Here is a 72,089-nt window from a genome sequence, read left to right as displayed (position 1 = left end):
CCAATCCAACAGCGCCTGCAAGAAGAGGCCGGTTTGAAGATGTGTTGGTGACTTCGGATATGAGGTCATTCTTTCAGCCGACCCATCGACAGGTGTCATCCGGATCCAGCATCAGGGAACGCCTAGACCGTCAGGTGTCCGACTACATTGGGTTAACGGCCGATGTGGACGCTCTGAGGAGTGATGAACCCCTAGACTACTGGGTGGGCAGGCTTGACCTCTGGCCAGAGCTTGCCCAATTTGCAATCGAACTGTTGGCTTGCCCCTCATCCAGTGTCCTGTCCGAAAGGACGTTCAGCGCAGCAGGGGGGATTGTGACCGATAAGCGTACTCGCCTAGCTCACGACAGTGTTAACTACCTCACATTTCTAAAAATGAATGAGGCATGGATCTCGGAGGAATTCAACACATGTGATCAGTAGACCATGTATATGTCTATAAACAATTTTTGGAATCAAGCACACAGACCTTCTTAATTCATTTGGCTCACTTCCCTGACCCAAAAAAGCACACCGTACTATATGCCCCTACCCTCCTCTTTGAAGAGGTTGAGCGGTGTCATATTTCTACTGGGGCTGCTTATTATGAGGGGTTCCCACCATCCCTGTGCTGTGCTGACTTCCTCCTGGGTGTTCTTATTATGAGGGGCTCCCACCATCCCTGTGCTGTGCTGACTTCCTCCTGGGGGTTCTTATTATGAGGGGATCACACCATCCCTGTGCTGTGCTGACTTCCTCCTGGGGCTGCTTACGGTGCTGCTGTCAGCGCTGTATGTCACGGAGCTGCTGTCAGCGCTGTATGTCACGGAGCTGCTGTCAGCGCTGTATGTCACGGAGCTGCTGTCAGCGCTGTATGTCACGGAGCTGCTGTCAGCGCTGTATGTCACGGTGCTGCTGTCAGCGCTGTATGTCACGGAGCTGCTGTCAGCGCTGTATGTCACGGAGCTGCTGTCAGTGCTGTATGTCACGGAGCTGCTGTCAGCGCTGTATGTCACGGAGCTGCTGTCAGCGCTGTATGTCACGGAGCTGCTGTCAGCGCTGTATGTCACGGTGCTGCTGTCAGCGCTGTATGTCACGGAGCTGCTGTCAGCGCTGTATGTCACGGAGCTGCTGTCAGTGCTGTATGTCACGGAGCTGCTGTCAGCGCTGTATGTCACGGAGCTGCTGTCAGCGCTGTATGTCACGGAGCTGCTGTCAGCGCTGTATGTCACGGTGCTGCTGTCAGCGCTGTATGTCACGGAGCTGCTGTCAGCGCTGTATGTCACGGAGCTGCTGTCAGCGCTGTATGTCACGGAGCTGCTGTCAGCGCTGTATGTCACGGAGCTGCTGTCAGCGCTGTATGTCACGGAGCTGCTGTCAGCGCTGTATGTCACGGTGCTGATGTCAGTGCTCTGTATTACGGTGCTGCTGTCAGTGCTCTGTATCTCCTGCACCCTCTTGTTTGCCTACCCTGGTCCCTGACCTTCCCTCTCCTCCATTGCCTTCATTAGCTCCATAGTCCTGAATTGTCAGAACAATTTCCCAAATAAAAAAAAAATGCTTGTAGTTATCGATCCCAAATTCACCTCATACATGTATTATGCTATTGTCCAGGTGGTGGGACTACGTGCTACCCCCTAATAATTACCCCGTGGCCGCAAATTCGACCTAAAGGTTTGCGAAATTCGCCTCCCATTGAAGTCAATGGAGCCCGCGGCGAACGGTCGTTTTCGCGAACGTTTGTGGCCGTTCGCGTTTCGCGTTCGCGAAACGTCCCGTCGGAAGTTCGTCCATCACTACTCCTATTCTCATATTGATTAGTGGTTCCAAATTAATAATAACTACTGCAGTAGGGAACAGACACAAAAGATACGCTCAGCATCTTTCCAAATAACTGTTCTCCTTTATTATGACGCATGTGAAGGTTTTTATACACATGATTACGTAGGTATCACATTAATATTACAATTGTATGTTTATGGTAAAAAGGGGCGTTACATAGGCAGGCTAATTCTAATCAGAACTCGAAAGAATGCAAAACATGTACTGAAAACCATATTAGTGCCGTGTGCACAGTGAGGGCATTGTGCAATACATATAAAATAGAATACAATTGTATACAGAACCTACAAATTTCCATTACAGGTTGGTGGACTTCCGATTATGCATTCACTATGATTGGGTGTCACGGTGGTCACATCCGGCCCATTCTGCTGGTTCTTGATCGTAAACCGGAGCTGTTGGTGATGGACCCCCTTTTGCCTTCAGAACACTGCTTTAATTCTTTGTGGCATAAATTCAACAAGGTGTTGGAAACGTTCCTCAGAGATTTTGGTCCATAGTGACATGATAGCATCACGCAGTTTCTGCAGATTTGTCGGCTGCACATCCATGATGTGAATCTCCTATTCCAACAAATCCCAAAGGTGCTCTATTGGATGAGATGTGGTGAGTGTGGAGGCCATTGGTGGACAGGGACCTCATTGTCCAGTGGTGAGATGATTGGAGCTTTGTGACATGGTGCATTATCCTGCTGGAAGGAGCTATCAGAAGATGGGTACACTGTAGTCATAAAGGGATGGACATGGTCAGCAACAATGCACAGGTAAGCCATGGTGTGTAAACGATGCTCAATTGGTACTAAGGGGTCCAAAGTGTGCCAAGAAAATATCCCCCCCACACCATTACACCCCCACCACCAGCCTGAAGCGGTGATACAAGGCAGGATGGATCCATGCTTTCATGTCGGTTATGCAAAATTCTGACCCCACCATCTAAATGTCGCAGCTGAAATCGAGACTCATCAGACCAGGCAACATTTTTCCAATCTTTTATTGTCCAATTTTGGTGAACTTGTATGAATTGTAGCCTCAATTTCCAGTTCTTAGCTGACAGGAGTGGCACCCAGTGTGGTCTTCTGCTCCTGTAGCCAATCCGTTTCAATGTTCGGTGTGTTGTGCAACGAATGGTTAGTTGAGTTACTGTTGCCTTTCTATCATCTGGAACCCTGCCCATTCTCCTCTGACCTCTGACATCAACAAGGCATTTTCTTCCACACAACCGCCGCTCACTGGATATTTTCTCTTAGTAGGACCATTCTCTGTAGACCCGAGAGATGGTTGTGCGTGAAAATGCCAGTGGATCAGCAGTTTTTGAAATACTCAGACCAGCCCGTCTGGCACCAACAACCATGCCACGTTCAAAGTCACTTTTTTCCCCATTCTGATGCTTGGTTTGAACTTCAGTAAGTTATCTTTACCATGTCTATATGCCTAAATGCATTGAGATGCTGCCATGTGATTGGCTAATAGGGATGAGCTTCGAGTTCGAGTCGAACTCATGTTCTACTCGAACATTGCCTGTTCGCCTGTTCAGCGAACAGTGAACAATTTGGGCTGTTCGCAGCAAATTCGAAAAGCCGGAACACCCTATACAAGTCTATGGGAGAAATCTAAAGTGCTAATTTTAAAGGGTAATATGCAGATTACTGTCCTAAAAAGTGTTTGGGGACCCGGGTCCTGCCCCAGGGGACATGGATCAATGCAAAAAAAAGTTTTAAAAACGGCCGTTTTTTCAGGAGCAGTGATTTTAATAATGATTAAAGTGAAACAATAAAAGTGTAATATTCCTTTAAATTTCGTAGCTGGGGGGTATCTATAGTATGCCTGTGAAGGGGCGCATGTTTCTGGTGCTTAGAACTGTCCCTGCACAAAGTGTCATTTGTGCAGGAAAAAAAGTCCTTTAAAATCACTTGCGGCTAAATTGTCGGGTCTCCGTAATACAGAGAACACTCAATGAGTGTTCTCTGTATTAGCCGACAATTCATTCATTCATTGATAAAAAAAAAAAAAAAAAAAAAAGCGTGGGGGTTGCCCTAAATTCAATTACCAGGCCCTTCAGGTCTGACATGGATATTAAGGGGAACCCCGTGTCAAATTTTAAAAAAAAATTGACGTGGGGGTCCCCCCAAATATCCATACCAGACCCTTCAGGTCTGATATGGATATTAAGGGGAACCCCGCATCAAATTTTTAAAAAAAATTGACGTGGGGGTCCCCCTAAAAATCCATATCAGACCCTTTATCCGAGCACGCAACCTGGCAGGCCGCAGGAAAAGAGGGGGGACGAGAGAGCGGCCCCCCCTCCCTCCTGAACCGTACCAGGCCACATACCCTCAACATTGGGAGGATGCTTTGGGGGTCTGTGACCCCTCAAAGCACCTTGTCCCCATGTTGATAAGGACAAGGGCCTCATCCTCACAACCGTAACGGAAACCTGCGTTACATCAGAGGGGGCGGGGTCACCCACACATCACTGGGGAACCCCTGGCTTCCCTCTGCAGCGTCAGAGGGGCGGGGTCAGGTGACGGGTGGCCCCGCCCTCCCAATATAAGAAACGTCAGTGCTGTGCTCTCTGCAGTGTCTCCGGAGAGGAGACAGAAGAAGGATGCATGGACAGCGCTGGACTGAGAGATTCCCCCGTCGCTGGATATGATCATCCATCGCTGGACCCCAGAGATCCGTCGCTGGATAGCAAGAGTGGATTAGCACCGCTGGAATCTTTTTTTTTTTTTTTTTCATTTTTAATAAAGGAATTTTTCAAAAGTGTGTTTGTCTTATTTAACCATTTTGACACTTTCTTTGTGAAATGGTAGGGGTACTTTTGTACCCCCTTACCATTTCAAACAGGGGGGGGGGCCGGGATCTGGGGGTCCCCTTGTTAAAGGGGGCTTCCAGATTCTGATAAGCCCCCCGCCCGCAGACCCTCACAACCAACGGCCAGGGTTGTGAGGATGAGGCCCTTGTCCTTATCAACATGGGGACAAGGTGCTTTGAGGGGTCACAGACCCCCAAAGCATCCTCCCAATGTTGAGGGTATGTGGCCTGGTACGGTTCAGGAGGGAGGGGGGGCCGCTCTCTCGTCCCCCCCTCTTTTCCTGCGGCCTGCCAGGTTGCGTGCTCGGATAAAGGGTCTGATATGGATTTTTAGGGGGACCCCCACGTCAATTTTTTTTTTAAATTTGACACGGGGTTCCCCTTAATATCCATGTCAGACCTGAAGGGCCTGGTAATTGAATTTAGGGGAACCCCCACGCTTTTTTTTTTTTTAATCAATGAATGAATGAATTGTCGGCTAATACAGAGAACACTCATTGAGTGTTCTCTGTATTACGGAGACCCGACAATTTAGCCGCAAGTGATTTTAAAAGACTTTTTTTCCTGCACAAATGACACTTTGTGCAGCGACAGTTCTAAGCACCAGAAACATGCGCCCCTTCACAGGCATACTATAGATACCCCCCAGCTACGAAATTTAAAGGAATATTACACTTTTATTGTTTCACTTTAATCATTATTAAAATCACTGCTGAAAAAACGGCCGTTTTTAAAACTTTTTTTTGCATTGATCCATGTCCCCTGGGGCAGGACCCGGGTCCCCAAACACTTTTTAGCACAGTAACTTGCATATTACCCTTTAAAATGAGCACTTTAGATTGTGAACGTTCGAGTCCCATAGACTTTAATAGGGTTCTAAAGTTCACACGAAGTTTAGGTCTGTTCGCAGGTTCTGGTGCGAACCGAACAGGGGGGTGTTCGGCTCATCCCTAGTACCTAATAAAGTGTCCGGTGAATGTAGGTTTGGCTGATCTAGGAGGTTACAGAACTGTGGTACATTCTAACATTATGGTTGAGGGATAGCAGACGGTAATCATGTGATTGTAAAAAGAAGAACAAATCAGCACAATATATAAAGAACCCTATGCCCTTGTACATGCGGTCGGAAATTCAGACGGAAAATGTCCGATCGGATCGTGTTGTCAGATAATCCAACTGTGTGTGGGCTCCATCTGACTTTTTCCGTCGGAATATCCGACCAACAAAGTTTGAGAGCTGGATATAAAAGTTTCCGACAAGATGATCCGATCGGGCTTTGTCTGATGGTTTTAGAGAATTCCGATCGGACAAAGTACCACGCATGCTCAGATCAAATTACGAGACCAAAGCTATTGGCTACTAGCATGAACGTAGTCCCGTCGTAACGAACGAATATCATCACGTTCCGAACGATCGGATTTTCCGACAACTTTGTCTGTGTATGAAACACCAGTTTCCGACAAAATCCGTCTGAAAAAATCCGACCGATTTTGTGGTCAGAATTTCTGACCCTGTGTACAACGGCTATAACAAATAGCTGCTGAACACCAGGGTCAATAATCAAAAATCCCTCAAAAGAATATAAAATAGATGGTGCAGCGCTAAGATCCAGTTCACATATCAAACAATCAAGCAATGTCCATGTGATCTTAAGTGATGATATATAGATGCATCATGCAGGTAACTCCGTGGGTATAGGTGAACCCTCCACCAATAATAAAGATGGCCTCTCACCTCAATGAGGGGACCCTTTAATTATAGAGGGTCAAATACACCTTCCCTTACGGGCGCAAATGGATGGTACACAGCAAATCCCAGCAAATCCGGATACAGCAGAAAGCACCGACTAATTGACCAAAGACACATGCATCATGTAATCAAAAAGAACACAACATTGTGCTCTCCGCAATACAGAACATATTTATTGATAAAAATTAAGAAATTAACTTACAAACATGGCACTAATCTATTGTCAGATAATCAGCGTGTAAAAAGCAGGATGTGAGATGGCCGCAGGTGACTTCACGATGCTTCCTTCCGTACGCGTTGCGTCCTTTTGGGCAGGGACTTCATCAGCAGATATGGAAGCTACGCGATCACCGGCTATACATACAAGAAATGTTGCTATAGTAACCCGACGCCATGTCATTTGATGCAACGTGGGACAGGAACAACTCTGCGCAGGCCGTAATCCCGGAAGTGTCCGCACTAGCTATTTATAACATGAAAGAATAGAACGGCAACTAAATACTGCTGCAAAAATGTCACCAATCACACACAAATGACTACTGACTTAGAGCCTGCGCACTGTGTACAAAACGCTGGAAAAGTAAATGTGCATGATCGAAAATGCAATAATATAAAAATGTAATAATAATAAAAAAAACATTTATTCTAAAATATTTCTTTTTTCATTTAGTATTTTATTGGTTTCAAGAGGAAGAAAGGCATACACTTTATCAACATCAAATATAACATATTATGCATGTCTATATGCTAATCTAATATACATATAAATTCATTTTCTTCCAAAACCAAGACCATGCACTCTAAATACAACAAAATTATAATGGGACTAGAGGACAAATTTAATTTCTTAATGACTTTAAATAAAATAAAGCTAATAACTCACATCTGTGGTATGAATGGCCGCGGCCCTTTATTTTATTGGCATGACGATATACATATTAGCCAACTTAACATTGAACATATACACACATTGACGATATAACCTTTATAATCATCTTTAGATTATAAAATACCAAAAAAGGTTCAGCTTTGAAAGCTCGAACCCATAAAGTAATAACAAAACACTATACCACACGCCAGGCTCCTTACACTCAAGGAGCCTGGCACCCCACCCGGGCCACGGCCAATTCAATACAAGCAATAAAATCCAAATTTAAAACATCATTGCCAATATCAGATAAATGCACCTGATCTGAACGATATAAACCAGGCAAACCACCCTCCAAATCGACATGACGGAAGGACAGTCCATTTATCAAAGGCATAAATTTCTCAAGAAATCTATTTACACGTATACAAATTTTTTCTAAAAAGAAATGCGTTGGATCAACCAACCATTTTAACCTAGGGATAATTTCAGAAAAAACTAAAACAGTCGATGGCAGAATATCGTGAAGATGAGTAAGATCTGTTTTCATTTGCGCAACCAGATCTAAAGTTTTAACAAAACCTAAATCATTACCAGCTACATGTAAAATATTAATAGAAGGTTGAGGGTGAGAAGAAAGCCGAGCACGAATCGATGACTGAAGTTCAAACCACGACATTCCTCTGCATCCAAACCGAAGTACTTTATAGGAGGAATCATCAAGACCTAGGTTTAGGCCGTAGTAGCGCAATGAAGCTCTGGTTTCAGCCCAGAAAACGAACGAATGTCTGATTATCCACACCACACAAGGAACCCCTACAAAGCAGAAAAACATAAATTAGGTCTCACATAAGATTTGAAACAGTTAGACTGCCAACCACCCAAACTTTTAATTTCAGTGGAAGAAAAACCCAGCGCAGCTGCTTCAGTTGCCGTTCCGATGCGAAAGGAATGGGTGGTGATTTTCAAATGCTGCAATCCCAAAAATATCAGGCATTTTTTTAAAATAACCCTGAATTGGTATTGTGTAAGTGGGATGCCAGAAGCATGTACCAAAAGAAGGCTACCGTGTAGTGGACGTAACAATAAAAATTTCGACAACAATGAAAAGACGCAAAGAGGGGAATCGCTCATTTTATGAATTACAATCCAGCGACCCTTCCCCAACTGGTCAGTTTTGCTGAAGCGTAATAAAATTTTTACGTGATCCTCCTTCATAAAAACATCGGACAATAACAACCAAGAGACGTTGCAAAATGATCGAAGTAATAGGAACTCTATCATCAACTCGGAAGTGCAACTTGCGATATCCTTTAATAGCCTGAATGACTGAAAAATAATGAGTGCAAGGAGGCCACCCTCTCATCTTATTAAAAAGGAAACGCCTGCTAATATTTTAACGATATGAGAATATGAATAAGAATGAAGCATCATAAATTCAACAAAGGCTAAAACCAAGGCTTCAGAAAATTGATTCACATCAATGAGCTTAGAGTTTAAAAAGGAACACCAAAGTGACCACGCGGCGTTGTATTGCGCCCGCGTGGAAGGTGCCAAAGAATTGGAAATGGACGAAATTACGGAGGGCAAACCACTGACCACAACGCTTCCAGGCAAGGACAACCAATTGGATCCGCTTCGGGTACCAAACTGCGAAATCGATCGAGCTGAAAACGTGACAAAGAATCAGCAATTAAATTAATATTACCTGGAATATACTTGACCTTAATCCATAAATTGAAATTCAAACAATAAAAAACTAACTTCCTCAAAACTGCTAACACTGGTAACGATTTAGATGTCAAACAATTTACTGCATATCCAACGCCTTTGTTATCAGAGTGAAACAGAATGCGACAATTCCTAAGTCGATCGCCCCAAAGATCAAGGGCCACCAAAATAGGAAAAATTTCAAGTAAAACTATATTTTTAGTAAGACCCTGCTCGACCCAAGAAGTAGGCCAAAAAGCCATAGACCAGTGACCCTGCCAAAATGCTCCGTAACCAATCGAACCAGCCGCATCAGTACATAGAGAAATAGCAGAAGAGTCACAAAACGGGGCTTGCCAAATTGAACAACCATTATAGGTAGATAAAAATCGATCCCAAACCAATAGATCCGAGATCAGCTCAGAGGAGAGACGAACAAAATGAAACGGCGACTTATAATCCGCTAAGACTTTGTAGAGCCTTTTAGAAAAAACACGACCCATAGGAATTATGCGAGTGGCGAAGGCAAGCATTCCCAACAGAGATTGCAACGGTTTCACTGTGACCTTTCGTTCAGATACAACCAAGGAAACCAACTGACGCAACTTAACAAGTTTTTCAGAAGGGAGGAGACATTCCATCAAAAAAGTATCAATAGTAATCCCCAAAAAAAAAATTCCAGATAGGTAGTGGGCCACACAGTCTTTTCCATCGCCAGGGGAATACCAAAACGTGCACATAAAACACGGAATTCACTAAACAAATAAAAACAATGTAAAGAATCAGCGGGACCAAAAAAATAAAAAATCGTCCAAGTAATGAATAATATTCGTGGAATTAGCTTGAAACGAAACCTCCCATTCAAGGAAAGAAGCAAAAGCTTCAAAATATTTACAAGACAATGAACAACCCATCGGAAGGCTTTTATCGAAATAAAACGCACCCTCAAAGCAAAAACCCAAGGAGCTGTATGCAGAGCGATGAATAGGCAGTAAACGAAAAGCTGACTTGACGTCCGCCTTTGCTAGCAAAGCGGATTGACCAAACAGACGAATCCTAGAAACCGCATCGTCAAATGAAGAATACGTTATGCCCCGTACACACGAGAGGGATTAAGTCTGACAGACCTCCAAAGGAGTTCCGCCGGAGTTCCGCCGGAGTTCCGACGGAGTTCTGGCGGACTTTTCGACCGAACGGACTTGACCACACACCATCACACCAAACTCCGACGGAGTCGAACGTGATGACGTACGACTGGATTCGACGTAGGAAGTTCCTAGACAGTAGCCAATAGCTGCCCTAGCGTCGGTTTTAGTCCGTCGGAGTAGCACACACACGAGCGGATTTTTCAAAGGGGACCGGGTCCGGCGGAGTTCCGTCGGGAAAATTTAAAGCATGCTTCATTTCTAAAGTCCGTCAGACTTTAGCTTCGCTAAAGTCCGTTGCAGCCCACACACGATCGGATAGTCCGCCGGACTCAGTCCGTCGGAGTTTGGATGTCGAAAAGTCCGCTCGTGTGTACGGGGCATAACAGAACTATCAAGAGGATCGATACTATCATTCAACGAAGCGCCCAGAGGGTACGAAAGATGATGTATCAAACGAAAACTACCCTTATCTTTTTTATGTATTAAACCAAGAGGGGACACTCTAAAATTCATAAAAGGCGGGGAAGAAAACGGCCCTGCCACACGGCCTTCGCGGACTTCTTTACTTATTTTTTCCGCAACTACCCCTTGAAAACGCTTGACAGAAGGAAGATTTTCATGACAGATGCAACCTGAGCCGTCAAAAAATTGGCAATCGAAAACCGTGTGAAAAACCATCAATTATGAGATCCGCTGTCAGACGATCTGGCCAAATTTGCAGAAATGGCAATATTTCGACTAGCTGCACTGGAGTTGCCGCCAGTACGAAAATTATCCCGCACATTAGATAGGACATTAGTAGCCGATTTTTTAAAACAACGAAAAGACGGGCGATTACCAGAACATATGGCACATTCGTGTTTGTAACGGCAAGAATTAGGCCATTTACATTGTCCTTCATTAAATCCGAAACAGAGACCTTTCCTGAAAGGAGCCGGTTGCAAAGATGGAGAAGGAAGCAATCGTTTCTAAGGAATCAAGAGATTGAGCCACAAACCAACATCCTTGGAACCCCATTGCAAATTTTTATGGATTGCCAACTTTCGACGGAACGATTCATCATAATGCAAGACCAGAAAATTTTTTAAAAGCTTCAAGAATAATCTCAACATGTTGAAACATTCCACAACACAATTCAGGGTGTTTTTCACCCATAACGCTCGCAAAAATGCAGAAGGCTTGAAGCCAGTTAATAAAAGAACGAGGAGCCGATTTGCGTCTGTCATCTTCAGATTCTTTCTTTTCTAAACGGTTCTCCTTAAAAGAAAGGAGAAGGGAAAGAATATCAACATAATCACCTTTCCAGATTTTCTCCTTAACAGTTGCTGACAAATGAAAACCAAGAGGTGACAACTCGCAAACCAATGCTTCTTTAAAGCAACTCTCAGGGATTGAAGGAACCGATAACTGAGTAAAAGTCGGCGCGGAAAACGCCGAAGGCAAAACTGCTGAATGCATAACATTTGAAATAGGTGGAGCAACATCCTTCCAAGCTTGCAACAATGGAGAGTCAGAATTAACCAATAAATTGTTAATGCAACGCTTGAAATAATCCGTAAAGGAATTAAACGAAGACAACAACGAACGTAATTGTTCAGACTCACCTCTATCCCCAGGCTGTACACCAGCCTGAGAAGATGCAGTCGTCAAAGACGAAACTTGTGCAGAACTTCCTGGCTGTACATCAGCAAGCGATGCAGAATTTGCTAATAAGTTATGCGATTCTGTAACAGAAGGAGTGGAATGAGAAACAGCAGATAAAGTATCAGGTAAGGGTAAAGAAACAGAAGGCAATATATTGCAAAATGAAGGAGATGGAACATTATGCACAGAATTATTCGGTAAAGGTGTAGTACCAATCAGATTAGCAGACGGCAATAAATCATCTTTATCAGCGAATGAATTATTAGTAAGCTGAACAGCTGACGAAATAACATTTTCCATCCCTTCAACAACTTGCTCATTTACTCTGAAAGAATGCATATAAAAATCATTATTAAAAGAAGAATTACAATGAAATTGGGAGCTATTATTGTTACCTTTAACTTTTGCATTCTTCTTCACAGGCTGGTACCTGGATTCGATCCAGCGAACCGGCCTGTGTCTATTCCTCTGTGGACGACCAGTGGCAACTGCGCATGCTCCAGCATCGCTTTCCGAAGTCTGCCTAGCAACAGATGACACTGCGAGTGGAGGAATCACTCATTGGCAGAGGAACCAAGGAGCCAGCTTCTGAGTTTCCGGAGGGGGGAATAATTTGATGCACAGGAGGAGGAGCCATAGGAGGAAGGGACTGTGAAGGAAGAGAGGACAGCTGAGCAACTGTATCCTCTGAAATTGAAAAAGATGGCGGCGGAACGGCGGAGGGGAGAGCCGAGGAAACAGGAGAAAGGCCCGGAATTATGGCATGGAAGGGAGGAGGCAACGTCGGAGAAAAAGCTGAAGACTGACCTGAGGACAAGCAGAATCGCATAATCGCATCAGAACTGCGGAGGGCAGAGCGGATGAAGAAGGAGGAGGACCTGGAACTACAGCCTGGAAAGGGGTAGACAAAGGAGGAAGAAGCCGTAGATGGGCCGGAAGACAAACAGAACTTCATCCAGGCATCACCATCCGGAGCAGAGGCCCTCTCCATTAGCTGACGCAGCAAAGAATGCAAGGCAGGTAAGAGAACGACGTAGGGACGCCTTTTTCTTCTGCTGCAACCGTCGTTCTGAAGAAATTCGTTGGTTGTTTTCCTTTTATAACCTTCTGTTTGTTTTCATAGGTTCGTTGGATCACCTGATGTAACTGTAGAATATTCTGGAGGCTTGATCAGGTGACCAGGTAAGTAACCAATTAATTACTGTTATAAATTCTAACTGAAATTCCCTTGTCCCTATTCCCATATGTAGGGGGCGCTAGTATGCTCCCCCTACTCTCATTATAATCCCCCCATTACATCAAGGCAGAAGTCATCTCCCACCCTTAATCAAAGTATATCTCAGACTCCATCCCGGGGGAATTCTATCTATATATTCCTAAAGTGTATAGCTCTATCTTACCTCTATATTTACAAACAAACAAAAAAATAAATAAAAGGGAAGGGGGCATAATAAAAAAACTCTCCTCCCCTCTTCCTCTCCCCCCATTACCCCCATCCAGCCTCCTCCTCTCCCCCCATTACCCCTATCCAGCCTCCTCCCTTACTGAGACTCTACTAGCCGCATCTTTTATTTTCAGTCATTGGGATTCACATCTATAAGGGTTTTTCCCTCTTCTGTATTTATGTAAAGATTCCATGGAGACCATGTTTTCAGATATGTCCCTCATTTTTGCCGGGATGTCCAAACCAAATCCTCCATAAGGTTCAATTGTTCTACTCTTTTAAGCCACAATCCTATCGTTGGTGGTTGTGTCTGCTTCCAGGTGAGTGGAATACCGTATATACTCGAGTATAGGCCGACCCGAATATAAGCCGAGGCCCCCAATTTACCCCCAAAAAAACTGGCAAACTTATTGACTCGTGTATAAGCCGAGGGTGAGACATGCCTGTCCATCCCTGTGTGTGTGTCCGTCCATCCCTGTGTGTCCGTCCATCCCTGTGTGTCCGTCCATCCCTGTGTGTCCGTCCATCCCTGTGTGTCCGTCCATCCATCCCTGTGTGTGTGTGTGTCCATCCATCCATCCATCCCTGTGTGTGTGTGTCTCCATCCATCCATCCATCCATCCCTGTGTGTGTGTGTCTCCATCCATCCATCCATCCATCCATCCCTGTGTGTGTGTGTCTCCATCCATCCATCCATCCATCCCTGTGTGTGTCTCCATCCGTGTGTGTGTGTGTGTGTGTGTGTGTGTGTGTGTGTGTGTGTGTGTGTGTGTGTGTGTGTGTGTGTGTGTGTGTGTCCAGCCTACCTTTGTCCCGAGCCTCCGTCCCGTGCCTTGCCTCCTTGCCTCCGTCCCGTGCCGTGCCTTGCCTCCTTGCATCCGTCCCGTGTCGTGTCGTGCCTTGCCTTGCCCCCGTCCCGTCCCGTCCCGTGCCGTGCCGTCCCGTGCCCTCTTCGTCGGCGGCCATTGTAAAGTTCAAAAGCTGCGCCGCCGCCTTCGCCTGTGATAGGCGGAACACTGAATTTCCCAGCAGCCTGTGTTCCGCCTATCACAGACGTCGTATCATCCTCGTCCGTAGTACGAGGATGATACGACGTCCGTGATAGGCGGAACACAGGCTGCTGGGAAATTCAGTGTTCCGCCTATCACAGGCGAAGGCGGAGCCGGAGGCGCGGCTTTTGAATAGAATGGCCGCTGTCTGTCTGCTCGACACGCTGATCGAGCGGGCAGACAGCGATGACTCGAGTATAAGCCGAGGGGGGCACTTTCAGCCTCAAAAAAGAGGCTGAAAATCTCGGCTTATACTCGAGTATATACGGTAAATGCTTTGGCTGCATTCAGCAGGTGACATAGAATAGATTGCTTATATGATTTACCTGGGATTTTAGTATCTTGTAACAGGAAGAGAGATGGACGGAAAAAAAAAAGGAAGAGAGATGGATCCTCCGGAATCTCCTGATCTCAAAATTTTTTGAGGAATTCTCTGGACTTCCTTTCAAAAGTTCTCTATTTTGGGGCAGGACCAGAAAATGTGTATTAATGTCCCCTCCTCCCCCGCGCAGCGCCAGCAATTATCTGATACCTCTGGTTTCCGGTAGCATCTACCGTATTTATTGGAGTATAACACGCACTTTTTTCCCCTTGAAATCAGGGGAAAACCATGGGTGCGTGTATAGTGTATAGCCGATCCCCCGCCGATTGTGAGCCTCTCGGCGGCTTTTGGACGATTTTGGACACTCTCTGCAGCTTTTGGCCGATTTTGGCCATTCTCTGCAGCTTTCGGCCATTCTCTGCGGCTTTTGGCCACTCTCACAGTCCCGTGTGAGCCACCGAAAGCCGATGAGAGCGGCCAAAAGCCGCCGACAACGCCAGAGTGCCGCTTAGAATGGCCGAGATCGGCCGAAAGCCGATGAGAGCTACCGAGTGCCGCCTAGATACAAAAGGACATCCGGCTCTGTATCTCAGCAGCGCCATTTTTAAATGGCAAGGCTGCAAATGACACTGACAAGGCTGCAAATGACACTGACAAGGCTGCATGACAAGGCTGCAAATGACAATGACAAGGTTGCAGATGGACACTGACAAGGGTGCAATGATGGACTTGGCTGCAGATGGACACTGACAAGGCTGCAATGATGGACAAGGCTACAGATGGACACTGATAAGGCTGCATTGATGGGCATTTAAATCTAAGGCCGCGTACACACGCGGGGACTGTTCGCTCAACTTTGTCCGCTGAACAGTGTTTCGGCGGACAGTCCGCTCGTGTGTGGGCTTTCAGCGGACAGTTTCAGCGGACAGTCTGCTGAACAAAGTTTTTCGTAAATTCCGAAAAACTGTCCGCTGAAACTTTGTTTCAGCGAACAGTTCCCTCGTGTGTAGGCTTGTTCGTCAAACTAAGTTCCGCGCATGCTCAGAAAGGATTTACACGCCGAAGTTTGCATTGCAGTGTATAGGACGTCGTTTTCTAGTCCCGTCGTACGTGCCGTTCACGTCATCGCGCACGGTTTCAGCGGACTGTTCGTTCGTCGTGTGTGGGCAAGTCTGTCCATGCTAATTTTGAGCGGACTGTCCTCTGAAACTGTTTGACGGACAAAGTTGAGCGAACAGTCCCCGCGTGTGTACGCGGCCTAAGTCTTTTTCCTTAAACTTCCCTCCTAAAAGTTTTTTTCCTTAAAATTCTCTCCTAAACTTGGGGTGCGTGTTATACGCCTGTGCATGTTATATGCTGATAAATATGTTATTTAGAAATGCCAGGGTGCGGTACCACCAAGATAGAATCTTAAAATGTGTCTCCTGCATTCTTATGCAGATTGATGACTCAAATGTATTGTGTATTATATTAGTACACTGCTCTTCCGTAAAGGTTCGATCCAAATCTCTCTCCCACCCCTTAAAAAAGGGCAACCTAAAGCCCTCCGAGGGTGCAACCAGCAGCGCATACGCTTTAGAGAGAGTTTGATGAAGTACACCGCTTCCGTTACAATATCCCTCAAAGATTGTTAAAGTGCGTTCATACCTACTAGGTGGGATTAAAATATTTAAAAAGTGTCTCAGCTGTACCGCACGCCAAAAATCCAAATGATATGGTAAAGGTCCTGTTGTCAATGAAAATACAGTGGGCCATGTTCCCCCTGTTAAAAAATAAGAGGCCTGGAAGATCCCTTGGTCTATCAGTACCATGAAATTTGCCTTCCTCAGACCTGATTTAAACTGAGGATTCCCCAGTATTGGAAACAATGGTGAGGTTATTGCCGATAGTCTACCCTTAGAGAAGAGCTCAAAGCCCATCTTTAGGGTGGGTCCTATCAAGGGATGCGCCGTCGTAATAGTCGGAAGGTCTTTATAGCACCATGTGGCTCGTTGCTGTAAAGCACTGCTTTGAGCCAGGCCATATCTTCCAATCCCCATATCTGCTCCAATCAATCAGGCGGCTTAATAAAGTCTGGTACAGCTAGTCCACCCTTTTGTTTGGGTATAGTCAACAGGCTTCTGCTAATCCTTGGGTGATCATTTGCCCAAATAAATCTGGCAATAAGGGAGTGTATCTGTTTGAAATAATATTTAGGTATAGCAATGGGTAGTGTTTGAAATAAATACAAAAAATTTGGCAGAATCTTTTAATAATATTGCACCTCCCAAATCAGGTGTGGAACCCTCTCTGCCATCTCTCCCAAAGAACTCGCACTTGGTGGAAAATTGAGATTTTATGTATGGGAAAGTTTTGCTGGGATAAAAGTTCCCAGGTATTTCAAGGCTTGAGCTGACCATTTAAATTTATAAATTTCCTTCAGTGTTGCTAATATGTCGTTAGATATCCCAACTCCCATTGCTTCCGATTTTGATAAGTAGATCTTAAGTCTGATAATGAGCCATATGTCTCTATTTCTTGAAGAAGGTTAGGTAAGGACTCTATCGGATTAGTCAATGAAAACATTATATCATCTGCATACGCCGAAGTTTAATACTGCATACCTCCTATTGATAAACCCCCTTTATCTGGGTTTGACCGGATCCTACACATTAAGGGCTCTAATGACAAAACAAATAATATTGGGGACAGTGGACATCCCTGTCTAGTTCCATTCGTAACTCTAAAAAGCTGAGACAGTACCCAATTCACCTTAACCTTAGCCAATGATTGTGTATAGATACTTGAAATCCATCTAATCATATTGCTACCCATTCCTACTTGTCTTAGCACTGCAAACATAAACTGCCAGTTGATACAATCAAAAGCTTTCTCCGCATCTGTTCCCAGAAATAAAGATGGAATTTTGGAAGTTTTAGCTATATGTATTAGATTCAGAGTCCTGATTGTGTTATCTTGTGCTTCAAGTGTCTGGACAAACCCTATTCGGTCCAAATGGACCAGGAAGGTTAAGTACTGTTGGAGCCACATGGCCAAGATCTTAGGAAAAAGCTTCAGATCTGTGTTTAAAAGGGATATTGGTCTATAACTCCCGCATTGTGATGGGTCCTTACTTTCCTTAGGTAAGATCGTAATTAACGCTTTCAGGGATTCCATATGAAACAAACCTAAATCTCCAAATCCGTTATACATTTTAACCAATTAAGGCCCTTAAATAGGAAACAAGCAGCTTATAATATTGAGCGGTAAAACCGTCTGGGCCAGGGGCCTTCCCTAACTTTGCCAAATTCACCGCTTCTTGAACTTCCTTCAATGTGATTGGTTCCTCCAACTCCTGCTGTGCAGTAGCCGCCAGGCTAGGCATTCCAGAAGTTGCCACATATTCCTCCACCGCAGTCTGATTTTGAAGGTTCAGGTGTAGATTGTACTAAACTGAGTAAAGGTCCCGGAACCTCTGCGCTATTTCTAAAACATTTCTATCGGAAAGAGATATGAAAGAATTCTTTAAATAAATAAATACCCATATAAAATTTATTAAAAACGCAATATCATCCGCGACCATCTACTGCACCTACTAAACATATATAAAAGAATATACTTAACGATCAGTGATAAAACAATTAATATCAAAATCAACATTTAATCCATCGGGACAGAGCACATGAGTTTCATGTATCCAGTAAGATTGTCTCTTACTTAACTGGCGTATGAAATTGCCCCCCCCCCCCCTCCAATGTTTGGTGACTCTCTCAATGCCCCAAAATTTTAGGATTTTGTTGATGAATTAATTTAAAATGTTTAGACACATTGTGGATCTTCAGACCCTTTTTAATATTGTTAACATTTTCTGCTAATCAAACATGTAATGCCGCATACACACGACCGGACTTTCCGTCAGAATAAACTCTGATGATCTTCCCGACGGAGTTCCAAGGGAGTTCTGACCGAATGGACTTGCCCACACACGATCGGACCAAAGTCCATTCATTTTGAACGTGATGACGTACGATGGGACTAGAAAAGGAAGTTCAGTAGCCAATAGCTGCCCTTACGTCGTATTTGGTCCGTCGGACCAGCATACAGACGAACGGTTTTCCCGATAGAAATTGATTCCGTCGGAAAGATTTAAAGCATGTTCTATTTCTAGGTCCATCGTAATTTTTGAAGAAAAAAGTCCAATGAAGTCCACACATGATCGGAATATCTGACAGAATGATTCCGTCGGATCTTTTCTGCTGTAAAGTCCGATCTTGTGTACGCGGCATTAAGGTCTTGAAGTTCTACCAATACATTTGGAGCCCACATTCGCACTCCAACATGTACACTACCCCCACTGTATCGCAAGTAATCAATTGTTTTATGTCATATTCTCTATTGGTGGCCGATTCTAAGAACTTTTTACGTTTTTTAATTTTCACCTTTGAATGTCTACATGGGACACAGTGGCCACAAGTATAAAACCCTCCCAGAAAAGAAAATAATCTATTTTCAGACGGAACAGGGGTATTTAAAACACTGGGGGCAAGACAGTCCCTCAAAGAAGGTGCCTTCTTATATATGAACTGAGGACGTATAGGTAAAACAGGACCCAACACCCTGTCCTGCTTTAAGATAGGCCAATTTTTTTGTATAATTTTCTCAAATTTTCTGTATTGCACATTGTAATTGAGTATCATCTTAAAATTATAATTATCTAGATTAGACTCTCTGATACAATCAGAGACCAATGTTTTAACTTTCACAATTTCCTCTTCAAGATTTTGTCTCTCATAACCCTTTTGCTTAAATCTCGACACTAAAACTTGTGACTGGGTAATGAAATCATCCTCATTAGTGCAATTTCGACATAACCTAATACACTGTCCCCTGGGGATATTGCACAACCACGATCGATGGTGGCATCTCAAAAACTTGAAGGGGAAATTGTGAAAGTTAAAACAATGGATAGACTGTATTGTATCAGAGAGTCTAATCTAGATAATTATAAGTTTAAGATGATACTAGATTACAATGTGCAATACAGAAATTTTGAAAAAATTATACCAAAAAATTGGTCTATCCTAAAGCAGGACAAGGTTTTGGGTCCTGTTTTACCTATACATCCTCAGTTCTTATATAAGAAAGCACCTTCTTTGAGGGACCGTCTTGCCCCTAGTGTTTTAAATCCCCCTGTTCCATCTGAAAATAGATTATTTTCTTTTCTGGGAGGTTTTTATGCTTGTGGTCGCCGTGTCCCATGTAGACATTCAAAGGTGAACATTAAAAAATTTCAAAAGTTCTTAGCATCGGCCACCAATAGAGAATATGACATAAAACAATTGATTACTTGCGATACAGTGGGGGTAGTCTACATGTTGGAGTGCGAATGTGGGCTCCAATATATTGGCAGAACTTTAAGACCCTTACATTTTAGATTAGCAGCACATGTTAACAATATTAAAAAGGGTCTGAAGACCCACAATGTGTCTAAACATTTTAAATGATTTCATCAACAAAATCCCAAAGGCTTCAAATTTTGGGGCATTGAAAGTGTCACCAAACATTGGAGGGGGGGAGGGGGGCAATTTCATAGGCCAGTTAAGTAAGAGAGAATCTTACTGGATACATGAAACTCATGTTCTCTGTTCCGATGGATTAAATGTTGATTTTGATATTAATTGTTTTATCACTGGTCGTTAAGTATATTCTTTTATATATGTTTAGTAGGTGCAGTAGATGGTCGCGTATGATATTGCGTTTTTAATACATTTTATATTGGTATTTATTTATATAAAGAATTCTTTTATATCTCTTTCCGATAGAAATGTTTTAGAATAAATGTTTTTTTATTAATATTACATTTTTATATTATTGCATTTGCCGTCATGCACATTTACTTTTTCAGCGCTTTGTACAGTGCGCAGGCTTTAAGTCAGTAGTCATTTGTGCGTGATTGGTGATATTTTTGCAGCAGTATTTAGTTGCCGTTCTATTCTTTCATGTTGTAAATAGCTAGTGGGGACACTTCCGGGATTATGTCCTCGTAGAGCTATTCCTGCCCCACGTTGTGTCAAATGACGCGGCGTCGGGTTACTATAGCAACGTTTCTTGTATGTATAGCGGGTGATCACGTAGCTTCCGTATCCGCTGATGAAGTCCCTGCCCATAGGGACGCAACGCATACGGAAGGAAGCGTTGTAACGTCACCCACGGCCATCTCGCATCCTGCTTTTTACACGCTGATTATCTGGCACTAGATTAGTGCCATGTTTGTAAGTTAATTTCTTCATTTTTATCATTAAATATTTTCTATATTGCGGAGAGCACTATGTTGTGTCCTTTTTGATTACATGATCCATGTGTCTTTGGAGATTCCAATGCCTAATTACCGTATTTATCGGCATATAACACGCGCCGGCGTATAACATGCACCCCAAGTTTAGGAGGGAATTTTAAGGAAAAAACGTTTAGGAGGGAAGTTTAAGGGGAAAAAAACAACTTACGTTTACAGTATATGCCCATCAGTGTCATCTGCAGCCTTGTCCACTATTGCAGCCTTGTCCACCATTGCAGTCTTTTGCAGCCTTGTCCACCATTGCAGCCTTATGCAGCCTTGTCCACCATTGCAGCCTTATGTAGCCTTATGCAGCCTTGTCCACCATTGCAGTCTTGTCCCCCATTGCAGCCTTATGCAGTCTTGTCCCCCATTGCAGTCTTGTCCCCCATTGCAGCCTTATGCAGTCTTGTCCCCCATTGCAGTCTTGTCTATTTTATTTGCTATTTGTATTTTATTTTTTTTAAATGCTGCCGCCGAGATACAGAGTCGGATGTGTATCTCGACGGCGTGCGGTAGTTCTCGGCGGGCCTCCGGCCACCTTCCGCTCTTCTCGCCAGCTTTCGGCCGCCTTCGGCCATTCTCGGCAGCTTTCGGCCGCCGAGAAGAGCTGAAGGCGGCCGAAAGCTGCCGAGAACGGCCGAAGGCGGCCGAAAGCTGGCGAGAAGAGCCGAAGGCAGCCGACAGCTGCTCAGAACGGCCGAAGATGGCCAAAAGCCCCCGATAATGGCCGAAGGTGGCCGAAAGTCACCTTGAAGAGCCGAAGGAGGCTGAAAGCCGCCCAGAGGCTCAGAATTTCGGGGGATCGGCCTACGATTTTCCCCTGCTTTTAAGGGGAAAAAAGTGCGTGTTATACGCCGATAAATACGGTAGTCAGTGCTTTCTGCTGTATCCAGATTTGCCGGGATTTGCTGTGTACCATCCATTTGTGCCCACAAGGGAAGGTGTATTTGACCCTCTATAATTAAAGGGTCGCCTCATTGAGGTGAGAGGCCATCTTTATTATTGGTGGAGGGTTCACATATACCCACGGAGTTACCTGCATGATGCATCTATATATCATCACTTAAGATCACATGGACATTGTTTGATATGTGGACTGGATCTTAGTGCTGCACCATCTATTTTATTAGTTAGGTCAATTATAATTCACTTGTATTATCAAGCCTCAGAAAATGTTTGCATTGTGAAATAAGCGTTGTCAGCTTGTGTTCTGTGGCTAGGGTTGGTCTATACAGCTGTGTTATAATGAAAGTGGAACTGAGAAGCTTAGCATAAATAGCACAGCAAGGGGACCAGAAGTCACAAAAGAAGATACAGATCACAGTGCTTCCCGCATCTAAGCTGTGCGAATCGTGTCCGTGAACGGAGAGTCCACCAGAGAAGATACGGATCCCATTGCCTCCTTGTAAGTGTAAGTGGAGGGAGATTTCTGCAGCATATTTGGCAAGTACAGGATCACAGTATATATAAAATAATATGCAAAGTGGTTTAAGGGAAGCTTCAGAATGGCAACGATGTTTTTATTACAAATTAATGTGAGCAGGCTGCAGTTCCTCTTTAAGCATACATATCACAGCAAAGTGACCAGAGGCAACCAGAGAAGATGTAGCTCTCCGGGCTTCCTCCAGGTTAGTGATGAGAAGCTTAGCATTTTGTAGAACGGGGATCAGAGGCCACCAGAGAAGATTCAGATCATCGGGCTTCCTCCAGGTAAGTGATGAGATTCTTGTACATAAATGGGACAAGCTTAGCATTTGGTAGAAAAGGGAACAGAGGCCACTATTGAAGATACAGATCACCGTTTCTCCTCCTGGGAAGTGATGGGAATTGAATCCATGAAAGAAACAAGTCTAGCATAAATAGCCCAGCAAAGTGACCAGAGCCCACCAGAGAAGATTCAGATCACCGGCTCTCCTCCAGCTAAGTGATGAGAATCCCGTCTATGAAAGGGACAAGTTTAGCCTAAATATTGCAGCCAAGTGACCAGAGCCCACTAGAAAAGATGTAGCTCTCCATGCTTCCTCCAGGTAAGTGATGAGTATCGTGTCCATGAATGGGATGAGTGGGACAAGCTTAGCACTTTGTAGAACGGGGATCAGGGGACACAAGAGAAGCTGTAGATGATTGTGTCTCCTCCAGGTCGGTGATGAGAATCTTGTTTATGAAAGGGATAAGTTTAAGCATAAATATCACAGAAAAGTGACCAGAGGCCACCAGAGAAGATACAGACCACCACGCTTCCTCCAGGTCAGTGATAAGAATTGTGTCCATAAACGGGACAAGCTTAGCATTTTGTAGAAAAGGGATCAGAGGCCACCATAAAAGATACAGATCACTGTGTATCCTCCTAGTAAGTGATGAGAACTAAAATCATGAAAGGGACAAGCCTAGAATAAATATCTCAACAAAGTGACTAGAGGCCCCCAGAGAAGATACGGATCCCATTGTCTCCTTTAGGTAAGTGATGAGAAATGTGTCCATATTTAAAGGGACAAGCTTAGTATAAATATTGCAGAAAAGAGACCAGAGGCCACCAGAGAAGATACAGATCACCATGTCTCCTTCAGGTACGTGATGAGAATCACGTCTATGAAAGAGATTTGTTTAGCATAAATATTGCAGCAGAGTGACCAGAGGCCACCAGAGAAGATTTAGCTCACCGGTCTTCCCCCGGGTAAGTGATGAGAATTGTGTCCATGAATAGGACAAGCTCAGCACTTTGTAGAACGGGGGATCAGGGTACACGAGGGAAGATACAGATTATTGTGTCTCCTCCGGGTCAGTGATGAGAATCTTGTCTATGAATGGGATAAGTTTAGCATAAATATTGTTGGAAAGTTATATTATTTTCTATTCAATGTTATTCTGTTTAACTGTATTATTTTCTATATTCTTTTCTATTCTTTTATTTTCTATTCTATCCCTATTTTTTATTCTATTTTTTTCTATTCTTTTATTTTCTATTCTGTTCTGTTTTGCTCTATTATATTATGTATTTATTTTTTTATTCTTATTATTTTATTCTTTTATTCTATTTTTTTTATTCTTTTATTTCCTGTTCTATTATTTTCTATTCAATTTTGTTCTGTTTTACTATATTATTTTCTATATTCTTTTCTAGTCTTTTATTTTCTATTCTATCCCTTTATTTTCTATTCAAATTTTTTTTTCTATTCTTTTGCTATGTATTCTGTTTTGTTTTACTCTATTATATTATAGTCTTTTATTTTCTGTAATATTATTTTCTATTCTATTCCTTTATTTTCTATTTTATTATCTTCGGAAATTCGAATTAGAATTTAAAACAATTTGAATTCGAAAGTGGTTCAAATTCGAAAAACTATTTGAATTAGATTTGAAAACTATTCAAATTCGAATCAAAAACTTTCAAATTTTAATTTGGTCCGAAATTTTGTTTTGTTATTTCGGATTTGTTTAATATCTTTACTATTGTAATAACTAAAAATGTGCCTGAATTTTAATTCAGAACGAAATGAACCGCACGTGTCTAATGTCTGACACAGGGGCGTAACTATAGGGGGTGCAGCAGTCGCGACCGCAACTGGGCCTTGTGCTGCAGGGGGCCCATGCAGCCCCCTCTACATATGGCCGGCAGCAGCATAGGCAACTAGGGGTACCAGTGCACCATGCACACGGGTGGGTGGAGGGTGACTAGCAGAGCTCCATGCTCGACTATCGCAGTGGCTGCTCTTTAGTTGTGCATTCCCCGCATGACCTGTGTCCTCGACCCCCCCTCCCCGAGTCCGGCCCACACTGCACTGCATACTTCTCCTGGGTAAACAAACTTTAAGCACCCAGATGCAGTGCAGCCCTATGAGAGCTCCCCGGAGGACACTAAAGGCTTGTCTGCCAGCCCTCCTTCCCCATCATACACAGATGATGAAAGGTCTTTCTGGGAGATATGCTGATCACCCGTCCAGCACACTGGATGGAGCCCAGGCCAACATGGATGAGTGCGCGGCCTGCAGCTTGGTCATGGTGAGTATGAGGACCCCATCCCCCACACACCATTACATACCCCCTCCGTCTCCCCCTGGGGACAGGGGCCCCTTCTCACGTGGGGACAGGGACCCCCATCTCCCCTGGGGACAGGGACCCCTTCTCACCTGGGGCAGTAACTTCATCTGCCCTGGAGAAAAGGACCTCATCTCTTCTGGGGACGGGGACCCCATCCTGCCTAGGGACAGTCCCCCAATAAAGCACCTAAAACTATTTAAAAAAACGGCTGATGCCAGTGGTGGAGCTACAGGGCTCACAAAGGTCATACCTGTGACCATGCCCTGGAGTTCCACCGCCGGACTCGGAGGGAAGGGCCCTGGCTTGGGTTCGGGGGGCCCTTCATGGTTTCTTGCATCGGGGCCCTGAAGGTTCTAGTTACGCCACTGGTCTGACAGGTAGTGCAGAGACAATGCAGGAGTGAACGGGGAACACCAGTATGTAATAGGCTGTCATTGGATTAGAACAGAACAAAAAGGAGAAAACACAGCGCTATTTCAAAAGTGAACAAAAAGTGAGGAGAAGTAGTGAAACTACAAAATTTCTGTGTTAACATATATAAATTAGTGCAGCACTTAAAGGCACCTATTTCAATAGGTGAAAAGAATGTACATATCTGACAAACAGACAAGTGCATGGAAAAGTCCATAAAATATTTAAGAACAGTCCCAAAATTAATCACTCTGGTGCATCTAGAGCTTTGTTAAAGTCCTCAGATGGCATTCAAGGCTAAATATCTTGTCACGTTCTCAGACTTCAAAGCCTCTTGAAAATGGATTATAGGCAAGTAGAGAAGGTAGATACTCTTACCAGATAGGTTGGACACATCCACCGTATAGTAGTGTGTCTTACGAGCTTATGGGGGGGGGGGGGGGCTCCAGTCACTCACCCCAGTGCACCGACCAGATGTTAATTTCCTCTTAGGGTTCCTTACGGTATCCAGATGGGGAAGAGGAATAGGGTTTCGGTGCCATAAATTACTGTAGAACTTGGTGCCAGAAGTCTCATGAGGGTTCACCATAAAAAGGAACAAAACATAAAAAACGCCTCGCATGGTGAAATACAACCAATGATGGTTTATTGAAAAAGTTCTGATAGACAAAACTTAAAAAAACATAAAATCACGTGATACATAAAAATAAAAATAATTGCAATGTGGGGAGCAAACTAGTGCTGGCCTTACGCGTTTCAACCTCTAAGTCATCAACAGGGGCATGAGGCTTTGAAGTCTGAGAACGTGACAAGATATTTAGCCTTGAATGCCATCTAGATGCACCAGAGTGATTCATTTTGGGACTGTTCTTAAATATTTTATGGCCTTTTCCTTTCACTTGTCTGTTTGTCAGATATGTACATTCTTTTCACCTATTGAAATAGGTGCCTTTAAGCGCTGCACTAATTTATATATGTCATTGGATTAGGATGATTAAACAGAACCTGTGGCCCCCTTATATTCAGTGTCCCTACCAGAGTCCTTACATCAGGAGTCCAAGTCACAAAAAGCAGCCTAGTGTGACAAAGCTGCTCTTCCATGCAGGGCAGTGAGTGAGCGTTGTCACCCTAGGATAGCCAAAGCCAAAAAAAGGAGCTTTATGAAATGAATAAACAACTCCAAGATATAATTTCAGAAGCCCCCCTGCCCAATAGGTTCAGAAGTCTCCTCTTCTCATCTGAAGCTCCCCCCTTCACCTCAGAAGCCCCACATCTCATCAGAATTCCCCCCTTCACATCAGAAGCCCTCCGTAACACCATAAGTCCTCTCTTCAAATCAGAAGCTTCCCATCTCATTAGAAGCTCCTCATCTCATCAGAAGTCCCCCCTTCATCTTAGAAACTGCACATCTCATCAGAATTCCCCCCCTTCATATCAGAAGCCCTCCGTCACACCATAAGTCCTCTCTTCAAATCAGAAGCTCCCCATCTTATTAGAAGCTCCCCATCTCATCAGATGCCCCCCCCCCTTTCATCTCAGAAGCTCCCCATCTCATCAGAAGCCTCCATCTCATTAGAAGATCCCCATCTCATCAGATGTCCCCCCTTCATCTCAGAAGCTCCCCATCTCATCAGAAGTCCCCTTCTCATTAGAAGCTCCCCATCTTATTAGAAGCTCCCCATCTCATCAGATGCCCCCCCTTTCATCTCAGAAGCTCCCCATCTCATTAGAAGATCCCCATCTCATCAGATGTCCCCCCTTCATCTCAGAAGCTCCCCATCTCATCAGAAGTCCCCTTCTCATTAGAAGCTCCCCATCTTATTAGAAGCTCCCCATCTCATCAGAAGTCCCCTTCTCATTAGAAGCTCCCCATCTTATTAGAAGCCCCCCATCTCATCAGATACCCCCCCTTTCATCTCAGAAGCTCCCCATCTCATTAGAAGATCCCCATCTCATCAGATGTCCCCCTTCATCTCAGAAGCTCCCCATCTCATCAGAAGTCCCCTTCTCATTAGAAGCTCCCCATCTTATTAGAAGCTCCCCATCTCATCAGATGCCCCCCCCCCCTTTCATCTCAGAAGCTCCCCATCTCATTAGAAGTCCCCTTCTCATTAGAAGCTCCCCATCTCATTAGAAGCTCCTCATCTCATCTGAAGCTCCCCCCTTCACCTCAGAAGCCCCACATCTCATCAGAATTCCCTCTTCACATCAGAAGCCCTCCGTCACACCATAAGTCCTCTCTTCAAATCAGAAGCTCCCCATCTCATTAGAAGCTCCTCATCTCATCAGAAGCCCCCGCTTTACCTCAGAAACTGCACATCTCATCAGAATTCCCCCCCTTCACATCAGAAGCCCTCCGTCACACCATAAGTCCTCTCTTCAAATCAGAAGCTTCCCATCTCATCAGAAGCCTCCATCTCATTAGAAGCTCCCCATCGCATCAGATGCCCTCCCTTCATCTCAGAAGCTCCGAATCTCATCAGAAGTCCCCTTCTCATTAGAAGCTCCCCATCTCATTAGAAGCCCCCCATCTCATCAGATGTCCCCCCCTTTCATCTCAGAAGCTCCCCATCTCGTCAGAAGTCCCCTTATCATTAGAAGCTCCCCATCTCATCAGATGCCCCCCTCCCCTTCATCTCAGAAGCTCCAAATCTCATCAGAAGTCCCCTTCTCATTAGAAGCTCCCCATCTCATTAGATGCTCCCCATCTCATCAGATGCCCTCCCCTTCATCTCAGAAGCTCCCCATCTCATCAGAAGTCCCCCTCTTCACATCAGAAGCCCTCCAACACACCATAAGTCCTCTTCTCAAATCAGAAGTCCCCCCTTCGCATCAGAAGCCCCTCATCTCATCAGAAGTTCCCCCTTTTCATCAGTAGCCCCTACTGCATCATAAGTCCCCCCTTCACATAATAAGTCCCCCCCTCACACCATAAGTCCTCTCTTCAAATCAAATGTTATCCCTTCTCATCAGAAGCCCAAATCTCATCAGAAGCCCAAATCTCATCAGGAGTCCCCCCTTCTCATCAGAAGCCCTCGTCTCATCGGAAGTCCCCCTTCACATCAAAATCCCTTCATCACACCATTAGCCCTCTCTTGAAATCAGAGGTTCCCCCTTCACTTTAGAAGTCCTCATCATAAGTCCTCCTTTCACACCAGAAGCACCCCATCACATTTAGAAGCCCTCCTTCACATCATCAGTCTTCCCTTCACATCTGATGCCCCTCATCTCATCAGGAGTCATCCCTTAACATCAGAAGTCCTCTCTTCACAAAAGAACCCCCCATATCTCACCTAAAGTTCTCCCTTCACATCAGAAGCCATCAATATTATAAGAAGTCCTCTCTTCATCTTAGAAACCCCCTTCCATCACATCATAAGTCTTCCTTTCACACCAGAAGCTCCCGATCACATTTAGAAGCCCTCCTTCACATCATCAGTCTTCCCTTCACATCTGATGCCCCTCATCTCATCAGGAGTCATCCCTTAACATCAGAAGTCCTCTCTTCACAAAAGAACCCCCCATATCTCACCTAAAGTTCTCCCTTCACATCAGAAGCCATCAATATTATAAGAAGTCCTCTCTTCATCTTAGAAGCCCCCTTCCATCACATCATAAGTCTTCCTTTCAAATCTCATCAGAAGTCCTGCCTTTCATTAGAATCCTCTCCATCACATCAGAGCCTGTCTCACATCAGAGCCCCTCTTACATATCAGAGTGCCTCCATACATAAGGGCCCCATCAGAGCCCCCTACCAACTTGCATCAGATCCTCATCAGAGCCCCCTTACATCAGGTTTCCCATCCGAAGCAGAGACCAACTGATTTGAATCCTCAGTCTGTGCAGTGATATAAGGAAATACCACTGATCGGGGCATTGAAAATATAGTAAAAAAAACAACAGAAAAACAGGGGCTGAAGGCCAGCACAGGGGGTGGGGGCGGAATAGTGGCACTGTTTTTTTTTGGCTGGGCGGTGGGATTGTGTGGCGGGGGGGTTGCTGCCTGACCTCCCTGACATACACATACTGGCCTACCTACCTGACACATACACTGACCTACCTACCTCACATACACTGACCTACCTGATATGCACGCACTGACATACCTACCTACCTGACATGCTCACACTGACTCACCTACCTGACATGCATGCACGGACCTACCTACCTGACATGCACTGACCTACCTGACATGCACTGACCTAACTTCCTGACATACAGGGACCTAACTGACATACACTGACCTACCTGGCATGCACTGACCTACCTACCTGACATACACTGATTTGTCAGATTTGTCCGCCTCGGCTCCCGGGGATGGTGCCTCTAAGGGGCTGGCGGTGACCGACATCCGGCTACTGCCATGCTTCACCATTTTACGTAAGAAGGTAATCCAGGTGGATTCTTTTCTCATTGCCCCACCTTTATTGTTAGTCTGCTGATAACAGACTATTTCTACTCTATTTTTCATGTTTTTATCTTTAGAGAAGACACGCGCTTGCTCCTGACGAGTGGTACCTCAGCCACGAAACGCGTAGAGCTATCAACTGTCGTGTTTATCTTCAATTATGACCAACTTTTTTATATATATTCTACCAACATTCTTTTCATTTGGATATCTGAGTCATTTGTCGGGCAAGCACTAGTGATGGCCGAACGGTTCGCCCGGCGGTCGTTTCGCGGCGAATTTCCGACATTCGCGGTCCGCACGTTCGAACGCCTTTTTCCGTCGTTCGCCGCGGCGGACTTACGTGTTTAATGTATACAAGAACTTTAACCTTTGGTGACACGTTTATCATGTGATACAGGACAGCCAATTGAGACATGACAGCACATGGACACTTGTACATTCCCCCTAACCTATAAATACACCCGATCCGGTGGCCATTTTACATTCTTTCTTCTGTCACGATAGGGACAGGTTCCTGTGTGGAGTAGGGAGAGATAAACCACTAGCTATTTGGTACACAAAAGTTCTTTTCAGGACTGGTATAGGTGTTAGGTGTTGATAGGTTTGCTGTGCTGCTGATTCTTGCAGCAGCCTGAGTGTCTTTTGTTAGTTTAGAGAAAGGGAAAGGACGGTGTATGCTACAGGGACAGCCAGATTAGTCTTTCATCATCATCATCATCATCATCATCATTAGCTGTTACTATCAAGGTCCACAAAAGAGCTGTTCCAGTAACCACTAATCGTTCTCTTTTTTTGCCAATTTGTATAGGGACAGGAAGGAAGCAGTGTTGTCAGGCAGTGAGGGTAATTTTAAAGACTTGCTGTTATTATTAGTTCCACAAAGGTTCTTTTCAGGACTGGTATCAGTGGTACAGTAATAGGCTTGTACACGTATAATATTCTTTCTTCCAAATATAGAAAGGATATTATACTTGACTGCTGCCCTTCTGCTGCAGTCTGCTAAACATTCACAACTCACTTGTTCCACAAAAGTTCTTATAAGGACTGGTAACTTGGTATAGGGTGCTACGGTACATAGGCTTGAGTGCGGTACAGTCTGCTGTTCTGTAAGGACCGCTATCGGTCCACAATAGATAGGGTTGACGTGCACCACTGCTGACCGCTGCCCTATACTGCAGCAGTCCTTCAGCGGTATAGGGACTGACGTACAGTCTGCTAAACACTAATACACAACCTGCTTGGTCCACAAAAGTTCTTATAAGGACTGGTAACTTGGTATAGGGTGCTACGGTACATAGGCTTGAGTGCGGTACAGTCTGCTGTTCTGTAAGGACCGCTATCGGTCCACAATAGATAGGGTTGACGTGCACCACTGCTGACCGCTCACCTATACTGCAGCAGTCCTTCAGCGGTATAGGGACTGACGTACAGTCTGCTAATCACTAACACACAACCTGCTTGTTCCACAAAAGTTCTTATAAGGACTGGTAACTTGGTATAGGGTGCTACGGTACATAGGCTTGAGTGCGGTACAGTCTGCTGTTCTGTAAGGACCGCTATCGGTCCACAATAGATAGGGTTGACGTGCACCACTGCTGACCGCTGCCCTATACTGCAGCAGTCCTTCAGCGGTATAGGGACTGACGTACAGTCTGCTAAACACTAATACACAACCTGCTTGGTCCACAAAAGTTCTTATAAGGACTGGTAACTTGGTATAGGGTGCTACGGTACATAGGCTTGAGTGCGGTACAGTCTGCTGTTCTGTAAGGACCGCTATCGGTCCACAATAGATAGGGTTGACGTGCACCACTGCTGACCGCTGCCCTATACTGCAGCAGTCCTTCAGCGGTATAGGGACTGACGTACAGTCTGCTAAACACTAATACACAACCTGCTTGGTCCACAAAAGTTCTTATAAGGACTGGTAACTTGGTATAGGGTGCTACGGTACATAGGCTTGAGTGCGGTACAGTCTGCTGTTCTGTAAGGACCGCTATAGGTCCACAATAGATAGGGTTGACGTGCACCACTGCTGACCGCTCACCTATACTGCAGCAGTCCTTCAGCGGTATAGGGACTGACGTACAGTCTGCTAATCACTAACACACAACCTGCTTGTTCCACAAAAGTTCTTATAAGGACTGGTAACTTGGTATAGGGTGCTACGGTACATAGGCTTGAGTGCGGTACAGTCTGCTGTTCTGTAAGGACCGCTATCGGTCCACAATAGATAGGGTTGACGTGCACCACTGCTGACCGCTGCCCTATACTGCAGCAGTCCTTCAGCGGTATAGGGACTGACGTACAGTCTGCTAAACACTAATACACAACCTGCTTGGTCCACAAAAGTTCTTATAAGGACTGGTAACTTGGTATAGGGTGCTACGGTACATAGGCTTGAGTGCGGTACAGTCTGCTGTTCTGTAAGGACCGCTATCGGTCCACAATAGATAGGGTTGACGTGCACCACTGCTGACCGCTCACCTATACTGCAGCAGTCCTTCAGCGGTATAGGGACTGACGTACAGTCTGCTAATCACTAACACACAACCTGCTTGTTCCACAAAAGTTCTTATAAGGACTGGTAACTTGGTATAGGGTGCTACGGTACATAGGCTTGAGTGCGGTACAGTCTGCTGTTCTGTAAGGACCGCTATCGGTCCACAATAGATAGGGTTGACGTGCACCACTGCTGACCGCTGCCCTATACTGCAGCAGTCCTTCAGCGGTATAGGGACTGACGTACAGTCTGCTAAACACTAATACACAACCTGCTTGGTCCACAAAAGTTCTTATAAGGACTGGTAACTTGGTATAGGGTGCTACGGTACATAGGCTTGAGTGCGGTACAGTCTGCTGTTCTGTAAGGACCGCTATCGGTCCACAATAGATAGGGTTGACGTGCACCACTGCTGACCGCTGCCCTATACTGCAGCAGTCCTTCAGCGGTATAGGGACTGACGTACAGTCTGCTAAACACTAATACACAACCTGCTTGGTCCACAAAAGTTCTTATAAGGACTGGTAACTTGGTATAGGGTGCTACGGTACATAGGCTTGAGTGCGGTACAGTCTGCTGTTCTGTAAGGACCGCTATCGGTCCACAATAGATAGGGTTGACGTGCACCACTGCTGACCGCTCACCTATACTGCAGCAGTCCTTCAGCGGTATAGGGACTGACGTACAGTCTGCTAAACACTAATACACAACCTGCTTGGTCCACAAAAGTTCTTATAAGGACTGGTAACTTGGTATAGGGTGCTACGGTACATAGGCTTGAGTGCGGTACAGTCTGCTGTTCTGTAAGGACCGCTATAGGTCCACAATAGATAGGGTTGACGTGCACCACTGCTGACCGCTCACCTATACTGCAGCAGTCCTTCAGCGGTATAGGGACTGACGTACAGTCTGCTAATCACTAACACACAACCTGCTTGTTCCACAAAAGTTCTTATAAGGACTGGTAACTTGGTATGGGGTGCTACGGTACATAGGCTTGAGTGCGGTACAGTCTGCTGTTCTGTAAGGACCGCTATCGGTCCACAATAGATAGGGTTGACGTGCACCACTGCTGACCGCTGCCCTATACTGCAGCAGTCCTTCAGCGGTATAGGGACTGACGTACAGTCTGCTAAACACTAATACACAACCTGCTTGGTCCACAAAAGTTCTTATAAGGACTGGTAACTTGGTATAGGGTGCTACGGTACATAGGCTTGAGTGCGGTACAGTCTGCTGTTCTGTAAGGACCGCTATCGGTCCACAATAGATAGGGTTGACGTGCACCACTGCTGACCGCTGCCCTATACTGCAGCAGTCCTTCAGCGGTATAGGGACTGACGTACAGTCTGCTAAACACTAATACACAACCTGCTTGGTCCACAAAAGTTCTTATAAGGACTGGTAACTTGGTATAGGGTGCTACGGTACATAGGCTTGAGTGCGGTACAGTCTGCTGTTCTGTAAGGACCGCTATCGGTCCACAATAGATAGGGTTGACGTGCACCACTGCTGACCGCTGCCCTATACTGCAGCAGTCCTTCATCGGTATAGGGACTAAGAGTTTTGTCACAGGGTCATTTAAAAAATGACAGGCAGAGGAAGAGGCAGGCCCTTCCGCAGGGGTGGTAGGGGTAGGGCAGGAGCAACAGGCTTGAGCCAAAGTGGGAAGTTGCAGAAGGTGCGTTCAATTACTTTAAAGGATGCACCAGACTTGGTTGAGTGGCTCGCTCAGCCTTACTCTTCTGCACCCTCCTCATCCTCTCGATCTGCACCCTCTTCTTCACTCTCTGCTATGTGCACCCCCAAAGACACTACCACCAACAACACGACCACCACCACCACCACCACATACCTTCCGCTTGAGTCACTGGAATTATTTTCCGATCCATATCAAGAGGACATTTCTGATGCGCAGCCACTCTTGGTATTGGATCAGGAAGAGGAGGTAGCAACAAGCGCTACTCAGCAGTCTGACGCCAGTACCCAGATCAGCCCAAGGAGGAGGTTGGTCCCCGGTGTTGCTGCCTACTCCGAGATCTCTACTTATAGCGGTGGGGAAGGTGACGTTGATGATGACGTGTCTAGTGATGTCACGTGGGTGCCCACAAGAGAGGAAGAGGAGGGGAGTTCAGAGGGAGATATGGACCAGCAGATAGGGAGGAGAAGCAGCAATGACTTACATTGCACAGCAGGGACAAAGCAGACTGCAAATGTATCAGGAGCGAGTCATCGACCATGTACGGTCACATCTGGCGCTCCCAGGACACCGGCACATGGCTCCGCAGTGTGGGCTTTTTTTAACGTGTCCGCTGCTGACAATAGCGTTGCCATCTGCAATCTTTGCAGTCAACGCGTTAGTCGCGGTAAGCCCAATACTCACCTAGGGACGACCGCCTTAAGAAGGCACATGAGCAGCCATCACCGAGCCCAGTGGGAGCAACGGAACACACAAAGCCACACTGCAGGCTCTCACCGTCCAGCCTCGTCTTCTACTTCTCCTTCTCCTCTCTCCTCACAATTGTCCTCCACTCCACCTTCCATCACGCCAAGCTCACATTTTTCTGCAAAAAGGCAGGCTTCCGTGGGCCTAATGTTTGAGCGTAAAAAAATGATGACGCCGGATAACCCTCTTGCCCAACGGTTGGCGGCTGGCTTGTCAGAACTCATAGCCCGCCAACTACTGCCATATAAACTGGTGGACTCGGAGGCCTTTCGCAAATTTGTGGCCATTGGAACACCACAATGGAAGGTCCCAGGAAGGAAGTATTTCTCAGAGAAGGGCATCCCAGAGCTATATGGCCATGTTCAGCGGCAAGTGAATGTATCTCTGGCACACAGTGTCGGTGCCAAGATACATCTGACCACAGACACGTGGTCTAGCAAACACGGGCAGGGAAGGTATATCAGTTTTACTGCCCACTGGGTGAACCTTCTGACGGCCGTCAAGCATGTAACCCGTGGCACCCGTGTAGATTTGGTTTTACCGCCACGGATTGCATGCAGGCCTGACTCTTCTTCTCCTCCTCCTACTCCATCCTCCTCCCTCTCCTCCTCAGCTGCCTCCTCCTTTTCCGCTGCTAGCGTCTCTTCCACTGCACCGCCCAAGCTCCCCAGAACCTATTCCACATGCCAGGTGAGACGTTGCCATGCCGTGCTGCGTCTGTTGTGCCTGGAAGCAAAGAGCCACACTGGCCCGGCACTCCTTTCAGCTTTGCGTTCACAGGCAGATGAGTGGCTAACACCGCTCAATTTGACAGTTGGTAAAGTGGTGTGTGACAACGGTGCCAATCTGCTTAGCGCATTGAAACAGGGCAAAATCACGCACGTGCCGTGCATGGCACACGTCTTAAACTTGGTCGTGCAGCGATTCCTTGTCAAATACCCTGGGGTCCAGGACATCTTGCGGCAGGCAAGGAAAATCTCGGCCCATTTCAGAAGATCTTACACGGCCATGGCTCGCCTTGCTGACATTCAGCGGCGACACCATCTGCCGGTCAGACGTCTTATTTGCGATTGCCCGACGCGATGGAACTCAACCTTCTATATGCTTGATAGGCTGCTCCAGCAGAAACGTGCAGTTAACGTCTACCTGTATGAACTCTGCGAAAGAAACGGTTCTGGGGAGCTGGGTTTTTTTTCACCGCGCCAGTGGCTGCTCATGCGCGACACATGCAGACTTCTGCGGCCATTTGAGGAGATCACCAAACTGGTCAGTCGCAGCCATGGCGCCATCAGTGACATGGTACCTTATGCCTTCTTTCTGGAGCGTGCATTGCGTCGTGTCATTGATCAGGCTGTGGAGGAGCAGGAGCGGGAAGATGAGGAAGTCGCAATGCTGGATGAATTCCCAGGGGGGGCTACTCTATCTGAGACAAGTCAACAACAGGAGTCTGATGAGGAGTCAGAGGAGGATGGTGCCGGGGCGGATGAGCAGGAGCAAGAAGAGCATGCTTTAAACCTTTCTGGGATCCCTGTTGTGCGAGGATGGGGAGAGGAGAATGAAGAGGACGACATTATCCTGGATGATGAGCAGGAGCCAGGCCACCACACCGCTTCCACTTTAGTGCAAATGGGGGCCTTCATGCTCCAGTGTTTTAATAGGGACCCCCGTATAAAAAGCATGAGGGTCAAGGACCAGTACTGGGTGGCAACGTACTTAGACCCCCGGTACAAACACAAAATGGCGGAAATGTTACCGCCGTCGCAGAGGGCTGTCAGAATGCAGCACTTCCAGGCCTTGCTTCGAGAAATGCTGCATTCTGCTTTTGCGTGCGCTGGCAGAGGAGCAATTCCCACTCCCAGAGAAGGATTTGCGGGTACCAATCCAACAGCGCCTGCAAGAAGAGGCCGGTTTGAAGATGTGTTGGTGACTTCGGATATGAGGTCATTCTTTCAGCCGACCCATCGACAGGTGTCATCCGGATCCAGCATCAGGGAACGCCTAGACCGTCAGGTGTCCGACTACATTGGGTTAACGGCCGATGTGGACGCTCTGAGGAGTGATGAACCCCTAGACTACTGGGTGGGCAGGCTTGACCTCTGGCCAGAGCTTGCCCAATTTGCAATCGAACTGTTGGCTTGCCCCTCATCCAGTGTCCTGTCCGAAAGGACGTTCAGCGCAGCAGGGGGGATTGTGACCGATAAGCGTACTCGCCTAGCTCACCACAGTGTTAACTACCTCACATTTCTAAAAATGAATGAGGCATGGATCTCGGAGGAATTCAACACATGTGACCAGTAGACCATGTATATGTCTATAAACTATTTTTTTAATCAAGCACACAGACCTTCTTAATTCATTTGGCTCACTTCCTTGACCCAAAAAAGCACACCGTACTATATGCCCCTACCCTCCTCTTTGAAGAGGTTGAGCGGTGTCATATTTCTACTGGGGCTGCTTATGATATCCCTGTGCTGTGCTGACTTCCTCCTGGGGGTTCTTATTATGAAGGGATCACACTATCCCTGTGCTGTGCTGACTTCCTCCTGGGGGTTCTTATTATGAGGGGATCACACCATCCCTGTGCTGTGCTGACTTCCTCCTGGGGCTGCTTACGGTGCTGCTGTCAGCGCTGTATGTCACGGTGCTGCTGTCAGCGCTGTATGTCACGGTGCTGCTGTCAGCGCTGTATGTCACGGTGCTGCTGTCAGCGCTGTATGTCACGGTGCTGCTGTCAGCGCTGTATGTCACGGTGCTGCTGTCAGCGCTGTATGTCACGGTGCTGCTGTCAGTGCTCTGTATTACGGTGCTGCTGTCAGATGCCTCTATCACGGTGCATGTGTCATTCCGGTATGTCACGCTGCTGGTGATCATCTCCTGCACCCTCTTCTTTGCCTACCCTGGTCCCTGACCTTCCCTCTCCTCCATTGCCTTCATTAGCTCCATAGTCCTGAATTGTTAGAACAATTTCCCAAATAAAATAAAAATGCTTGTAGTTATCGATCCCAAATTCACCTCATACATGTATTATGTCATTGTCCAGATGGTGGGACTACGTTTTACCCCCTAATAATTACCACGTGGCCGCAAATTCGACATGAAGGTTTGCAAAGTTCGCCTCCCATTGAAGTCAATGGGGCCCGCGGCGAACGTTCGGTTTCGCGAACGTTTGGGTCCGTTCGCATTTCGCTTTCGCGAAACGTCCCGTCGGAAGTTCGTCCATCACTAGCAAGCACTACCTTAAATCTATGGTTTTTTATTAACATAATTTGGTGTACGGTGGAAAATTTTCTTGTGTTCATACTACTTTGTATAAACGTTTATCATTTTTACTTGATTGCACTCAATATCCTTGAATATGGAATTGATAATAGTAAATGTATATTGTAATTATATTGATTAATTTTATGAACCAATTAATAAAAAAAAATGTTTTTCCCAATTGCTCACCAAATTTGATCTTATGGCACTAACGCACTTCATATAAAGTCCCACCTTCATTGCTCCTCCGAATATATCTTTACAGGGATGGAAACATAGGATTTTACTGAACCTTTGTTTCATTCAAAGTCCCATGGGATGGCAATGTCCCCAATTTTTCTTTTTTACCTGACATACACTGACCTACTTGACATACACTGACCTACCTGGCATGCACTGACCTACCTACCTGATATACACTGATCTACCTACCTGACAGGCAATGACCTACCTAACATGCACTGACCTACCTACCTGACATGCACTGATCTACCTACCTGACATGCACTGACCTACCTACCTGACATACACACACTGACCTACCTGACCAGGAGACATATTTCACATGTCCTGCAGCAGCTTAGGTCAGCCATGGTGTGCGAGGCAGCCAGAGAGGAGGAAGAGAGCCGGCCGACCCGTCCGAGCGAGGATTGATGTGGCGCGGTGGCCGCATTGTAATTCCCGCCTTCTGGAGCCTGCAGCACCTATGATGGATGTCACACATACCATGGTACTGCTATTGAACCAGTGGGACATTCATCATAGGCACTGCAGGCTCCGGAAGGCGGGACCTTCTAAGTGACTCGGCCGCACTCGGCAGCGCTCGGGATCAGAATGATCCCCGCTCGGCGGCAGACGGCGGCGGCGGCGCTCGGGGCTAACAACAGCACAGTGCCCACCCGAGACCCGGGGCTTTTTGGGGTCCCACTCGGGGCTTCAGCCACTGTCAGCCCCCCCCTGCCGATGCCACTGGCACTGATTCTAGCTACAAAAAGCATCTTGTAGTGGGTCGGAGTTTGGAGCCCCCTGGATCTACAGAACTGTTACTTGTAACTTAAAGAGACAATTGCAACCATTAATGTAGAATAATAATATATAACTTATTCTTTTTTTTTTGTTCCTGCAGATTATTGCAGAATGAGATTCCCTGCGAGTATACTGTTTAGTCTCTGGCTGATATTTGGGATTCAGTGGACACAAGCGGTATGTAGACTGAAGTAATAGGTTATTAAATACTTAAAAAAAGTGTAATTTACCATATTTGCTTGTGATTCCAGCAGTTTGTTTTCTGATAAAAATCGATGTAAGATATTAATATTAATCATATATTATCTTTACACAAGCCTTATTGTAAATTTAGAGCTGATATAAATGACCTTCTAGCTCTGTCTGTTTGGCTGTTTTATAGGAATAAAAGTTAAGACAGTGTAACACCAAACAAAAGGTGTTCATTGTCTTATGCCGCGTACACACGATCGCACATTTCGACAACAAAATCCATGTTTTTTTTTTTCCGATGTTGGCTCAAACTTGTCTTGCCTACACACGGTCACACAAAATTGGTTGGAAATTGCGAACGCCAAGAACGCGGTGACCTACGACACGTACGACGAGCTGAGAAAAATGAAGTTCAATAGCCAGCTTGGCTCTTCTGCTTGATTCCGAGCATGCGTGGCCCTTTGTGCATCGGAATTGTGTACACGCATCAGAATTTAAAACAACGAATTTTGTTGTCGGAAAAAAATTTGAGATCCAGATCTCAAATTTTTTGCGACGGAAATTCCGATGGAAAATGTCCGACGGAGCCTACACATGGTCGGAATTTCCGACAAAAAGCTCCCATCGAAACGTTTTCCGTCTGAAAATCCGAGCGTGTATACGAGGCATTACTAGGCATGTACTGGCCATTGAGACTACAGGGAGTTTCCCGGTGGGCCGATGGCTCAGTGGGCCAGTTTCAGTGACAAAGTAATGGCTGCGTGGCTCACCCTCAACTTCACGCAGTGATGTGAGAAAGATGAGAAAAATACAGAGAATAAGTGAAATAATAAAAGAGGGTAGTGAGGACTCCTTATGTTATGCTACTTATGTTTTTTTGCAAAATTACGTATAGTTTTATATACTGTTTTTGTGCTTGTTTGCAAAATTAAAGTGGGCTGGTCTGGATGAAGTCCAGGGCGAAATTTTTGTCCCAGTCCAGCCCTGGGCATTACAGTGCATTTTCTTTATAAAGCAGCCACAGCATGTGTAGAGAGAATCCTGTCCCCTGCCAGCATACTGTAGAGATGTACTCCTTTTTCTATTTGTGGAAGCAGTGACCTCTCTGCAGAGTTTGGGCACACCATCTGCTAAGTCAGACCTATAGTTCCGCAATCAGCAAAAGGAATGCTCTCTGCTGATTGGAGAGCTGTAGCTCTGACCCAACAGGAGGCGTGTCAGACTTCTACAGAGAGACCACTGCTTCCACACAGCAAGCAAGGGCTCTTCTCTGCAGCATGCTGGAAGGGGAAAGGCTTTTTACCCTAAAGAAAACCAATTGGAAGCCCTTGTACACACGGTCGGACATTCCGACAACAAAATCCATCTGATTTTTTCAGACGGATTATGTCCGAAACTGGTGTTGCATACACACGGGTCGAACAAAGTTGTCGGAAAATCCGATCATTCAGAACGTGATGACGTTCTTTCGTTAGGCCGGGACTACGTTCAGGCTAGTAGCCAATAGCTTTGGTCTAGGAATTTGATCTGAGCATGCGTGGCACTTTGTCCGATCGGAACATGTTGTCGGAAAATTTTTATATCCAGCTCTCAAACTTTGTTGGTTGGACAATCCGACGGAAAAAGTCAGCTGAAGCCCACAGACGGTCGGATTATCCGACAACGCGGTCCGATCGGACATTTTCCGTCGGAATCTCCGACCGTGTGTACAGGGGCTAAGGGTTCAGCCACTTTGTTGTGGCGCACCTGGAATGTAGTTAGCTGATTTAAAGTGGAAGTAAACTCCCCTATCGTTTTCAGCCAAGGAAGCTGCCATCTTTGCCTCTGTTTAATCTTCAACTGCTATGGTGCTGCACATGTGATTCATTATGACACCAGCCATTGGATGGCTTGATAGTTATGCTGAGAGCACAGCCAATGAGCAGTTAGAATTCCTGGCATGCCTTTTTTTTAAAGTGTTTAAATCCATGAGTTTACTTCCACTTTAAAGTAAATGTTCAGTTGGGCTTTAAAACTATTGTAACTGAGCAAGGAACGGTGGCACCTGAAGTGAAGGGGAGGAGCCAATGTGTGAATTGCAGCTTGAGTAACTGAGCTCAGCAACCAACAGGGGAGCCTGAAAAATGTACAAAGGAGCAAAGGGCTCAATTTTATTATATTTTATTATTATATATATATATATATATATATATATATATATATATATATATTATATTTATATTATATAATATTATATATATAATAAATAAATATTAATATGCACTATTGCAGATTCATCTGACTTATAAAGAAAAAAAATGAAATGAAAGCTCTATTATTAAATTTAGACCATAAGTAAGGGAACAAAGTATGTACAAAAATGGTATGGTCCCTTTCATAAGGGAGGGTGGCAGCCTAAAGGCCAGTGCTGACACTGACGGGCTTCAGACTTGTGTTGATTGCATCAGTTTGAGATGCTTCTGAAAATCTGGGGACCTGCATTTGACCTGCTTGCATCCCCATAGACTTATGGGGATGCAAGCAAACATTTCCCACACCGATATGTAAAAGCAGAAGCCAATTAGTCATCAGGTTATTGGGCAACGGGAGGGAAGCTGAGAACATGGGAAAAACTCACAGAGATACAAGAAGAACATACACATTCCATGCAGTTAACATTCATGGTAGAGATGGAACCCAGAACATCACTGTAAACCCACCAAGCCATCTACTAATGTGCCATGATAGAGTTTGAATAGTCTCCCGTAGTTGTAGAGGTTCTTCATGGGTGCTTTGATTATTTTCTATAGTCCGAAAAACATTCTAGTGGGTCAACTGACTTCTGACTATTCTGACCTAAAATTCTGCATGTACATGTATGACCGTAGCATGACCATAATAGAGTTATTCTGATCACAGCAGGTTTCCTATCTAACTATGAGTGACGGGGCATTTGATGATCAGTACGAAGGCTGCACAGAAGAGATGGAATATAAAATAAATTCACTACTTGCTGAAGAAAAAAAAAATGACCCAGAATTTAGTAGGACCTGGGATGCAGCTGAAGAGAAATGGAACACCACCAAGAAACCGAATCTACCGAGAGGCTTTCGGGATGAGTACGGCATTGCCATCCTGGCTTATTCCAACAAAACCAGCAACCTTTATTCGAACTTCAACATCGCAGTGAGAAATTATAGTAGCAAGGACACATTCCATTACCATTCTCTGCATTTCTTCATAACACGAGCCGTAGTGCTCCTCAGGCCGAGCTGTTGGAATTCAACATGGCTGGTATACAGAGGGTTGAAAAACATATATTTGGAATCAAAACAAATAGGGGAAAAAGTCAGATTTGGCCAGTTTGCCTCTTCATCCACCAGCGAGAAAGTAGCGAAGAACTTTGGAGACGACACGTTCTTCACTTTCACCAGCTTCTTTGGTGTTTCGATCAAAAATTTTTCCTATTTTACACAAGAAGAGGAGATTCTGATACCAGTAGATGAGGTTTTCACAGTGACCAACTTTACAAAGCAGGAAGGTAAAAACAGATTTGTCCTGAATACGACAACAAGAAGATGTCACTACTACAACTGTGACTACCTAAACATGGGTTAGTAAACTTTACTTGTTTGACAGTGTGCCTGGGCTTCCATGTGAAAAAAAAAAAAAGGATGAGGGTCCAAACATGGGCAATTTAAATTAAACATGATAAAAAAAGCTTTTGAGGTACATTGCTACATAGCTTGAAAAAAAAAAACACAAATCCATTGAGTTCAACCAATAGGAAAATTAGCAAATAAATTGTAAAGCTGCACCTACAAAACTATAAACCCACAGTTGATCTAGAGCTGTGGTCGCCAACCTTTGGGACCTCATGGACCACTAAACTCAAAATTTTGAATCCTGCAGATCACTCGGATCACTGACATGCATTTTTCATGCCTTAGGCGGCGTACACACGGGCGGACTGTCTGCCCAACTAAGTTCGTCAGACAGTCCGCTCGACAGTCCGCTCAAACTTTTGAATGAACGAACTTGCCCACACACGGCACTTTTTGAGCGGACTAATACGGCAGACTAAGTTCGCCGTACTAAGTCCGCGCAACTTTTGAAATGAACGAACTCGCCCACACACGCGGAGGAAAGTCCGCTCATTTCGAGCGCGTGTCAAGGTAGGCGGGGCCCGCGACGGAGACGTCGCGGGCCCTGCTGCCTGGAATGGACTTAAAGGGGAACCCCAACGCCAAAAAAAATCGGCGTGGGGGTCCCCCCAAAGTCCACAACAGACCCTTGTACGAGCACGCTACGCGGCCGGCCAGGAAAGGGGGGCGAGCGAGCGCCCCCCCTCCTGAGCCGTACCAGGTGCCCTCAACATGCCCTCATGTTGAGTGCCCTCAACATGGGGGGTGCCTTGGGTAAGGGGGGGCCACGCGGCCCCCCACCCCAAAGCACCTTGTCCCCATGTTGATGAGGACAAGGGCCTCTTCCCGACAACCCTGGCCGTTGGTTGTCGGGGTCTGCGAGCGGGGGGCTTATCGGAATCCGGGAGCCCCCTTTAATAAGGGGCCCCCGGATACCGGCCCCCCACCCTATGTGAAAGAGTATGGGGTACAATGTACCCCTACCCATTCACCTGTAAAATAAAAGTACCAAAAAAAAACACAACACACGAGATAAAATATTTTATTGCACAGCTCCGGGGGTCTTCCGTCTTCGGGGGTTTTGTCCCCCTCTTCGGTTCTTCTGCCGGGCCACCTTCTTATAGCTCTTTTAGAGGCGGTGGCCCCGTCTTCTGTCGCCGCTGTCGCTGTCGCCGCCTTCCGTTCTTCTTCTTCTTCTTCTTCTCCAGGAGATGTTGACACGACGCTCTCTCCGGCCGGAATGCCAGAGCCGCGCTGCGCGGCCACTTATATAGTGACAATGGGGCGGTGTCACATGGTATATGTCACATGGGTTGGTCACATGGGTTGATGTCACATGGGGACTATGACATCGTAAGGGGGCGGGGTCACCATGTGACCAACCCATGTGACAAATACCATGTGACACCGCCCCATTGTCACTATATAAGTGGCAGCGCAGCGCGGCTCTGGCATTCCAGCCGGAGAGAGCGTTGTGTCAACATCTCCTGGAGAAGAAGAAGAAGAAGAAGAAGAAAAAGGAGAACGGAAGGCGGCGGCGACGACAGCGACAGCGGCGACAGAAGACCGGGCCACCGCCTCTAAAAGAGCTATAAGAAGGCGCGGTGGCCCGGAAGAAGAACCGAAGAGGGGGACAAGACCCCCGAAGTCGGGAGAAGAGGCCGGCGGCGGGGAGGAAGAAAGCCGGACTCCTCCGCTAGCAAAAGAGCTAAAGAGCAAAAGAGCTACAAGAAGATAGCGGAGGAGTCCGGCGAGAAGACCCCCGAAGACGGAAGACCCCCGGAGCTGTGCAATAAAATATTTTATCTCGTGTGTTGTGTTGTATTTTACAGGTGAATGGGTAGGGGTACATTGTACCCCATACTCATTCACATAGGGTGGGGGGCCGGTATCCGGGGGCCCCCTTATTAAAGGGGGCTCCCGGATTCCGATAAGCCCCCCGCCCGCAGACCCCGACAACCAACGGCCAGGGTTGTCGGGAAGAGGCCCTTGTCCTCATCAACATGGGGACAAGGTGCTTTGAGGGCACGCGGCCTGGTACGGCTCAGGGGGGGGGGGGGCGCTCGCTCGCCCCCCTTTCCTGGCCGGCCGGGTAGCGTGCTCGGACAAGGGTCTGTTGTGAACTTGGGGGGTACCCCCATGCCGATTTTTTTCGGCGTTGGGGTTCCCCTTTAAGTCCATACCAGGCGGCGGGGCCCGCGACGTCTCCGTCGCGGGCCCCGCCTACCTTGACACGCGCTCGAAATGAGCAGAATTTTCTCCGGGCGGGAAAAGTCCGCTCATTTCGAAAGTACAGCAGACTGGCACACACACGGGCGGATTGTCCGCTGAAACCAAGTTTGAGCGGACAGTTTTACGGAAATTCCGTAAGACTTTGTTCGTCAGACTGTCCGCTGAAACAGTCCGCTGAAGCCCACACACGAGCGGACTGTCCGCTGAAACACTGTTCAGCGGACTAAGTTGGGCAGACAGTCCGCCCGTGTGTACGTGGCCTCATACACACAATACTTCAGCTCTCTGCCCCCCCCGATCATACTGCTGCCTTATACACACACAATACTTTGGCTCTCTGCCCCCCCCCCCAGATCACACTGCTGCCTTATACACACAATGCTTTGGCTCTCTGCCCCCCTCCCCGGATCACACTGCTGCCTTATACACACAATGCTCCAGCTCTCCACCCCCCCTGATCACACTGCTGCCTTATACACACAATGCTCCAGCTCTCCGCCCCCCCATCACACTGCTGCCATATACACATAATGCTCCAGCTCTTTGCCCCCCCCCCCCCATCACACTGCTACCATATACACACAATGCTCCAACTCTTTACCCCCCCCCCATCACACTGCTGCCATATACACACAATGCTCCAACTCTCTACCCCCCCTCCCCCTGGATCACACTGCTGCTTTATACACACAATGATCTGACTCTCTGCCCCCACCCCTCCCCCCACTCTTCATCACACTGCTGCCTTACACAGACTCATCATGTGCTCAAGCTCCCATAATCTGTGATCAGCGCTGCCATTGGAAGTCTTCTCCTTCTTCACCTTCCACTCTCTGCACTACTATCAGGAAGGGCATGCCAGTAGACAACATGGTTCCTCTAGGCAGCCTTCTGTGCCTTTCCATAGGCTAATTCATGTTCCATCTCCTACTCATAGGCATTTAGCTTAAACCTATGTGCATACGTGAATGCATATCGGCAAACACGTGCGCATACATGTGAATATCAGCGTGCTCACGTACACAGCTGACAGATGTTGGCACCAAATGGGCTATTTAACCACTTCAGCCACAAATCGCAATAAGAGTATATTGATTGGTTTGCGCAAAAGTTATAGCTTCTACAAAATAGGGGCTATATTTATGCCATTTTTATTATTATTATTTTTTCTTACTAGTAATGGCAGTGATCTGCAATTTTCAGCGGGGCTACAACATTGCAGCGGACAGATCGGACACTTTTGACACTTTTTTGGGACCATTGCCATATATACAGCAATCGCTAAAAATAGCCACTGATTACTGTATAAATGTCACTGGCAGAGAATAGGTTAACACTAGTGGGTGATCAAGGGGTTGAATGTGTATCCTAGGGAGTGTTTCTAACTGTGGGGGGATGGGACTGCTTGGAGGAGAAGACTGATCGCTGTTCATACTTAGTATGAACAGCAGATCTGTCACCTCTCTCCTGACAGAATGGAGATCTGTCTGTTTACATTGACAGATCCCCGTTCTGTCTCTCTCAGGAGCTATCGTGGGTGGACATTGCGGCCACTGGGCACGTGCATCGGCTCCACCATCGCGCCACAGGCGCGTGCCTCCTAGTGATCTTAAAGTGGGCAATGTACAGCTATGACAATTTGCCCAGGGGAGCCAACCAGCCACAGTATAACTGCGGTGGCTGGTCCTTTGGTGGTTAAACTGTGTCAGTGCTCTTGTCTTTCAGCCTCCTGTGACCCTGTGATTCTGTATCCTGATCCCAATTGCTGACCCGGCTTGCCTGACCATGTCCTGAACTCTGCCTGCATTGACCCTGGCTTGTCCTTGACCTCAGCTTCTGTCTGCTCCTTTGGCTTCTCTTCCACTGATTGGCTCTTGACTTGGCTTGTACCCAGACCATGCTCCTGCCGTCTCCTCTGTACTCCGTCCTGCCAGTGTATGACCCGGCTTACCCGACTCTGCTTTCTGACACATCCTGCTGTGCCCGCTGTCCTACAGTCTGCTATCAGTGCATGCCTCACCTGCCCACTGTCGCCAGTGCCAGCCTGCATCAGTCTGCCATCCACCAGCTGTCTACGGGCCTGCCTGCTTCTGTGAAGACTACTGACGACTCCCCTTCCCCGCTCTGCTACTTGCAAGCCTTATAGGCACTCATGCCACTCTGCACTCCTCTGATTTCTGTTTGCGTTACCAGGTGCCCCGAGTCAGTAAGAGAGGCCTTCCTCATCATTTCAGGCTCTGCTACCAGGTACGCGATAACTACACCCAGTGCCTCCCTCTGAGTTCACAATTGCCGGAACTACAGAGCAGGCATCGGGTATCAATGTGCACTGACAGTATTGACTGTCAGTGCACACTGAGAACAACAATGGAAACATTGGGCGGTATACATCTGCTACAATGTTGATTTTGGGCAGAACCCCTGCCCAAAATTTTCTCGTTAACCATCAGTGGTCCATGGACCACTGGTCGGTGACCGCTGATCTAGAGGAAAGAAAAATCCTCATAAATTATGGCCCAGTTTGCTCCAATGGTGGGAAAATAATCCTTCCTAATCCCTGAAAAATGCAATCATTCGGGGTCACTTAGATCCTTTCCTCAGGCTTCAATTGCATTAGATCTAGGTCATCCAGAAACCTTACATTTAGTAAATTCAGTTAGCCAATAAAGGGTATAACTTACAGGGTAAGTTCACTTTTTCATGAAAAAGGAAAAAGTGAACTAAATCCTCTCCTGGCAAACCCTCTGGGCCCCAATGCACCTAGCGGCCATGATTACCTTTGCCACCAGTGCAGCATGACCATGTAACTGCGCTGACCAATGAGAAGCACTTTTTTTTATTTTGGAACACCTTGCTGGAAATATAAACTTCAGATGTTCTTCTCATTGGTCAGTCTGGTCACATAGCTTGCCATTGCTCAATCATGAATGCTTACCATTATGAGCATTATGATTTAAACTCAATGAGGGGCTGTGTATTTTGGTATGGACCATTACAATAGTAGAACGGGATATCATGGCAGCTATGTGCAACTGGGAATGGAGGGGGCCGGGATATTTGGAGCTAGTTGATCTTTTAATTTTTCATGAAAAGTTGAAATTACCTTTCAAACTCCAAACATTCTGCATTATTCAAATGCTCACTATCAAGTACCTGGTGACAACTGGAATGTTGTGGAGGCCTCTCTTGCTTGCACCTCCTGCCCAACTCCTGAAGGTAGAGGCAGAGAGTGAGGGCATGGAGTAGCACGAGTGCCGGAGTAGCTAGCTGGTGAAGTCCGCACTTAGATGAATGAAGCTGGGGGTCGCAGTCCTAGGAACAGGATGCCAAAGCAGCTTGGCCCCAGACCAAGAGATGGTTGCAGAGCCGGTATGCAGACAGCGACCAGCGGCAGCCTGGTAACAAGCGACCGAGTCAGCAGGCATAGCAAGTCCAGGAAGCAGGCCAAGGTCAGTAACAGCCAGGCAGTGCAGTACAGAATCATCAGGCAAAGACCAGTAAACAGGCTTAGGTCAAAGAGATCGGTGAACAAGGTTAATGCAGGAGCAAAAGGAGAAGGAGGAGTCCAGGAGGAAGCCGGGTCATACACAGGTAAGCAGGTTCAATGGATCAGGTCACAAGAATACAGCTACAAGCTGAAGACTATTCAGCAACTGCTCATGGTGACAGGCCAGTTTAAATAGGCAGCTGGGCGCAAGTATGCACGCTAATTTGTATGTGCACGTGCGCAAATGCATATGCAAATGTACTCGTGAAAGTGAGCATGTTGAACAGGAATAGTACATCTTTGCCTAGAAGTATTAGCACTTGAACAATGTGCACACACACACGAATATTAGCATAAGCTTGCACTGGTTTTCTGGTGCTGGGAATCTGGTTTACCTTACACTCACACCATACAATATTACTTATTTGGACTAAAAACACTTACATTGCTCCACATCTCCATTACATAGGGTGAAGGTGTTATGTGGTTCACAGAAGATAGCTAGGAACACTGAGAACATTGTCTGAGATTTTAGTTCAATGCATAAAAAGAGACAAGGACACTGGGATCACGGCAAGAACAGCTGGTATTTTTATGTAATTGCATATAATGTATTTGGCCTACAAAAGAGAAAACAAATGTAATCACCCATCCAAGAACCAGTACAATATATTATGTTTTTCTTTTTGGGTTTAGATATCATTTAAGACAAAGGTCCAACAAGGACCATACTTGACTGGTTTCAGTTCTGTATAGTTGTCAAGGGTCATTTCCAGTGTCATACTCATCCATATTAATACAGTCTCGATCCCATCTGCAGTCAGAATAGGGATGTGACATCATAGAAGAGCACTGTCCATTTTGCCTCCAACTTCAGTTGATGAACCTTGTTGACAGTTGGGTTATGTTCCCGACACCCTTTAAATTGAGAAAGACACTTGGATGAGCAGTGAAACTTCCTTCACCAGAACTCAGGGAGGCAAATAGCTCTCCAGGAGAACCAATTCCTAATTTCAAAAAGCCCTTGAAGGGAAACAAATTCCGCAAAACTATGGACATCCCCTTAACTGTAATAATGGATACAGAAATGTTTGAAAAGCTTTATCCCCTTCCCGCCGAGCGTACGCAGATGTGCGTACTCGGCTTCCGGGGGTATACCGGGATGATGCCCGCACCTGCAGGCATCATCCCCAGGGCAGGACTTAGGGTGGTGGGGGCCCCTGGGCTTGAGTCACTTTCGGGCCCTACCTTCTATACATTACCGTATTTATTGGTATATAACAAGCACCCCAAGTTTAGGAGGGAAGTTTAAGGAAAAAAAACTTACATTTAAATTCTCATCAATGCAGCCTTATCAGTGTCCATCTGAAGCCTTGCCCATCTGCAGCCTTGTCCAGTGTCATTGCCATCTTGTCAGTGTCATTTTCAGCCTTGTCAGTGTAACCTTGTCATTTGCAGCCTAAAAATGAGTCCTGTATATCTTGGGTCTCGAGTCCTCTCGGCGGCTCTCGGGTCCTCTCGGCAGCTCTTGGGTCCTCTCGCAGTCCTGAGCGGAGCCAAGAGTAGCCGAGTGTACTCGGCTTGGCTCACAGTCATGCCCCGTCCCTGTGTTATGTCCATCAGAGGTCGGGACTGGCCATGACTGTGAGCGTAGTTGAGACAAATACACTCAGCTATGTATCTCGGCGGGGCCCCCTATTGGGCGGGGCCCATGGGCTTGAGCCCAGTCAAGCCCAATGGTAAGTCCAGCCCTGATCATCCCTGTACCTTTTTTTCAGCGGGCGATTGGCTTTCCAGCTATAACAACCGAAGCGGCTAAAAGCCACTCAGCTGTTATGCTGGAGGAGCGGGAGGGGACGTCGCCCCCTCCCGCCGCTGTTACCGGTGCTCCCGATCGAGATTCGGCGCCTCCGACTGCCAGGGAGGAACTGGAACTAAGCCGCAATCGGCTTCGTTCCAGTATCCCAATCGTAAACGCGGAAGCGACGTCATGACGTCACTTACCGTTTACTCGGCTGCCAATGGCGCCGGTTTTAAAAATATATACGGTATTCAGAATCGCCGTTTTCAGCGATCTGAATAGATTGAAGTGTAAAGGAGGGATGGGGGGTCTTTTAGACCTCCGATCCCTCCATAAAAAGTACCTGTCACCACCTATTACTGTCACAAGGGATGTTAACATTCCTTGTGACAGCAATAAAAGTGATAAAAAAAATTTTTTTCTTTTTTAAAACAATTTATTCATTTTCAAATAAAAAAAATAAAAAAAAATAATAATAATTTTTTTAAAGCGCCTGCCGTCCCCGCGAGCTCGCAAAGCAAAGAAAACGCATACGGAAGTTGCGCCCGCATATGTAAACGGTGTTCAAATCACACATGTGCGGTATTGCCGCGATCGTCAGAGCGAGAGCAATAATTCTAGTACTAGACCTCCTCTGCAACGCTAACCTGGTAACCGTAAAATTTTTTAAAGCGTCGCCTATTGAGATTTTTAGGTACCGTACTTTGTCGTCAATCCACGAGTGCGTGCAATTATAAAGTGTGACATGTTTGGTATCTATTTACTCGGCGTAACATTATTTTTCACATTATGCAAAAAAATTGGGCTAATTTTACTGTTTCGTTTTTTTTTTAATTCATGAAAGTGTCCCTTTTCCCAAAAAGTTGCGTTTAAAACACCGCTGCGCAAATACTGTGTGACATAAAATATTGTAACAATCGCCATTTTATTCTCTAGAGTCTCTGCTAAAAAAAATATATATATATAATGTTTGGGGGTTCCAAGTAATTTTCTAGCAAAAAATATGGATTTTAACTTGTAAACACCAAATTCCAAAGATAGGCTAAAGCCCCGTACACACGAGAGGACTTTTCAACATCCAAAGTCCGACGGACTGAGTCCGTCAGACTATTCGATCGTGTGTGGGCTGCAACGGACTTTTGATTCACCAAAGTCTGACGGACTTTAGAATATGGAACATGCTTCAAATTTTTCCGACGGAACTCCGCCGGACCCGGTCCCTTCGAAAAATTTGCTCGTGTGTATGCTATTCCGATGGACTAAAACCGACGCTAGGGCAGCTATTGGCTACTGGCTATGAACTTCCTTATTCGAATCCAGTCGTACGTCATCAAGTTCGAATCCGTCGGAGTTTAGTGTGATTGTGTGTGGCCAAGTCCGCTCAGCCGAAAAGTCCGTCAGAACTCTGTCGGAACTCCGGCAGAACTCCGGCAGAACTCCTTCGGAAGTCTGTCGGGCATAAGTCCTCTCGTGTGTACGGGGCTTTAGTCATGAAAGGGTTAAGTGTCCCTTAAAAAAATCATATGCCTTGGCAAAATCAATACATAATACATACAAAATACATAAGATAATGTGTACAAAAAAAATCACCAGTCCCCTTGACAAAGTTGACACATGGACAACGAGGTGCGTTGCGGAATATTTTTTATTTATTTTTTGTTTGCCAAAGAGTTTTACAGTTTTTTGAGGGACACCCAAAGCTCCTTATGCAATGTTTTATCCAAACTTTCTGCACACTCTAACGTTCTAACAATACAGAACACGTCCAGTTACACTTAACTAATAAAAGGACATAACCACATCGCACCCAGGCCAATTCTGACATTTCTCTCCTACATGTAAAATTCCTATTTTTTTTGCTAGAAAATTACATAGAACCCCCAAACATTATAATAGGATTTTTATATACAGCTTACCTGTAAAATCCTTTTCTTGAGAGTACATCACGGGACACAGGAGCTTCATTACATAGTGGGTTATATAGGCACCTCTGGTGATTGGACACTGGTTGACCCAATTAAAGAGAATTCCTCCCCTATATAACCCCTCCCATCAGGGAGGCACCTCAGTTTTGTAGCAAAGCAATAAGAAACCACGTAAAACCCAAGAGGGGCGGGAGCCCTGTGTCCCGTGATGTACTCTCAAGAAAAGGATTTTACAGGTAAGCTGTATATAAAAATCCTATTTTCTTGATCATACATCACGGGACACAGGAGCTTCATTACATAGTGGGATGTCCCATAGCAATGCTCAGGTTGAGGGGAGGGAGACACAGATCATGAATCTAGACCGCCAGGGACCTGAGGACCTAAACTGCAGCCTGCAGTACACTGCGCCCAAAGGCGATATCCTCCTGCCCTCTGACATCCACCTGATAGAATCTGGTGAATGTGTGGACTGATGACCAAGTCGCAGCCTTACAGATCTGAGCCAGGGAGGCCTGGTGATGCACTGCCCAAGAAGCACTTACAGCCCTAGTAGAGTGCGCTCTCACCTGAAAAGGAGGAATCTTCCCCTTTAAGTCATAGGCCTGAGAAATAACCTGTCTGATCCACCTCGAAAGAGTGGACTTTGACGCTGCCTGACCCTTTTTAGGGCCTTCTGGCAGAATAAATAAACAGTCAGTCTTTCTTATCTGAGCAGTTGCCTGAAGATAAAGACTGATTGCTCTAACCACATCTAAAGTGTGTAAGGATTCTTCCTCTGTGGACTGAGGGTTTGGAAAAAAGGATGGTAGGATTACATCCTGATTCAGGTGAAAACCTGAAACTACCTTAGGTAGAAAGGACCTGTTGGGACGCATGACCACTCGGTCCTTATGGATAATTAAATAGGGCTCTTTACAGGAAAGAGCTGCCAATTCTGATACCCTTCTAGCCGTGGATATGGCTACTAGGAACACCAGCTTCTTTGTCAGGAGAGTTAAAGAAGCCAGATGCAGAGGTTCAAATGGTTGGGCTTCTAAGGCCGAGAGAACCAAATTCAGATCCCAAGGGCATACCGGAGGTTTGACTGGCGGTCTCATCCGCATAGCCCTCTGGATAAAAGCCCGTACTAGGGAATGTGATGCAAGCGATCTTTGAAAAAAGACCGATAGGGCCGAAATCTGCACCTTGATGGTGCTTATGGCCAAATTCATTTCAAGGCCTGTTTGGAGAAAGGCCAAGATTCTGCTAATGACATACCTTCTAGGATGCCATCTCCTGGGTTCACACCAGGAAACATATGCCCTCCAGATCTTGTAATAGATACGCCTGGAGGCCGGTTTTCTGGCATTGACCAGAGTGGAGAGGACTGGCCCCGAAAGACCACGGCCTCTCAAAATGTGGGTCTCAGCAGCCAGACCGTCAAATTCAGACTGCGTAAAGCAGGGTGGTAAATTGGACCCTGTGAGAGGAGATCTGGCTGGAGAGGGAGGGTCCATGACCTGCCCACTGCCAACTTCATGATTTCTGCGAACCATGGTCGCCTGGGCCAAGCCGAGGCCACTAGAAGGACCGGCTTCGTCTCCCTCTTGACCCTTCCCAAGAACCTCGACAACAGCGGGTTCGGGGGGAAGGCATAGATCAGATTGTACTGATCCCAGGGAACTGTCAGAGCATCTGACCCCTGAGCAAGTGCATCTCTTGTCCTTGACACAAAGTTGTCCAGTTTCCTGTTGAATCTGGACGCAAACAAATCCACGTCTGGAGTGCCCCACTTGTGACATATGTCTTGAAACACATCGGGGTGCAGAGCCCATTCTCCTGGGCACAACTGCTGGCGGCTGAGATAATCTGCCTGCCAATTCTCCACTCCTGGAATGAAGACTGCAGAGAGGCACGGAACATGCTCTTCTGCCCAGACAAGTATGCGATTCACCTCCTTTTGGGCCACCAGACTTCTGGTACCGCCCTGGTGATTGATGTAAGCCACTGCGGTGGCATTGTCGGACTGAATCCGAACTGGGAAACCTCGCAGTCTGTGAGACCACTCTCTGAGTGCCATGTAAATTGCCCGAATCTCCAAGACATTTATGGGCAGCAGACTTTCGGTCGCAGACCATTTTCCCTGCGAGCATGTTTCCTGCAACACGGCTCCCCAACCTGTCAGGCTGGCATCCGTGGTGACAATCTTCCATGAGAGGGGAAGAAAGGTTTTGCCTTTCAGCAAATTTTTGGTCTGTAACCACCAGACAAGACTTTTGCGTGCCCGAGGGGATAAACGCATAGGAAGATCCAGGGATTGGGGCTTCCTGTTCCAAATCGCAAGGATGCATCTTTGCAGGGGCCTTGAGTGGAACTGGGCAAATGGAACGGCCTCGAAAGAGGCGACCATCTTTCCCAACAGTCTCATGTACAACCGAATGGAGGAGAATCTTCTGCCCAGAATCAGGCGCACTAGATCTCCAATGGCCAAGGCCTTTGGCTTTGGAAGGAACACCCTGCCCTGAGCGGTGTCGATAATCAGACCCAGGTAATCCAACCTGGTGGTCGGTTGTAAAGATGACTTTTCTAGGTTTATAATCCAACCTAGGCGGCCCAGATGTTCTAGCGTTTTGGTGACGCTGCGACTTAGGCATGTTGCAGTTCTCTCTACGAGAAGCAAGTCGTCTAGGTAAGCCATGACGGCTATGCCCTGAACTCTTAAGATTGCTAAGAGAGGGTCTAGAATCTTCGTGAAGACTCGAGGGGCCGTGGCTAGGCCGAACGGCAGGGCCACAAATTGAAAATGGCGCTGCTCTACCGCGAACCTCAGAAACTTCTGGTGTGCGGGAAATATTGGCACATGGAGATATGCGTCTTTGATATCTATTGATGCCATGAATTCTCCTCCTTGCAGGGAGGAGACCACAGTGCGTATTGACTGCATCCGGAAGGTCTGGATGTGTAGAAACCGGTTTAAGTCTCTCAGATCCAAGATAGGTCTGACACTTCCGTTTGGTTTTGGAACGGTGAAGAGATTCGAATAGAAACCTGAACCCTGATCTTTCGGGCTCACCTCTACTATCACACCTTGGGATAGTAATTGATCTAAGGCCAGAAATAGCGGTTTCTGCTTTATCGGATCCCTGGGGATCCTTGACCTTAGAAAACGGGAAGGTGGAATCTCCTGAAAACTCTAGCCTGTAGCCTAGAGATACTGAAGAGATCACCCATTTGTCCTGAATCTCTACCCGCCAGGCGCCTGCAAACTGCAGGAGCCTTCCCCCCACTCGGCCGAGCGGGGGCGCCCCTTCACAAGGATGTCTTGGAGGACTGCTTGGCAGGCTTCCGCCCCCAAGTCTTTTTCTGTCCCTGGGCTCGGCCCTGAGGCTTTGCAGCCGAGGAGGGCTGAGAAGGCCGTCGCCACTGTTTAGAGCTCGACGCTTCGGGAGAAAGAGTACGCCTGAATGAAGGACGTTTACTCTTCTTGACTGGAAGGAGTGTAGATTTACCTCCCGAAATATTTTGGACGAATTTATCTAATTCCTCTCCAAACAACCGTTCCCCTTTAAACGGAAACCCAGTCAAATGCTTTTTGCATGACATTTCAGCAGCCCAATTTTTTAGCCATAGAGCCCTACGCATGTGTACCAACATGAGGGACAAACGTGATGCTTGTTGGACAGAATCCAAAATCGCATCAATTATGAAACATAAGATGTGAGGCATCTCTGCATATTTCTCTACTTCCTCATTAGGAAGGAGTTCAAACATCTGTTTAACCTGTTCCTTAAGGAACTGACACAACCCCACGGCTGCGACTGTAGGTTGCACCACAGCGCCGGCCATGGAAAAGGAGGCTTTTAACAAGGTTTCCAGCCTTTTGTCAGCTGGGTCCTTAAATACCTGCGCATTATCCAAAGGACAAGTTAGGTTCTTATTCACACAAGAGATAGCCGCATCCACAGATGGGGCCCCCCATTTCTTGGTGAAGCTTTCCTCCACGGGATAATACATAGAAAACCTCTTGGGAGGAGTAAACAGTTTATCGGGATGTCCCCAGTCCTTATACATCAAGTCAGCCATTAAAGGATGAATTGGGAAGGAACAAGCAGTCTGTGGAGCTTTCCTGACTCCCAGGGAAGAGACAGAGGATGTAGCGACTTCAGCAGCTGGCATTCTGAACGTGGTACACACCAATTCAGTATAATACTGCACCTGCTTTCTGAGTGCCTGGGAGGAGGGGACTGACTCCTCATCCTCTGACTGATCCGACTGCTCATGATCCCTTTCCAAAGATAGGGATCTCTCCTCATTTTCAGAGCAGCTGTCTGAGAGAGGGATTTCAGCAGAGGGAGGGGATCTAGCCCTTTTCTTGCTATCTTTTAGGGAAGCAGAAATAAAATTCATTATCCTCCCTTCAAAACTCTCCAATGAAGCCCTAAGGGAGTCCTCAGTGACATAGACCGGGGCTGCGACATTAGGAGAGGCTGCAAAGCCTGAAAGGGGCACTGACTCGTCTTGAGATGCAGGCTCCACTCTTGCAGAGGGGGATGGTAATCTGCATGCACCTTTAGAACCCCTGGACCCAGGCGGTGACCTGCCAGTGCTTTTGTTACCTGCCCCTGAAACCCTCTTACGAGGAGACATAGTACTGAGCTACAAAGCAGAGTTACTAGTGTAAAATGCAATCACTTTGTTGTGCTTAAAGTCTCACAATAAATCAATATAAGCTTAACTGCACAATATGATGCCGAGTAGGTGTCTTAAGGTTCGCCTGGATCCAATCCCACGGATGCTTACAGCCCACAGCTCCTGTGTCTCACCTTACAGTCCCCTGACGCTCTGGGCTTTTAAAACGGCCGTTTTGGCGCCTGCATTACAGTCTGGAGCACTTGATTGTGCACAGCTGGCAACCACACCCCCCCCTTTCCCTATTAGGCCGGGAGCGCGCCCGGCGCGCGTGCACGCGCCCGCGCGCGTGCACGAGGACCGCGGGATCCGGGGGGGGGGGAAGGGGAACCCAAAATGAGTGACCTGGGACCCCCCGATCTGCGTGGGACCCCTTTTTTACTTATATTGTGGCAGGGACTGCAAGGAAACGTGAATAGCTGGGAGAACCAGGCATTTCACTGAGCGTGTTTGTTTGAAAGGCATGTAAGTATGCATCAGGCTTGCTCTTACTCCCTCAAGTGGTGGAAACCAGGTAAGACATACAACTACTCAAAATGAAGAAATCCATTCATATATTAAAATATATAGGATGACTTCCCATACCTGTTCCCCGCCGCAGGAATTGCTGATCTCAGACCAATTCCAGCCTTCACCCATCACGGCGGGTATTGTTAGCCAACCTTCAGGCGTATCTGGGAATCTTACGAAAAGATTCTCCTACCTGGGCCTTGTAAAAAACTCTGCCAGAAACTTACGGGCGCCCTGAGTAAACAGTACCCCAAGTCTGGTTGTCCCAGAGTCCAGTCTTCCAATGGAGAGGACTTACAGGCAAAACCTCGTGTCTTCGGCAGACGAGGCCCGGGTACCATACCATCTTGGGAGTCAATTATCGGCCCGAGGTATGGATCCGGTTTGTTGTAGCCCTTCGGCCCTCGCCGGGACCCGCATAGAGCTAAGTTTTACGTGACCATCGACCAGACACTGGCGAAAAAACTGAGGTGCCTCCCTGATGGGAGGGGTTATATAGGGGAGGAATTCTCTTTAATTGGGTCAACCAGTGTCCAATCACCAGAGGTGCCTATATAACCCACTATGTAATGAAGCTCCTGTGTCCCGTGATGTATGATCAAGAAATATGTTTTTTTAGCAAAGACCCTAGAGAATACAATGGCGCTCGTTGCAACTTTTTATCGGTATTTGCGCAGCAATTTTTCGAACACGTTTTTTTCAGAAAAAAAAAACAGTTTCATGCTTAAAAAAAAAACAGTAAAGTTAGCCCAATTTTTTTGCATAATGTGAAAGAGGAGGATACGCCGAGTAAATAGATAGCCAACATGTCACGCTTCAAAATTGCAGGTGCTCGTGGAATGGCGCCAAACTTTGGTATTTAAAAATCCCCATAGGCGACGCTTTAAATTTTTTTACCGGTTACATATTTTGGGTTACAGAGGAGGTCTAGGGCTAAAATTATTGCTCTCGCTCTAATGTTCATGGCGATACCTCACATGTGTGGTTTGAACACCGTTTTCATATGTGGGCGGGACTTACGTATGTGTTTATGTGTTCGCTTCTGTGTGCGAGCTCACGGGGACAGGGGCACTTTAAATATTTATTTTTTTATTGTTAATTTTAAATTATTTTTTTTTAACACTTAAAATAATTGATGACTTTTATTCCTATTACAAGGAATGTAAACATCCCTTGTAATAGGAATATGGCACGATCGGACATATTTACAGTGAGATATGGGGTCAATAAGACCCCATATCTCACCTCTAGGCTGGGAAGAATAAAAAAAAAAAAAAAAAAAAAAAAAAAACGATCCTGGCTTCCTAGCCAGTTCGGCGCCGTTAATTTGAATACAGAGGCCGGGCGTGACGTCATAACATCGTGCCCGGTCTCCGAACGATCATAGAGACTCCGGGGACGATCTGGTCAGCCGGAAATCTCTATGGTAACTTGCTGGGGCCGGCAGATCCTGTGACCGACTCACCGATGGAAACGGTGAGTCGGTAGAAGCACCGGAGGGCGGCGGGAGGGGGGGGCGTCCCCTCCCGCCGCCCGTAGGAACGATCAAGCAGCGGAACAGCCGCTATGATCATTCTTATGGTGCAGGGAATCGCCGTCTGAAAACGGCAATATCTGAATGATGTCTGTGGCCTCAGGCATCATTTAGATATAACCACTGAAAGCCCATGACGTCAATAGACGTAGTATGGGCACCAAGTGGTTAATTTTTCAAGTATTTTGACTGCAAACGTCTACTCAAAAAATTTTTACATGGGTTATTCTTCCTTTACAATACCATGAGCTTCAAGTTGGTGATAACTGTGAGGCCGCGTACACACGCGCGGACTGTTCGCCCAACCTTGTTCGGCAAACAGTTTGTCAAACAGTCCGCTCAAAATTTGCATGAGCGGACTTGCCCACACACGAGCGGACTGTTTGACGAACAAGGTTGGGCAAACAGTTGGCTCAACTTTTGAAATGAACGGACTCGCCCACGTAAGGAGGAGGCAAATCCGCCCACTTCGAGCGCGTGTACAGGTAGGCGGGGCCCGCGAAGGATACGTCGCGGGCTCCGCCGCCTGGAATGGGCTTAAAGGGGAACCCCAACGCCGAAAAAAATCGGCGTGGGGGTTCCCCCCAAGTCCACACCAGACCCTTGTCCGAGCACGCTACCCGGCCGGCCAGGAAAGGGGGGCGAGCGAGCGCGCCCCCCCTCCTGAGCCGTACCAGGCCGCGTGCCCTCAATGTGACATCAACCCATGTGACCAACCCATGTGACATATACCATGTGACCCCGCCCCATTGTCACTATATAAGTGGCAACGCAGGGCGGCTCTGGCATTCCGGCCGGAGGGAGCGACGTGTCAACATCTCCTGGAAGAAGAACAAGAAGAAGAACACGAACGGAAGGCGGCGACGGCGACAGAAGACCGGGCCACCGCCTGTAAAAGAGCTACAAGAAGGCGCGGTGGCCCGGCAGAAGAACCGAAGGCGGCGACAGAAGAACGGAAGACGGCGACAGAAGACCGGGCCACCGGACCAGGCGCGGTGGCCCGGCAGAAGAACCGAAGAGGGGGACAAGACCCCCGAAGTCGGGAGAAGAGGCCGGCGGCGGGGAGGAAGAAAGCCGGACTCCTCCGCTAGCAAAAGAGCTACACACACATAGCGGAGGAGTCCGGCGAGAAGACCCCCGAAGACGGAAGACCCCCGGCTGTGCAATAAAATATTTTTTTCCCCTGTGTTGTGTTTTTATTTGTACTTTATTTCACAGGTGAATGGGTAGGGGTACATTGTACCCCATACTCATTCACATAGGGTGGGGGGCCGGTATCCGGGGGCCCCCTTCTTAAAGGGGGCTCCCGGATTCCGATAAGCCCCCCGCCCGCAGACCCCGACAACCAACGGCCAGGGTTGTCGGGAAGAGGCCCTTGTCCTCATCAACATGGGGACAAGGTGCTTTGGGGTGGGGGGGCCGCGCGGCCCCCCCTTCCCCAAGGCACCCCCCCCCATGTTGAGGGCACGCGGCCTGGTACGGCTCAGGAGGGGGGGCGCGCTCGCTCGCCCCCCTTTCCTGGCCGGCCGGGTAGCGTGCTCGGACAAGGGTCTGGTGTGGACTTGGGGGGAACCCCCACGCCGATTTTTTTCGGCGTTGGGGTTCCCCTTTAAGCCCATTCCAGGCGGCGGAGCCCGCGACGTCTCCTTCGCGGGCCCCGCCTACCTGTACACGCGCTCGAAATGGGCGGACTTTCCGAGCGGGAACAGTCCGCTCATTTCGAAAGTACAGCGGACAGGCCCACACACGGGCGGACTGTTCGCTCAAACACAGTTTCAGCGGACAGTTTTTCGGAATTTCCGAAAGACTTTGTCCGTCCAACTGTCCGCTGAAACTGTCCGCTGAAAGCCCACACACGAGCGGACTGTCCGCCCAAACACTGTTCAGCGGACAAGGTTGGGCGAACAGTCCGCCCGTGTGTACGCGGCCTGAGCCTTGATTACAGCAGGACCAAGAACCATTTCAGATGGTGATTAAAAAGTGTTGAAAGATACTTCATTGTTTCATAAAAAAGTTAAGCTTACAGTAGATACATTTAAAAAAAAAAAGGAAATGTCATGGCTGAATTACATTTATTACCCAAATTTGTCTTGTTTGTGAGTTGATCATTTTAAGATAAATTTATCAGATGAAAAAAAAAAACAAGAACAAATGGAGTTAATATACTTCATCCATCATGAATTGAGATACTTCAATGTTTCATTAGAAATTAGGCTTACATTAGGTAAATAAATAAAAAAAAAATGACAATTACACAACTAAATTATTTTTATTATCTGAATATGTTTTATTTTTGAGTTGATAATTTAAGGAGAAATTTACTAGATAAAAAAAACAAAAACAAATGGAGTTTAAAAACTCATCTGTCATGAATTGAAATACTTCAATGTTTCATTTCATACATCATGAATTGAAATACTTCAATGTTTCTTTAGAAAACGTGTCTTACATTAGATAAAAAGAAAGGTGCACACCAAATTATATTTATTATCTGAATTTGCTTCTTTTTTTTTGATTTGCAAATTTTAGGAGAAATTTATCAGATACAAAAAAACAAACGGAGTTAAAACAAAAATCAAATCTGTCATAAATTGAAATACTTCAATGTTTCATTAGAAAACAATGCTAACAGGAGGTAATTACAAAAAAAAGGAAAATTCCACACTTGAATTATATAAATTTACTACCTGACTTTGCTTTATTTTTTGAGTTGATCATTTTAGGAGAAATTTATCAGATGAAAAAAAAAAAAACATCAACACATGGAGTTAATATACTTCCTCCATCATGAATTGAGATACTTCAATGTTTCATTAGAAATTAGGCTTACATTGGGTAAATAAATAAATAAAAAAAAAATACAATTACACAGCTAAATTATATTTATTATCTGAATATGCTTTATTTTTGAGTTGATAATTTAAGGAGAAATTTACTAGATAAAGAAACAAAAACAAATGGAGTTTAAAAACTCATCTGTCATTAATTGAAATACTTCAATGTTTCATTTCATCCATCATGAATTGAAATACTTCAATGTTTCTTTAGAAAACGTGTCTTACATTAGATTACAAAAAAGAAAGGTGCACACCAAATTATATTTATTATCTGAATTTGCTTCTTTTTTTTTGATTTGCAAATTTTAGGAGAAATTTACCAGATACAAAAAAACAAATCAAATGGAGTTAAAAAAAAAATCAAATCTGCCATAAATTGAAATACTTTAATGTTTCATTAGAAAACCATCCTAACAGGAGGTAATTACAAAAAAAAGGAAAATTCCACATTTAAATTATATACATTTACTACCCGACTTTGCTTTATTTTTTTGCGTTGATAATTTTAGGAGAGATTTATCAGCTTAAAAAACAAACAAAAAACAATGGAGTTAAAATAACTCTCCATTAAAAGTTGAGATATTAGTCTTCTATTTGAAACATTGAATAAATCCATGCCCAAGCAATAATCAGAGAATAACCTTTTACCCCTATCACTTTTTGTTTCCTGGCTGCACTGAGGAAAAATAAAGGTCATGTTGGATGAAGCTTTGGGCCCCTTTGAGAAATGAATAATAAGGACCTTTTGTATGTGTTAGGTATGGAGCAAACCCCATACACCAAATTACTTGATTAAAAATATGGGGGTGGTACTTGCTGGGAAATTATTTTTTAACTCTAGTACACACACAGCCATACTTCATGAAAAATGTAAAAGAATTGTCAAATATCCATAACCTATTATCAACCCTGTGTAACGCTTATCACCTTTATGAAGAGTAAAATTAAAAAAAAGTATTTCTGACCAGTAATTAATGATATTGCTCACTGTGCTGGTCATATTCCCTGTTGGGAGCTTCTGTGCTCTTGTTGTGATGTGACATTTCTGGTCATTATTTTTACAGGAGGAAAATCCAAAACATGTCTGCCCAACAGAGGTAAGCATAAAACCCTCTCCGAAATTAATCAAGGATATTACTATGTATGATATCACAAGAAAGATAGAATTATCTCATATGCATTTCTTAATAGGAAACCCAAAACATCCAAGAGAACATCCCCCATTATTCCTAGTTCCTAAGTATTTTGTACCTCAGGTAGGCTGATGTTGGAGGGTCTAATATCCCAGTGGTGGGTGTAACCAGAAAGCTAGGGAGAAGGTCAGAAACAAAGTATTTATTACCTTAGGAAGGGTTAAAATGGAGGGTGTGATATCCCAGTGGAGCATTATCATGAAAGTAGGGGAGAAGGTCAGAGTAGTAAGTGTAATCAGAACGGTAGAGAGATAGTCCAGAGCAGAGTATTTTCTACTTTATGCAGGGTCATGTTGGGCTGTGATATCCTGGTGGTAAGTGTTATCAGAAAGGTAGGAGAGATGGTCAAGAGCAGAGTATTGTCGACCTTGTGAAGGGTCATGTTGGAGGGTGTGATAATGCAGTTGTCAGGTCACCTTGAGGCGAGGTGACAGGCGCACACCGTAGGGATCAGGAGTGCAACGCAAGGTTGTGGACCCTACGGCTGACTGCTGCAGACGGGGGACAGATCCCACTGGGGTTAGAGCATAAGATTCCCTGGGGCGCGGAGTCTAAGAGCCAGCAGGTGTTCACCAGCGCCTCCAGTGGTGAGGATGGACTTGGCTGCAACTGGCTCCAGGTCGTGACCCCCAGGGTCCCCCAGCTCACACCCACAGTAGGCAACAGGAGGATAGGGATGGTGAGGGACAAAGCCAAGGTAGGGGGCCACAAACAGACAAGAATAGTCGGGTACACGCCAAAAGGTCAGGATCACAGGCAAACAGGGATAGTCAAGACACGCCAAAGTCGGTAACGGAAAACCGTAGCAGAGCACACGGCAGGAAACAGGAAGCTAACACACAAAGGAATACACAATGGTTGATCAGCACTGATGGCCTGCAGTGCACAAGTTAATATAGGGCTCCCTGATATGGCCTGGGGTGGAGCCATGCTTAGAGGAGAGGTTATAAAAACCACCAGGTGGAAGTGGCTGGCCTCTTAGTCTGAAGACATGGGGGAAGGTAAGCAAACACAGGAAGATCACTGCATAACCATGACAGCAGTGGAGCAGTAAACAAAAAAGTAGGGAGAAGATCAGAAGTAGAGTATTTTCTACCTTATGGGGGGTCATGTTGGAGAGTGTGATATCCCAGTGGTGGGTGTAATCAAAAAGGTAGAGAGAAGGTCAGAAGCAGAGTATTGTCTACCTTGCGAAGGATAATATTAAAGGGTGTGTTACCCAGAGATTAGTGTATTCAGAGAGGTACAGAGAAGGTCAGAAGTAGAGTATTTTCTGTCTCATGGAGGGTTATGTTGGAAGGTGTGATATCCCGGTTGTGAGTGTAATCCGAAAGGTAGAGAGAAAGTTGGGAACAGACTATTTTCTACCTTTTGGATGGTCATGTTGTAGATATGATATCCCAATGTTGGAAGTAATCAGAAATGTAGACAGAAGGTCAGGATCAGATTATTTCCTAGCTCATGGAGGGTCATGTTGGAGGTTTTGATAGTCCCATGGTGAGTGTAATGAGGAAGGTATAGAGGAGAAGAGTATTTTCTATCTTATGGAGGGTCATGTTGGAAGCTGTGATCTCATTGTTGGATGTGTGGCGCCACTCCCAAAGGAGCTGCTGATAATAACTGGATTTTCCGCAACACTACAGAGGCTGCCAGTCAACCAAGCACCAGTCCAAACACTCCAGTTAAAATAAATGAGTCTAGGACTTGCCTTTTTTAGGTTTATTGCTTTAAGAACTTTAATAGGAGTGGAGATCAGGGTATGGGATGCTTCAAAACACTCAGCACTTAGTGATCAGAGGACAATTATTTTCTTGAGTAATAGTGGGTGTTGAACATTTTAAAGATTCACAGCTGAAGACCATGGGGCAAGTCTTTTTGGCATCTGGTTACCTTGCGCTGATGCATAACTGCTGGTACCCAGTGCAATTCCAGAACACTACATAGGCACAGGGCTTTGCTTAATTGGCACCAGCCGCTCTGTCTCTGGAACAGTGCTGGGAAGAATGAACCCTGCTCACCTGTGTCCCAGACTATTTATCACCATTCCAGCCCCCTGTCCAGGAATTGGCTGGAACCTAATATAGGCTGGTTGTATTGAATCTTTCACCCTAAGTTCTTTAAGCTTCCTCCAGGGGTGGGGGAAGCACTCAAATTCCCACCCTAAGCAGACTAGGCCAAATAATTATTGCTTCCATGATTACATAGGGAGACAATAACTAAATGTTCCCTAAAATCCTATGCTAGGAAGGTGCTGCAGATCTAATCAGAAGGGTAGAGAGATGGTCAGGAGCAGAGTATTTTTTACTATATGAAGGTTTCACATTAAGCCCTTGTACACACGGTCGGACATTCCGACGGAAAATGTCCGATGGGACCGTGTTGTTGGATAATCCGACTGTGTGTGGGCTCCATCGGACTGTTTCCATTGGAATATCTGACGGACAAAGTTTTAGAGTTGGGCTATAAAACTTTCCGACAACATGAACCGATCGGACTTTGTCCGGTTGTGTGTAGAGAATTCCGATCGGACAAAGTGCCACGCATGCTCAGATCAAATTCCTAGACCAAAGCTATTGGCTACTAGCCTGAACGTAGTCCCGTCGTAACGAAATAACGTCATCACGTTACATACGATCGGATTTTCCGACAACTTTGTCCGACCGTGTGTATGCAACACAAGTTTCGGACAAAATCCGTCTGACAAAATCCGACAGATTTTGTTGTCGGAATGTCCGACCGCGTGTACAGGGGCTAAGGGTCATGATCATTCTATCCGTTAATTAAGGATCTTTTCTCTGAATCAGTTTGTTATTGTTTAGTAAATATTTAATTTATTTTTATATCTTTTCTAGGGACCCGGATGTTTTCATCTCTGGTTGTGATAGCTCTTCTGCTCTGCCAATTTTTCATCTTTAAATGAAAGGTCTCCAATGTGTGTTGAGTAGCTTGAAAACCAACTGATCTCTCTTTGGCTATGAACTGATCTTAGGGGGTCTGATAAATTTGTCCTCCAGGAAATACACTTTGTAATTCACCTGCTTATATGTGTTAAAGTATAACTTTCCAGAATCTTCCAATTTTGGATGGAGTGGTGGATAGTTAGAACTTCAGTCCGATTTATATCTCTTTCTTTGTCTCCACTGGAGCCATTTCCCCTTTACTTCTGTGGTGGAGGTCTGAGACAAAGTAAGTGAATATTATCAGTTTGGCACAGACAGCAAATACAATGTGACGGCGAATCAAACCTCTCTCCACTCTATACAAAATAAACTTTTTGTAAAAGTTTGTTCTTGAAGTTCCATTAACAAAAACTCATATTGGAACCTTATGATGATCCTGGCCATTTGCAAAGGCTTCTCCAATCACTTTTCACATTTTGTGTTTAAAGCTTGGTATAGAGAACCCGCCATATTTAATATTTATATATAGATTGTATGGCCAAGAGGTAAGAGCATAGGAACATCTGACCATCACACCCACCTCTATAGACAAAAGTATTGGGGTGCCCCTTCCAAGGGAGGTCAGGTTTTTCCAGTGAAGGGTACTGTTACCCAGTAAAGGGTATGGCTACCGGTACTCTCCAGTTAAGGGTACTGCTACGTCACACAAAGATGTTGTAGACAATTGTATTATTACAACCTTGTGATAACAGCTTGGTGAAGGTGCATTTCTCTTCCACCATGACTGAGGCTCTGTATGCAAAGCCAGCTCCATAACTAATTTAATACCAGACATTTTCACCCTCTTCCTGCCCAGGCCATTTTTCAGCTTTCAGCGCTGTCGTACTTTGAATGACAATTGTGCGTCATGCTACACGGCACCCATACAAAATTTTCAGCATTTTTCCCCCACAAATAGATCTTTCTTATGGTGCTATTTAATCACTACTGGATTTTTAATTTATTGCTAAATAAATGGAAAAAGACTGAAATTGTTTAAATAAAAATTTATTTTTCTTAGTTTCTGTTATAAAATTTTGCAAATAATTAATCTTTCTTCATAAATTTAGGGCAAAATTTATTCTCTTATGCTGCGTACACACGAGCAAATTGTCCGGCGGATAGTCCGGCGGACTTTCTACCGAACGGACTTGGCCACACACGGACACACAGAAAGTCTGGCGTTTGCTAGCGCGATGACGTACAGCATGTACGACGGGACTAGAAAAAGGAAGTTCAATAGCCAGTAGCCAATAGCTTCCTTTTTCGTACTTGCTTCTGAGCATGCGTCATTCTTAGTCCGCCGGGAAGATTGGAGTGCAAAAATACTTTCTTAGTCCGCCGGACTTCACGCTGGAAAAGTCCGCTGAAACCCACAGACGATCGGATTGCCCGATGAAATGGGTTTCATCGGACTAAGTACGCCAGACAATTAGATCGTGTGTACGCGGCATTACATTTCTTTGGTGAAAATAACCCAATGAATATTATTTAGCCTGCAGGAAAGTTATAGAATCCAAATCAATCCTTATTTACTTTATTTCAATTCCTGAAGCCCAAAAATGCCAGGACAGTACAAATATCCCCCAAATCACCCCTTTTTTTGGAAAGTAGACAGTCCAGGGTATTTAGTAAGAGGCATGGCAAGTTTTTTGAAGTTGTATTTTTTTTGTCACAGTTTGTAGATAAGAAATATAAAAATATATATATATATTTTTTTACAATATTTTTGACTGTCATTGTCTAATGACAGTACTGTATGTGAAAAAAATTCTACATTTTTAAATCATTATTGGGAGACCCTATAAACATTATATATGTAATATATTAAGGAAATATCGTATGGAAAGCAAATTGCAAAAAAAAGAAAAAATTCACCTAAGCGAGTATGAAACCTCCCCACTCAAAGCCTCCTGGGGGATACTTACATCACACTTGAAAAGGAGGCTTTGGCTCAATCTCTGCCACGTGGTGCCTCATCAGTGCAAGAAACAGGAAGAGACAGCTAGCCACCAGATGACATCCGTAGAGAAGATGGCAGCGCGGGTTCAACGGCTTAGAGCAGAAAATGTAGAATCTGCTGGGTGGGTGAGTAGGATTTTTGTGGACAAGGTAACATTAAAAAAAAATGTAAAGGGTGAGTGAAGTTCCTCTTTAAAGTTTGTCCAAAGCATTTTTTTTTTCATTTTGGATAAAGTAGGAAATAGTTACAACCCCTTATAGGTTTTTTTTTTGCCGTCCATGTCCCATTCAGTAAATTTCCCTACATTTCCTGTCCTGTAAACACAACAGCAAATGAGAAAAGTTATACACGTTAAGACCCCATGCACACTGCTGCCAGCAAGAGCATCATTTCATTTTTGTGCTAATGATTACAGTACAAATGTTCCCTATTGACCTATTGGTTTCTATGTAGCAGGCTGCCACCTAGCATCCTTGGTTGCCAGGATGCAAGTATCTCCTACCACCTAGCATCCATGGTTGCCAGGATGCAAGCATCTCCTACCACCTAGCATCCATGGTTGCCAGGATGCAAGTGTCTCCTACCACCTAGCATCCTTAGTTGCTAGGATGCAAATGACTCCTGTCACCTAGTGTACTTAGATGCTAAGATGCAAGTGGCTCCTACCATCTAGTGTCATTGGTTGCTGGGATGCACGTGCCTCCTATCACCTAGCATCCTTGGTTGCTAGGATCCAGGTGGTCCCTGCCACTTAGCATCCTTGGTTGCTAGGAAGCAGGCTACTCCTGCCACCTACTGGCCTCGGTTGCTAGGATGCAGGTACTTCCAATATGGTATGTTTGTGCTTTACAAATGTAAATTTTCACACAAATGTTTACACATATATCCTAACATACACTGTATGAACAGGTCCTCAAATGCAGATCCTTCCATTCCATTAACACAGCTTTTGGCTAAAGACAAATACAGAGCAGTGTGCATGGACCCAAAGAATACAATACAGCTGCATTCAGATACAATTGCAAAAAAAAGTATGTGAACCCTTTTGGAATGATATGGATGTCTGCACAAATTGGTCAGAGAATGTGATCTGATCTTCATCTAAGTCACAACAATAGACAATCACAGTCTGCTTAAAGTATTAACACACAAATAATTAAATGTTACATTTTTTTTATTGAACACACCATGTAAACATTCACAGTGCAGGTGGAAAAAGTATGTGAACCCTTGGATTTAATAACTGGTTGAACCTCCTTTGGCAGCAATAACTTCAACCAAATGTTTCCTGTAGTTGCAGATCAGACGTGCACAACGGTCAGGAGTAATTCTTGACCATTCCTCTTTACAGAACTGTTTCAGTTCAGCAATATTCTTGGGATGTCTGGTGTGAATTGCTTTCTTGAGGTCATGCCACAGCATCTCAATCGGGTTGAGGTCAGGACTCTGACTGGGTCAGTCCAGACGGTGTATTTTCTTCTGTTTAAGCCATTCTGTGATGCTTTGGGTGGTTGTCCTGTTGCAACACCCATCCTCTGTTGAGCTTCAGCTGGTGGACAGATGCCCTTAAGTTCTCCTGCAAAATGTCTTGATAAACTTGGGAATTCATTTTTCCTTCGATGATAGCAGCAAAGCAGCCCCAAACCATGATGCCCCCACCATCATACTTCACAGGTGGGATGATGGGATGAGGGTTTGATGTTGGTGTGCTGTGCTTCTTTTTCTCCACACATAGTGTTGTGTGTTTCTTCCAAACAACTCAACTTTGGTTTCATCTGTCCACAGAATATTTTGCCAGTACTGCTGTGAAACATTCACGTGCAAGCTGTAAACGTGCAGCAATGGTTTTTTTGGACAGCAGTGGCTTCCTCCGTGGTATCCTCCCATGAAATCCATTCTTGTTTAGTGTTTTACGTATCATAGATTCGCTAACAGAGATGTTAGCATATGCCAGAGAATTTTGTAAGTCTTTAGTTGACACTGTAGGATTCTTCTTCACCTCATTGAGCAGTCTGCACTGTGCTCTTGCAGTCATCTTTACAGGACGCCCACTCCTAGGGAGAGTAGCAGCAGTGCTGAACTTTCTCCATTTATAGACAATTTGTCTTACCGTGGACTGATGAACAGCAAGGCTTTTTGAGACACTTTTATAACCCTTTCCAGCTTTATGGCAGTCATCAATTCTTAATTGTAGGTCTTCTGAGAGCTCTTTTGTGCGAGGCATCATTCACATCAGGTAATGCTTCTTGTGAAAAGCAAACTCAGAACTGGTGTGTGTTTTTTATAGGACAGGGCAGCTGTAACCAACACCTCCAATCTCATCTCATTGATTGGAATCCAGTTGGCTGACACCTCACTTCAATTAGCTCTTGGATATCTCATTAGTCTATGGGGTTCACATACTTTTTTCCACCTGCACTGTGAATGATTACATGGTGTGTTTAATAAAAACATGGTAACATTTCATTCTTTGTGTGTTATTAGCTTAAGCAGACTGTGATTGTCTATCTATTGCGACTTAGATGAAGATCACATTTTATGACCAATTTGTGCAGAAATCCATATCATTCCAAAAGGGTTCACATACTTTTTTTGCAACTGTATCTATAAATTATGAATCCAAATGAGTATTGTACACCTGTAAGCATCATTATGATTTTCAATAAATGTTTGGCTCTTCTTTTTTCCAGTTAAACAGTCATCATCCTCTGGGGCTGGTTGCAGGAGATGAGCCACCCCTGAGGTGACTGTGAGCAGGCCGTAGGATTGTGTCCTTTCCTTTATTTATTTTTGTATTCCTTACTTAATTAATGGTATCATCCCGATGGTTTAAGAGTTATCTAGTGTTGGTTATTATGATTGTAACCTTTCTTGCTTGTCTTGTAATACCCGATCATTCTTAAGCCCCTGCGTGGGCGACTTATTTGCTTGCCTTTGATATTCCTAAAAATCAATAAATACCATGAAACTGAAAAATTCACATTAAAAATTAAAATATGTGCTTGCTGAAAATCCATATTTTGAATATTTTTTTTCTGAATAAATAATGGGAAGTATGTAGCACTCATTGGAAAAAAAATGCAGATTTATTTATTGCAATCTAATTTACAGTGATGTACCACCATACCCCAGAATGTATATTTGTGCTTGTATCCAATCTGGAGAAGGACGGTTCACAAATGTTTAGATACATTGGAACATTACTGTGAATTATGTTACAGCGCCTTAAAAAAGTATTCATAACCCTTGGAATTTTCCACATTTTGTCATGTTAAAACCATAAACTTAAATGTATTTTATTGGAATTTTATGTGATAGACCAGTGATGGGGAACCTTGGCACTCCAGATGTTATTGAACTACATTTCCCATGATGCCCATGCACTCTGCAGTGTAGTTGAGCATCGTGGGAAATGTAGTTCCAAAACATCTGGAGTGCCAAGGTTCCCCATCACTGTGATAGACCAACACAATGTGGCACATAATTGTGAAGTGGAAGGAAAATGATAAATGGTTTTCAATTTTTTTGTTACAAAGGTCAATACTTTGTAGAACCGCCTTTCCCTGCAATTACAGCTGCAAGTCTTTTTGGGGATGTCTCTACCAGCTTTGCACATCTAGAGAGGGACATTTTTGCCCATTCCTCTTTGCAAAATAGCTTAAGCTCTGTCAGATTGGATGGAGAGCATCTGTGGACAGCAATTTTCAAGTCTTGCCACAGATTCTGAATTGGATTTAGGTCTGGACTGTGACTGGACCATTCTAACACATGAATATGCTTTGATGTAAACAATCCCATTGTAGCTCTGGCTGTATGTTTCGGGTCGTTGTCCTGCTGAAAGGTGACCCTCCGCCCCGGCCTCAAGTCTTTTGAAGACTCTAAGCCCTTGTACACACGGTCAGAGAATCCATCGGAATGTGTCCTATCGGACCATGTTGTCGGATAATCCGACTGTGTGTGGTATGCATCGGACTGATTCCGTCGGAATATCTGTCGGACCCAATTTTCCAACATGTTGGAAATATTTCCCGACCAACTGGTTTTGATTGGACATACTCCGATCATGTGTAGAGAATTTTGATCGGACAAAGTGCCACGCATGCTCAGATCAAATTCCTACATCAAAGCTATTGGCTACTAGCCTGAATGTAGTCCCATCGCAATGAAATTACGTCATCACGTTCTGAATGATCGGCTTTTTCGACA

At 45.6% G+C, this 72,089-nt stretch overlaps 1 protein-coding gene across 6 annotated transcripts; it reads left to right on the top strand.

Moving 5' to 3' along the window:
• Window positions 1-12,338: 12,338 nt before the first annotated feature.
• Window positions 12,339-70,895, top strand: LOC143927200 (ecto-ADP-ribosyltransferase 5-like). 6 transcript variants are annotated; one of them, XM_077451183.1, is made up of 6 exons: window positions 12,339-12,772; window positions 12,876-12,934; window positions 39,077-39,153; window positions 42,070-42,760; window positions 62,853-62,885; window positions 65,834-70,895. In XM_077451183.1, exons 3-6 carry the CDS (start codon window positions 39,088-39,090, stop codon window positions 65,899-65,901), a joined length of 858 nt encoding a protein of 285 aa, XP_077307309.1. In that variant the 5' UTR covers window positions 12,339-12,772; window positions 12,876-12,934; window positions 39,077-39,087; the 3' UTR covers window positions 65,902-70,895. The 6 variants fall into 6 exon arrangements, with proteins under 6 accessions (XP_077307309.1, XP_077307306.1, XP_077307308.1 ...); XM_077451180.1 differs by having other exon boundaries at window positions 42,067-42,760; XM_077451182.1 differs by lacking the exons at window positions 12,339-12,772; window positions 12,876-12,934 and adding an exon at window positions 21,824-22,288.
• Window positions 70,896-72,089: the final 1,194 nt, after the last annotated feature.

Source organism: Lithobates pipiens, unplaced genomic scaffold, assembly GCF_037356315.1.
Source record: "Lithobates pipiens isolate NorthernLeopardFrog02 unplaced genomic scaffold, aLitPip1_a1.2 Scaffold_23, whole genome shotgun sequence".
Taxonomy (NCBI): domain Eukaryota; kingdom Metazoa; phylum Chordata; class Amphibia; order Anura; family Ranidae; genus Lithobates; species Lithobates pipiens.
This window is presented reverse-complemented; position numbering and strand designations above follow the sequence as displayed.

Excerpts from the sequence above, each read along its gene's own strand:
- LOC143927200 (XM_077451180.1), top strand. The coding sequence starts at position 39,088 with ATGAGATTCCCTGCGAGTATACTGTTTAGTCTCTGGCTGATATTTGGG. Across the intron at positions 39,154-42,066 it reads GGATTCAGTGGACACAAGCG|CAGGTTTCCTATCTAACTAT; the intron begins GTATGTAGACTG and ends TTCTGATCACAG. Across the intron at positions 42,761-62,852 it reads CTGTGACTACCTAAACATGG|GAGGAAAATCCAAAACATGT; the intron begins GTTAGTAAACTT and ends TTATTTTTACAG.